Below are 72,089 nucleotides of genomic sequence, written 5' to 3' on the forward strand. Positions count from 1 at the left end.
TGTTTGACAGGTGTGTGGTCAAACCCAGGCCTTAAAGAAGCCTCAGGATCCATGTATCATGCAGAACACACGGTAAACACACTCTAACCCATGGGTACTCGTAAACCTTCTGCCAGGGGCCAAAAGGTATGGTATGTGGTGTGACCGAGGTCTGTACAAATGCCAGCAGGGTGACACTAAGGGGTCCAATTGGATCAGGGGTTATGTAATTGGTCGTAGGGAAGCTAAGCATGTACATATAGTGGCTGAATTGCACAATGTGAAAGCAGAAAACCTGGGATCAATCCCAGCTTCCCTCTTGACCAAATTATTTGATCCCAGCAATTTACCTTCACTTTGCCTCCTTTTTCTTCATTATTGCATTTAGGAGGACCTTGAGATACATGAGTTCAGAATGAACGCTGTACAAAACCTTCTCCTGCTTTTGATTTAATAAACTATAATGTCCATGTATAATAGCCACCCAGGCCACATGACAACTGACTTTCCTCTTAGAGCACTATTGGCATTGTTGTCAGGGTGAAAGGAAGCATGAATTTTTCTAAATTCATGTTTGAAAACTATCACTTAAAAAAAAAACTCCCAATGCAATGATGTGATATAATGTACTAAGGCAAAACGCTTCTGCATGTTAATGAAATACACTTTTTTGAATTTTGAAGAGACAATACTATGTATACGAATTTGTTTAAAGATGTTTTTAAAAATGGAGGTATCCTAAAGTTAAGTGGTGCAGGACACCTTAGATACTTCCTTTAACTTCAGTTAACCTGTACATGAATGCTTGCCCATTTATTTAACATATTTCTGAATAATAGCCCTCAGTAAAGTAAACAGCCGCCCAGTGCTGCTGTTGATCATGGGTCTGCATGAGAAGGTCACGAGGGCTACAAATGCCCCCCAGGCCGTACTCTGAATATCACTGCTCTAGCCGTATTTGCAAGTGGGTGACTTGATGGGGCAGAAGTGAGGTGCAGTTATTACAGGTAGTTTTGCCACCACATGTCAGCAGTAAAGCACAGCATGGCCAATGGAAAGATGCAAAACAGCCCTGACTGTGCGAATGAAAACCATGCTAGAGTCATATGCTGGTAATATACCTTTGGTGTTTATTTCTTCCATTTAACCTGTTGCAGGGTTTCTGTACTCACACAGAACTGTGCACAGAGGAGTGGAACCTCGGCAAATTAGGGTGTCCCAAAACTTACCTTAGCAACCAACTCACCCCTTACCGAGCTAGCTACAGTGTCTCATTGGACATATCAAACTCCCAATGTTTAGACAAACCAGAACATGAACTTACAGTACCTCAGGGTACGTGGGACTCATGAACACTCTTTCGTTATATTATCATTACAAACCAGAACATGGAGTAAAGAAGACACATGTGCATTTGAAATGTTTATTTACTAATGCCGTCTTCTCAGGCGCAGTATCTTAGATAATACAAGTATACTTATTATCAGTATCAAAATTATCAGCATAGTTACTAAGACATAAAAAGCGAATGGTGACAGCATGTTAACATGCTGTAATGAATAAGAGTTAACAACACTTATATCTCACCCTCCCTAACACATATATTATATTATTAGCTAAGAAGGTCTCTTTGGGTTGTTTTAGGGCGGGCCCATACCTTAGTGTCCTAGCATGAAGGAATCACATCAGCATACACCAGCTCTCTTCTTCATGTGCACCGCATCAAGTGCCTTAACAATTCTCGTGCAAAGCAATATCAATCCCGCCTCAAGCCCAAGTTGGCAAAGCCTGCACTTGTGTTATGACTATGAAGGCGTGGAGATCAGACCTCATAACAATTCCATATCGTGTTGCTCCTGAAACTTCAGCACTCTCCGTGCAGACATGGTTTATTAAACAAAACTGATATCAGAGCAATAACATATTATTCTCACATACACCACGGCAAACCACTAGGTTGAAAGCTAAGTCAACAATTAAGGGTCGTGTGCAGAAGTTGCAAGAAAGGAAAAATGGCGTTTAAATCTCAAATGTACCTATGCTAACTTAACACGATATAAGGATATATAGGAGCTATACAACACCCCCCCATGATCCGAGAACGGACTAAATAAGATAACAGAAGTGCCATCACATGAGAGCAGAATCCAATTTTAAACGAGCATGAATAAAAATTCAATTATAAAAACTAATGCTAAAAAATAGCCCACAAGTATAATGTGGCTCAAGCCAATAGGCAAGCAAAAATAAAATGTCTTGACCAAAAGTCAATAAAATCAAGGAAATGCTATCAATCAGCATGTCAATTTGAGGCAGTGTCTATGAAAAGACTGTATATGAAAAGTAAGCCGCAACAGCCTCCAGGAGGAAGTCACTGTCCTCATCCGAAAACAGTTCAGCCATCCAATTTAAAAGATGAAAGGAACATACGTGATCTTCCAGCACCGGATCCTCTATAACCATCAGAGGACAGCTCGGTGGGTTTTCAAGAAAACTTCGTTCCAAGAAATTTCGCGCTGCCGACAACACATCCCAGGGACCCATTAGTCCATGTGCCACCGCCAAGGCCATAATCCTTTCGTCAGAACAAACCAACTCGTGAGCAATGATAGGACTCATCAGTTGATCAAAATCGACGTCAGAAGATATTGGTCCGCAGAGACACAAATCAATGGCCCAAAGGAAATCACAGGTCAGGCAGCGAAATACAGGCTGGACACAGGTGAAATAGGAGAACCGAAAAGATAATCCAAACGCGATGCTTAGAGTCGCCAACGGCAGCGTGCCATAATAATCAAGCATGCGGTTGCGAAACCGCGTCAGTAGCAGCTGAGCGTGGTCTTGCACAGGAAGGGCATCCATATTTAAAAAGGCAGAAAACCACCAATGCGCCAGCCGCTAATGCAAGTAAAAACGGGAACCCTCCAAATAAGGATGAAAAAATAGAATGGAAGAAGGCAGGGATGACTCCAAAAATCTTCTCAAAGGAAGTCACGAGACCACCGCTAACAACTTTAAAAAAATGTGCTAGGCCCGTTGTGGAGGATGCGTTAAAGATAGAACGGACCATGGCTCCGAAATGCAAAGGCAAATCAGTATTTAAAAGAGCCTGAACCTCCGTACGGGTGTTAGCAATGTGAAGCACGAAAGTTTCACGGGCCGAGCTCAAGGCCACCTCTTTCTGGGACAATAGAGCTCTTATTCTAGCCATGCCGCTGAATTCTGCTCCCAAGGTCGGTATCTGTGGCCAAATGGAAGACTCCCTATGTTCACGTGTGGGAGGATAAAGAACATTTCTGCAGCAAATAACTCGCTCACTAACTGTTACTATGAAAGCTATACCTTTAATTAAACCACAACAGTTTTCATTATTGAGCATTAAATAACTACCATTCTCTAACAATTTAAACGTGGGGATGATAGCAGGAACTGGCGTGCCCTGTAAAACGCAAGCCATATTCGGTCGGTCCTTGTTACATGAACCGTGTAACTGTATGTGTCTGCACATTAAAGAATGATCTGGCGTCTCAGCACACTCATCCCCTGTTAGATAAACTTCTTGTTCATCCTTGAAACATCTGTATGTGTATGGGAGTGACCAGACCTCATGAAGAAAACCGCTACCTAAGGGTTCAAAACGACCTATTGGCACATATTTCATACAATTTGAAAACTTATATAAAGCAAAAGGCAGTGTTATTAAACCGTGGATAAGCCACGTAGCAGTAGTGGCTTCTGCCACAGAAAAAGGTAAAGACTCCAATCTTTCAATATGGAGCATAGAAAAGGAAGCATCACGCATTGAAAGCAAGCGTTGTTTGTCTGTCAAATTAAACGGGGAAAATAAAGAGGAAACGTTCATGTATCCCCAGGGAACTTTACCCATTTTCAGAGTCTGAAGTGTCCATGCAAACTGCATGATTGACCGTAATTGATTTTGACCATGGTATAATACTGACACTTCATCATGCACAATATCAACAACAGACGACACAATATTATCTAATGTGTAAATTCTAGAGGAAAGCACGTTAATGCTATTGTCAACAACTGCAAGCACTTTCTCAAGATTCGCCTGATCAATAGCCCTAAGGCGTGAAGCGGCCTCAATCTGTGAGAGTTTCCAAATTTCATTGTAAACCCCATATAACCACCTTTTCGACCTGCCACTAGCTGGGCCTTTAATGAAATCATTCAAATCCACCTCTGCATTCAGTTTGGAAAGGTGATACTTAACCGCAGGTAAAGTTGAATGTTTCAGCCAAGCTTGACACAACTTGCCCACAGAGTAAGAGGTGACAGCATGACTCAAATCAAACCGGGGATCAGATCTAACAGTCTTAAAACCGTCAGATATATTCAAAAATCTTTTTTGGCAAGAATCAGCACTACGGTGCCAAAGCAGCCAACCCCTGGGATTCATACTGGAAATGTTAAAGGAGGAATTAAGAAGCAGAGCCTGTATATCTTTAATGGACAATTGAGTAAAATTACTCCAATTCTCATATTCCTCCAACTCCGGGAAAGACGGGGTGTTTAACCTTTTAGATGTAGCCAATCCAAAGCATGTGGTCTGGGAAATGGTTTCATTTAAAAACAACATATGATTTGGGATGAGACATGCACGGTGCAAAGCCTCAGTGCCTTGTACCTGCCAGGCCCTTGAACCCCAAACTGATTTAAGGTCTATTGTTTCCTTCCATAACTCATAGCCCCCAGTAACTAATTGATCTAGGAAGGCCTTCGAGTACAACAATTTTGTATCGGTAAGTCTAACCTTGGACAGTGGCTGTTTGCGAAATTTAAAATAAAAGGACTCGGGATTGGACTGGTTAAAGTCAGTGAAATAAGTATACTTTTTAAGAAACGTTTCTGAACTCCCTTGTGTAGGAGCTGGGCAATGTTCCCACTGAGTAAAATTAACAGCCACCCTTCGGGAAGATGTTTTGTGTAAGAAGTGATTGCCATAATGTTGGTAACAGAACAATTCACCATAATTAGCAGATTCTAAATATAAATCCTCAGCATCAAAAGCAGCATAGTATTTCAAATCAGAAAACAAACTTTCCACAGCATTAACATCCCAATCATCAGAACGAATGTTTTGTTTCACCACATCCCCCATATTAACTCTTAGTACATTAGGAACATTAACGACTTCCGTTGGGCCATGAATCTGAAAACGAACAGCATCCCACGCGATTCCATCCAGAACAGGCCATGCTGTGATGTTAACCAAAGTCAAGTCTCTTTTTAATCTGTGTGTAGAATGTGAAGAGGAAAGTGGGGCCAATGTTCCATTTAAATGAGTAATGCAAGTTCTCTCCTCGACATAGTGTCCATTCATAATCCGAAAAAAATAAAACACAAAACCAATTGACATAAAAAGGTAAACCGAAAAAAGGACCAGCCAAATGTATATCCAAGGAGGAATCAAAAAATGTTTTTTAAACAGGCTAGCATATACCGCAATTTGAGAGGGTTTTTTCGAGGCAAGGGAAGCAGAGTCAAATGAAAATCTGGATTCCGTGGCTAAACGAGCTTGCAGGTCAGGCATGGACAAATCAGTGGGGTATGTATAGTCTGTCTCATCCATGTTAGTTCCGGGCAAATTATTTAATAATGGACTGGAAACAGCAGGTAATTTGATGGCCACTTCAGGTTCAATATTAGAGGCAGTGGGCATAATTGAATTTCTCACAATGGAAGGACAGGAAACAGCCGGTGTCATGCTAAGAAGAATCGGCCACTCTGTGTATCTTGACATTGTCAATAGAAATAAACCTGTTTTCCTTACGACCTGGAAGTGGTGGTAAAATGACTGTTCTTGTGCCCTTCACTCCAAGCACTGGGACTGGAGCTCGATAGGAGGGACCAAACTCTTTCTTGTTGTCGATCTTCTCTCGAACCAGTTCTCCAACTTGGGGTAGCCAGCCAACTACCGGGATCTGCAACGCATCATCCGAAGTGGAGGGCAAATGTTCCTTTGCAAGACTGTCTCTGGTCTTTTGTAGATTCTGTAAAACATTGCAATGTTCATCTGCGTCAAAGGAAGTGGCGCGAACCACAGAGTCTAGACCGTCAAGGTCAGGGACGTACATCTTGATGCCAAAGAGCATTTCGTATGGGGTCCGCCCACCCAGAGACCTTCTAGGGAGATTATTAAGAGCACGCTGCACGCCATAGAGGTGAGCCAGCCAGTTTCTGCCAGTGCCTATAACTCGGGCTGTCAAAGATTGCTTTAAATCACGGTTCATTCGTTCAACTACACTATTACCCTCAGGTCTGTAGGGTGACGAAAACTTGACTTGGACCCCCATCGAAATCATGGCATCCTTATACGCCTTAGAGGCGAAAGCCGGACCCTGATCCGAATGGAAGGTACCACAGGCAAAAATCCCTATAAAGATACGCAAATCTCTAATGACAGTCCGTGAATCAGCGCTGCGATGTGGCCATACCCACACAAAGCGTGTGCATGAGTCAACTGCTACTAAGATGTATTTATACGCAGTATCAGATGAAAATGGACCGCAGTGATCTAAATAAACACAGCCTAGCGGTTTATTAGAAATGTACAACTGAGTCTGAGGCGGACGCGTAGCAGTTGAAGGTTTAATCTGCTGGCATATGTCACAAAGAAGGACATAATCACGCGTCTGTTTGTACAGTCCCCGCCACCAGAAACGTAATTGTAATTGAGTTACAGTGGCCGAGACGCCCGCATGCGCAGACGCCACACCTTCATGAGCCGCTGTAATCAAGTCTGCTCTGCGATCCGAGTTGGGAATCAGCCGTTCCCCAACATCAGGAATTGTCACAAAAGGAACCTTTTCGGGACTTAAGTGGTATTTATACTTCGAAGGGAACCCCGCAGGATGTTTACTTCCCTTCTCAGAGGCAGCAATCGCTGCCAAGATGTCGCTATCAATCTTGGTTTTAGACCTAGTAACTGCTGCAACTAAGTATGTAGATACTGCTGATTTCGCCGCTTCATCAGCAAGCGAGTTGCCAACAGCGTGAACTCCCACGCGCTGATGACCGAGAGTATGAATCACATAAACGAGTGGCAACATAGCCTTAAGCTCTGCCACTCGAACCCAGATCATTTTATGTTTTATTGCGCTACCCTTGGAATCATGAAAATCATTTTGAATCCAAAAGAACAAGTTTTCATTGTAAGACTGGACACAGTAGTAAGAATCACTTACAATTAGAGTAGTAACACTTGGATCTGCGTACTCCAAAGCTAGTAAGAGAGCACGAAGCTCCGCCAATTGTGCGGTGCAATCGCCCAGGGGCAACGTGTGTACCTCCCTGGAAATGAACTCATCATTCAACATAGCACCGACCACAATGGCGCATGCGGAAACGTAGGCATGTTTAGAGCCATGCGCAACCTGCGCCGACCCATCAGCGTAAATGATGCAATGGAAGTCCTCCAAAGGTCGCATCGCCAGAGGAGCAGGATGAACGAATTCATACTGCAAGTACTCCTGCGACCGTAAGGAAGCGTCAAAAATAAACATGACATCCGTGGATGACAATGACGCAGCCCACTGAATCCACCGAGGGTGCAAAGCCTTTGAATTCGGTACACTGGCTTTCGTGACTGCCTCCAAGTGAGGACAGGGTGTTACCACTAGCATGCGTTTCCCCTGAGACAGTGCTCGTTCCTTTAGAATAGCCATCTGTACAGCAGTTAAAACCTTTTCCACTGTGGGAAACCGCATCTCAGCCGAAGTGTACAAGTGTGACTTGTAAGCAATAGGTACTGTGTCACCTTCATTAAAAGTGAGGTATGTGAAACCCACCGTCCCGGGAATTATTCTTATTACCAGGTTGGTGTGGTTATCACGAGTCAGTAAATATTTAGAAGCGAGCAGATCAGCCTGCAAGGATTGCAAAATGGCTGAATGCTCAGGCAGCCAGCATGATTTCGAGAAAGTTGGTTGTATCAAAGCATACAAAGGCTTGATACGCTGGGCATATTCCGGAATGTAAGTCCTGCCGAAATTCAAAAAGCCCAGTAAAGATTGTAATTTTTTCAGTGTTGTTGGAGCGCGCAATTGTGCGCACTTCTCTAAGAAGTGAGGAGCCAAACCTCTACCTTCATTGTTGAGCTCATAGCCCAAAAACAACACAGTGTGTTCAGCAATGTGCGATTTTGCAAAGTTAAATTTGTAACCCATGTCTGCGAAGTTGCAAATAACAGAATTTACACGACACAGATGCTCCCAAATATCGTCGTCTGTGAGATATATGTCATCCACATACGAAAAAGCATCAGGGTCGAGTGCCTCCAGGATAGAGACAATACGAGCGGTAAATATACCAGGACTATTCTTGTAGCCCATTGGAAGACGCCGGAATTGCTTTTGGACTCCAGCGCTCGTAAAACTGGTCCATTGGGAGCTAAAGCTGTCCAATCTGTGGGCATAAAAACCATTGGATATGTCAAGCGTTGTCTTGAAACGCTTACGCACGAGACTATCCACTAGGGCAGAGCCGTGGGTATTCTGTACAGCACAGTTACGGCAATGCGAGTTTAAATGCCGGTAATCCAAAACCAAACGATATGATCCGTCAGGTTTGTTCACAGTAAAAAGGGGATTATTCATCGGTGACACACACGTTTCAATAACTCCCTGATATTCCAATTGTTCAAGGATTTCCGCGACGGAAGATTTTGCTTCACGTCGAATGGGATATTGAGGTTGAGGCTGCGGCTGAGACCGCAACGGAATTTCGTGGCAAGGCGACAATCTATCCCAACCACATTGGTTACGGTACAGAGCCGGCGCGAGAGCCCGAGCCCACTCTTCTGCAAAATGCTGCGCATGCTCTTTCGAGACAGTGTTCGCGAAACTGGGTAGGATCACCTCCTCCCCTCGCGGCGCCGCGAGCACAAAAGGTGGGGGCCAGTCAGCCTCCGAAAGTAAAATATCATATGTAGAAGACAGATTCTCCCAAAACACACCTTTAACGGTACGCTGTATGTCACCTTCAATTAACAGGACAATTTCATATAGTCTTTCAGGGGGAGCAAGTCTCGTATCCGCTGTTTCTATCACAACGTAGACATCAGTCGCTGTCACCCTCAGTAGTGGACGCAGCGCCTCTCTGACTATGGTTATCTCCGCCGCGCTGTCCAGCAAGGTCAGAGCCCACGTCAGATTCCGAAGCCGCGTTCTCACTATCTGTGGCATATCGATGCGCTGTTAAGGCTGCGACTTTCTTTTTCGCAAACTGCGGACGCCTAGGCGTAGAATCCTCCTGCTTCACTGCGCCGTCCGTCTGGCGGGACTGACCACGTCCTTGTTGGCCACCACGTCCACGTCCACCCCCTCCTCCTCCACCGGTCTTCGGGGCCGATGTGTCCAGAAAGGAACGAGGAGAGCGTAGATCAGAAACCTGAAAACGATCAGGCGATTTAATCATCGCGCGGTCGCGCAAATCATAAACTTTTTCGGGTGGCGCAGGAGCTTGTATTGCAGGAAAAGGACCCTGAGTCTGCGTAGTCTGCTTCCCCTGTGTCTGTTTTTTAGGCCAATTCTGTTTTTTGGACTTGGGCTGGACATCTGTCACTGCAGATTGTCCCTGAGGTTGTTTTTTATCCTTCACTGGAAAATATTTCAGACCTCTACTTGTGCGGCCAATTGTCTTATAAGCGGCCACCACAATCTTTGCTAACTGGCGGGGTTTGTCGGCATCGGGCAGAGCAGCCAAAGCATTCGACACCTGAAAGTTAACTGCATCTCCTTTAACATTGGAGAGAATGAGATCACTTACAATCTCAAAAGAACCACACAGGCGCATACCCAATTCAACCGCTGCCTCCGGACCGTGATCATTCTGAACACGTCTAATGATTTCAGGTAGGGCAGTCATAGACGGGTTGCCGAAGCACCTCGTATAAACCGCCGCAAAAGTTTTACCCCAGCTTTCACAGTCAGCAAGTTCAGGAGTAATATCCTTCGGTAGAGTAATCGTTAACATTCAATGTTTATCAGCAGGAGTAGAATTCGGAAAAACCGCCTCCAGCTGATCAAACTTCTCTGCTAGCCAGAATGGGAAGTCATCGTTGTCAACAGGACGCGCACCAAAAACCGAATTTACCATCACTGGATTGAGACGCATTCCGCCTCGTTCCATGGGAGCGGCCGCACCCCCCTGGGGACCACCAGGAAGATGTCGACCGATGTATTGCACTAAAGCACGAATCACGGAAATGGAAACTACATGTAGCCTGCGAATTTCTGCCAGGGTACAAGCCCCGTGATTCGGGTGCGGGGTAAAGCCACCCAACGCAGGCCAATTTGTACCTGGAATTGAGAGTGGACCTAACCTCGCAGGGGACAAAGAGTGGGGGAGGGCGCCATCAAACCAAACTCGATGCTGCCAATGATCAATAGGTATTTCCAATGCCCTGTACGGCGTATATTCAGCCGGGACATCCGAGGCGGTGTAGGAGTGGAACAAACCAGAATTAGCGTCCACAGCCGGAAACGTAACCCAAGAGTAAAACAACTCGTAAGGAAACGCCGGATCTGCACATACCACGAAAATCACAGCCATCCCATCTACTGGGACCTGGTACGTCTGAAGATGGTTGCGTACCGCTACGCGACTATGCTGCGCAATAGCCACCGCTGCCGCCATTACAGAATTGGAAACAAGAAAACACAAAGAATACTTTGTAGCACAACTGGGTAGTAATTCAAAGAAACCGTTTAAGTAAGAATCAAGCTTGAATAAAGACCTATTCCAAAAAATAGGTAGGTTTCACCAACACCCCGTTTTCCGGAAACGGACGTGAAGGGGTTAAGGCATGAACGATAAACTACTCGAGTGTCATGATATAAGACCACCGAAACCGTTGGGCGCCATGTTGCAGGGTTTCTGTACTCACACAGAACTGTGCACAGAGGAGTGGAACCTCGGCAAATTAGGGTGTCCCAAAACTTACCTTAGCAACCAACTCACCCCTTACCGAGCTAGCTACAGTGTCTCATTGGACATATCAAACTCCCAATGTTTAGACAAACCAGAACATGAACTTACAGTACCTCAGGGTACGTGGGACTCATGAACACTCTTTCGTTATATTATCATTACAAACCAGAACATGGAGTAAAGAAGACACATGTGCATTTGAAATGTTTATTTACTAATGCCGTCTTCTCAGGCGCAGTATCTTAGATAATACAAGTATACTTATTATCAGTATCAAAATTATCAGCATAGTTACTAAGACATAAAAAGCGAATGGTGACAGCATGTTAACATGCTGTAATGAATAAGAGTTAACAACACTTATATCTCACCCTCCCTAACACATATATTATATTATTAGCTAAGAAGGTCTCTTTGGGTTGTTTTAGGGCGGGCCCATACCTTAGTGTCCTAGCATGAAGGAATCACATCAGCATACACCAGCTCTCTTCTTCATGTGCACCGCATCAAGTGCCTTAACAATTCTCGTGCAAAGCAATATCAATCCCGCCTCAAGCCCAAGTTGGCAAAGCCTGCACTTGTGTTATGACTATGAAGGCGTGGAGATCAGACCTCATAACAATTCCATATCGTGTTGCTCCTGAAACTTCAGCACTCTCCGTGCAGACATGGTTTATTAAACAAAACTGATATCAGAGCAATAACATATTATTCTCACATACACCACGGCAAACCACTAGGTTGAAAGCTAAGTCAACAATTAAGGGTCGTGTGCAGAAGTTGCAAGAAAGGAAAAATGGCGTTTAAATCTCAAATGTACCTATGCTAACTTAACACGATATAAGGATATATAGGAGCTATACAACAAACCTGTTTTCAAAGTGCTCCCAGATTGTCAGATAAAGGGACATGGGCAGATAGAGAAAGTGTTCTGTACCGGTTGAGATAGTTACAGGACCACTGATTTCGGCACACTGTTGATTGCTCCATAGGAGGTAATTTACCATGTTACATTTTAGTGACAATACCCCATTTCCTCAGCTAATATTTAGTACTCTTTTCTAAACCACACACTTACTAGCAGCTTTAAAAATAATTCGACATACTCCCAATTTTACCAAAAACGGAGCATAGGAAAACATTCAAAACGTGATTGTCCAAAAGTGCACAATTTGGCCAAATGGGGAGTCTGGGATAAAAAAGCATGTCTCCTCCTGCTCTACAGTTTACAACGAGACCTTTAGTGGGGTGGCAGTAATTCTGATGTCAAGGCAATAGACTCCCTTCTCAAAGAAATGTCATTGCGATGTGGGCCCTGCCACCCAGCCTTAGAATACAGTGTTTATTTCCAGCACATTTAGCTAACAGGTAAAATTGATGTTAGATGTCAAGTATACTTGGCCCATGGCTAAACCAACCCCCACTGGACCACACCTAGCTCTGTTGTCTTCCCAATGCCAGTGACTTGCCCACCTTGTCACTCATCCTGTCAATATTTTTTTATAGCACTCATTATCTTGATTCCAAGCTAGGGAGCGGGTATAGCGTGAAACCCCAAAATGTGCTGCCTCACTCTCAACATACATCTTCTGATGTATCCATACCTGCAAGTGCCTCCTTGAGTGCTAAATGTCCTACAAAGTGATAATGCAGTTGGCCACCTGAAGGGGCAGCCCTGGAAGCTTTGATGCAGCTGGTATCTGGGCACAGGTCTGATGAGGTCAGTGACTGGTACACCAAGGAAGTCAAAGGGCTGTCCACTGCTGAGGAAAGCTATCAAAAGCGAGGAGAACCGCTGCGGGGTATGTGTAACCCTGCTTCTTTAAGACTTGATGATGTCACAAGCCTGCTACTGCACACAGAGCATAATCCTACTCAAAGAACTTTCAGCAGCTGTTTATTCTTCCTCACACCCGTGAGAAAAATGAACCAAAATGACAAGAACACACGCACGAGTTAGGAAAGCACACGTCAACTGTAGAGCGGTTATGTTTTCTTCTTTTTTATTGCTGATGTCTGCGTCAAGCTTGCTCGACTTTTTTCAGCATGATCAAAAAAGGAGGTAGTTTAAAAGTACCTGTCCAAAACAGCTATTTTAAACTCCCAAAATAATGTCAGCGGCTCAGCCAGCAGGTTTAGTGAAATACTCCATGCACATGTGTTTTGTCAGACACTTTAAACAAACCTCCAATTTTCCAAGCCTAAAGCCGAGGGTACAAATGGAAATGTTTTCTTCCAGGAGCGTCTAACCATTACCCCTGCTCAAACACTTACTTGACGATGTGCCTATTATTTAAACGAATAAGAACAACTGGATTTCAAAGGAAAGGTTTAAAATTAGCCCAGGTGGTGTTTTCTCTCGACAGAACAATTATTTATTTTGTGAGAAGATCACCCAATTGCTGTATTTCATCCACTCCTACAGCCTTTTTCATAAAACCATTTATTTTGTGAGAAGCTCACCCAATGGATGTATTTAATCCACTCTTACAACCTTTTTCATAAAACCTGCAAGTCTGCGTTTCTTTTAAGAGACTTCAGCCAGTAGGATTATTTGATCACACTTAGGATAACAGGTGTTCCATCGCAAACTATTTGGATCCTGATGACATCACAGGGAGTACCTTTGACCCATCCCTGATGAAAGGGAGGGAATGTTATTTAAACAAATGTTATTGAGAGTGTCAGCCTGGCACCTTACTACTTGGAAGTCTGCAAACTCATCTGAGGAGTGCTTCAACGTTCATTGCTCAGCTCAAAGCATACATGATCCCTCTGGCCAATATCATCCACACACACAATATCAACATCCTCTCCTATATAGATGACACACAAATCATACTCTACCTCCTGCACAAGACCCCCAACACAAGAAACAAGTTCACCAACTGCATGACCAAAGTCTCTAACTGGATGAAAGCCAACGGTCTCAAGTTCACCACTGATAAACTAGAAATAGTGATTTTCTGCAAGAACACCTCACCATGGGACTCCAACTCGTACCAACACCCAGAACTCATGCTAGGAACCTTGGAATAATCATCAACAGCAAACTGGGCATGATTGCACAAGTCAGCGCCATCTCTGCATTCTGCTTCTACCCCCTGAAGTTGCTGACAATGACCTTCAAATGGCTCCCAAGCAACCCTAGAAAAACTGTCACGTATGTCCTAGTTACCAGCAAGTTGGACTTTGGAAACACCCTCTATGCCGGGATTACCAAGCAGCACACTAGAAGATTACAAATCATCCAGAATGTCATATCCTGCATGAGTGTGTGTGTTGTCCCGGCTAACGCGCTGCTAAACAAGCATCCTGACGATAACGAACTACAACTCCCAGCATGCTGGGTGGCACGTCACGTACGTGACGCATGGTGCTCGCGCATCCCCGGAAATAAAGAGACTCCGACAGGATCGGCCGATAATTTGTTCCTGTTCCTGGACGTCGGTTGGTATCCCGGAGTAGCGGTAAGGGAACGGGTTCTTACCCCTACGGATACTCGATACTCAGTGGTAGTATCGTTTTTGGACTTCCAGATTCTAGAGTGGCGGTCCACGTTTCCCGTGTGGCTCTCAGGGCTATTTCGATTCCTCTCGGCTGAGAGGGAACCAGTTCTGCCGCATTTGAAAGCGGAAGCTTGGAATTTGAATTTGAATTTAAAAACATTTGTACAGCGCACGTTTACCAGGCGGTTTCATGGCGCTAGTGGTGGACAGAGAGCGGCAGCAACAGGAGGGATCTAAGTCAGGTAGGCTTGCGCGAAGAGGAAGGTTTTAAGGTTCTTCCGAAACAGAAGGTAGGAAGGAGAGGTGCGCAGGGTAGCAGGGAGGGAGTTCCAGAAGGTGGGAGCCAAGACAGCAAAACTCGATCCGCCCGCTTTCTGTTTTTTAAAACGAGGGATGGCAAGGAGGGCCGAATAGGCGGAGCGAAGTTCTCTGCCAGGGTGATAAGACTTAATGGCCGAACAGATGAATTCGGGAGCAGTGCCCGATCTGGCCTGATAGGTGAGGCAGCCAAGTTTAAAGAGGGCGCGCTCTTTTATTGGGAGCCAGTGTAGTGTTTTGGGTTCTGTATAGCGAAGCACTTCCCGCTATTACAGGACGTTCTTTGACTTTGGCAATACCCTGGTGAGGCCGCGTTTGCTTACATCCCCATGCAAACAGCGGCGGGTTGCCTGGATCACAGGCTGATTGTGCTATGGGTAAGAGGTGTGACTGAAACACCCAAGGAAATGGTGCAAACAGCATAAGCAGACAGTGTTGTGAACTCTGTTAACCCCGTCTGCTGTTAAGTTCTTCTGATTTCTTTCCACAACTTTTGTTTATCTTTTCATCCTAACCAGGAGACAAATGAGGGGTGCCCATTCAGAGGGACTATATCTAACCCTTAGAAGAGTGTTCATTCATATCTTTGGTATGTGAGGAAATCCTCATTAGCAATAGCACAACCCACATTAGGTTTCATGTTTTATATAGCATGTCTTTATGTCTTTTTTCTGCAGTTGGGTAGAGTCTCTGGTACCGCCTCGCTTCATGTCTCCTAGGAAGTAGTCCGCTTTATTTTCCTTTACAGGTATGACGGGGCTTCTTTGTAGTGTTTGATTTAAGGGACACAAGTGGGTGGGTCAGTACTGAAAGTCACGGGGGGGTGTTTTCTAAATACTTGTCATTTGTCATTGCAGATCTCCCTCCCTGCTGTCCCCTTCCTTTCCCTCCCCGGTTGGACTAACTTAGCAGTTTGTGTTTATACTTCAGACTCTGAGAACGTTCACAAGGGGAGGTTATAGGTAATTCTGCACAGCCCCGAAGAGGCCAGAAAGCAGAGTCTGACACAAAACTTGAGAGTTAAACTCATCCCCAACCTCCCAAATATCACAACACACCTCAGGGAACTACTTTGACTCCCAATACACAAACACGTTCAATTCAAACTCCTCACACACACATTCAAAGCATTACACAACTCAGGCCCCACCTAGCTGAACAGCTCCATCTCCTTTCACCAACCACCCAGACGACTCTGCCCATAGGACATGTATTCGCACACATCCAAGCATACACAGAACCAGGTCAGGAGGACGGTTGCTCATTTATATCGCTCCTAGATCATGCAATGACCTCTCACTCCACACCAGAGCCTCCTCCTCTCTTCTTGACTTCCACAAAAAGCTGAAGACCTGGCTTTTTAATTAACCAACCAAACATAGGCAGGGCTAGGTGCACACATACCTGTTCAGCACCAGAATACCCCTGTGTGTGACAATGTGCTTTAAAAATGCACATAACAGAACAAACATGACATAACATAGTATTAGTCATGAGTTAGTGTTGAGTTATTAGGATGAGGATGGTCGTGATAGGTGGGATTAATTGGATCATTGTAGCTTAGGACACATAGGGCCCCCTGTATGTCATTTCACCAAATTTCTAGGGGTTGGGTAGTTGCAGTTTTTGACTTGTTTACATGGCAAGATGTGATGCCACACGGTCTGACTTTGATTGCACTGTAGACAGCAATTGTACTGAAGTTAAAAAAAAACTGAATTTAAAATTAAGAAAAATAACAGAAAGACTCTGTTTACTATCTGCCCTTGGCACTGCCATATGTTCTTACAATCTCGTGACTTGCAAGGAAGACAATTGAGGTACCACAACACAGGCCAGGGTAGCATCAGATACACCAGGCGTCCAATAAATGCCCGCCTGAACAATGTGGCCTTAAGTCCTTCTTGAATGCTCTCAAATTTCTCTTGAGATTCCAGATTGGCACTGAGTGTGTTCCAGAATGGCCACTCTGAACATTAATGCCTCATATATGATGCAATTGAATACGGATGATCCTAGAATGCCTGCATCTCATTTCTGCATGGGCCACAGTGGCATGATACAATTTCTACAGTAAGCTTTGTGCATGATGTATAGCCTTGATCACGTCTTCTTCTGAGAGGAAATGTAGCATCTTTAAAGTAGTGGGGGCATGGAACGACTTGTTTGGGCCTAGACAGCCTGAGACTGGTATACTTTGGACTCGGAAGTTTCAGAAGTTGCTTTTGTGAAGGCAACTGTCAATAATCTATCTGGGACAGTACAAAGAATATTGAGAATTCCACAATCTTGTGTTTACTGTGGAGAAAAATGTGGACATATTTTTGAACACTCTGATTCATTTTTGCTTTTATCTGTGAGCCGCAGTAGACATTTCAATCAAATATTACTTTCAGATTTTCACTTTTCACCGGATTGAGTGAAACCATGTGTGTGCTTTTGTTTTTCACCTACGGTAGACAACTCAGTTTTCGATCTCAAAAGGCAGTTATCCTTCATGGATTGAAAGGCGGGAGAGGTTGAGGCATTCAGATATGGTCCCTTAATTGTCGGCAAAGGATTTTGGTATCGGTTTTGCACAGATAATCACTGACAGCAGAACTGACACTGGAGAACTACGAGGAACCTCATGTTACCTTGCTCATATACATGATACACATTTTCTGGTGCTACTGGAAAAAAAGAATTCCAACCCACTTTCGAAAATTGCAGAAATCTCTGCAGGACTGTGTGGTATACTATGTTGTCCATAGGCAAACAATTCACTGAATAATGTCATCTGACAGTAAGATCTCGGATGTATCATCAGCATGGACCGTTCAGCAAAGGTGCTCGGAAAGGAAGGCTTGACAATACAAGAAGAATGCTGATGGGACCTGCAGTGAGCAGACAGCAGTGCCACAGGAAAGCGGACAGGCTGACTCCTGCACGCAGAATCTCAAAGCAGTGGTGCTGGAACGAATTTAGAATGGGGGTGTTGTTCAATAACATCACCTCACTGAAGGCACAGAGGATATTTGATAGTTTTTATAAAAACACAAAAAAGCTGCCAGAAGAAACGTCTTTGAAGGGCACCTTTATTTTATGTTATGTTATGTTATGTTATAATATCTTGTAAAGCGCACAGCTGCCCCAGCGAAGGGGCGTCCCCGGCGCTAATCCTGAAGAAGAAACAGAACGGAACTCGGGAGAAAGAGAAAAGGAAAAGGTTATTTCAAAGGATATAGATGGGTTTTAATGGCCTTCCTAAATTGGAACAACTCCTCCATTTCCCGAATATGGACTGGTAGAGTGTTCCATAATTTTGCTGCAAGGAAGCGGAAGGAACGTCCACCCGCTCTACTTCGATTGAACTGGGGTACCTCAACCAGGTTCTGACCAGCAGATCGTAGAGCCCGCGTGGGCACATACATATTCAGCAGTGGCCCCAGCAGAGTTATTCTCCATCTAAATCCAAGTGTTATGGGGTGCTGCAGCACCTCTTACTCCCTTAGTTCCATTGCCACTAGCTGAAAGTAACACAACACTAATGGAAACACCCGAATATTAAGGCTCTTGGCATTAATCCTAACAGTGCAGTAGCTGGTTCTCTTGACACCCACGTTCTCTGGGAGTCACATAGGTGGTGACGTGGATGAATGGAGGATTGAAATCTAATGCCAGGTCTGTGCTCTGGTAGCAGTGGCGGCCAGGAAGGGTGGTTTGCATGAAAGGCAGAATTACAAGTGGTTATTGCAACAGAACTCTGCGACTGGAGTCTGTGTTTTGCAAAGTCGTTGGATTGCGCACGGTACATTGCTGAGTACCTCCAGTTCTGTGATTGTATGGTGGACCCTGAAGGGCTTATTCCGTTGAGTAGATGCATCACTTATGTGAGGGGAGTAGCACTGTCACTTGGGCTTATGGTCATCCTCTTGCTTCAAAATCTGGTTGGGTTTAATGTCAATAATACTTTGGAAACTATTCAATTCAGACTGACCAGATGGTAAGTTATCATTTGCTGGTATCTTTGACTCATATGTGCAATACATTTTTGCACTGAGTAGCTTGAGATACAAGCATTTTGAGAATGGTACAGCCAATGTTTTTCATGGGGCCTAAGTGAACAATGCCTGTAGGAGTTGGTTAAGTTCTTGTGATTTATGTTTGTAAGCTACCGGATGAACATGCGTAGTCTGGCCAGGTAGGTGGGGTTACGTGCAGGTGTCCAGATTTGATGGTATGGGATCCAAAAACAAATCAAGGATGAGACCAACAGTGTGCAAAGGGGCCATGAGATCACAGGGACAAGGACCATCAGCTGATTAGATAGGTCTGTTGAGGCGAAATGAAAAGAGTGGCCGTAGGATGTTCTTCCTCACGTGCCTGACTGTCCATGGAAAGGATGTGTGAAAGAGTTGCACGCTACAATCTCTAGGATGATAGGCAGCCCTCATATTTACTTATTTTCTGTAGCACCAACCGACCAGAACAAGACACCACACTGCTCCAGCTGAAATCTGGAAAGAAGGCAACAAGTCATAAAAAACAGGTGGGGGACTATTTAGGATAGGCGTTATGCCGCCCCATCATAGGGAGCGCGGTCACCTATAGTACTCTCCCTTGAATTAAGAACTGAAATGAAATGTATATTCTGCATTCATAGAAATACATGATTTTACACTGTATATATTATATATAAACCACATATTTGTGTCCATCTACCTGTCAATGCCAAGAAATCAGTGTTCGAGAGAATACATGTGCCTAATTTAAATGCATCCCCAGTCAGGATAAACCACGTGAAGATCCTTGCTCGGCCCTGGCTTCAGAGTCCCTTGTCATGCTTTAGCTGCCAATATAGCCTGTGGTTTGTTCTCTTGGCACAGATGTGGACCTCCCTTGTAGAAGCATTTCTTGATCCAGTTTTTGAGGTTAAGAATTAGGGTGAGAAGTTAGCCAGGAGCAGAATAAGGAGCTAGTTCCCCAAATCCCTCTGCTCTAATCCTTTTTGTCTTGCTTGTTTTCCAGGAATACTTGGGTACTCTGAGGGAAGAAGCTCATTTAAGGTACTGCTGGGGCATTCACTGAACCAGACTTCTGCGATGCCAGGTGAGTAGTTTTTCATTCCAATACCAATTTCTGTTGCGTGCGTGACCTCACAGATAGCATTTTCGAAGTTAAACTGTTTTGCCATACTGGGGCAAATTGATCTGGCATTTTCAAAGTTTGTTTAAAAATATTTGTAGACAAGCGGTCTTCTTGCTTGCCCAGCATAGTTCGCTTTAGAAAACAGATGACTAAGTTTGTCACATGGGACTTCTGTCACAAAGCTGCTAGTCAAGCATTTTAAGGAGGCAATATGTCAATTGACCAATTGAAGAAATCTGAACTCCTTCTCAGGGGTCTCACTGATACTTAGTCCATTCAAACCAATAATAAAGAATTTGGACATGAAGCTGAAATATAAAAGAACATTTTATTAACCTTAAATGAGGTGAGACTATGTCACACAGAAGCCTTAGCAACTGAATGAGGCAGTCTGCTATAATGGTCTTACTTCACGTCTTATATACTCTTTATCCTGCCCCATGCATGTAAGGGAGTTGTACCAATTACATTCCTAAACAAATGGAAAATCTGGAGGGTCAGCAGATGAGTAGCCTTTGGGGTTTTAGCAGGATATGGGCAAAACATTATAATTACATAGTTCACAAAGGTTAATCTGATTTAGATGGCACTGCAGGGCATGGCATGATTACATGTACAGTATCCCAACCCAAAAGTTAATCATTAGGAATGTCCCAAATTCAATCTCCAAAAGCCGGACAAACCTATAATTGAAAGCATAACCCATGTAATGAAGAAACATAAAAAAGAAACAGTAACAGATGATGAACAAGATAAGGCATATGCAAGGAAACTAAAAGTTAACGATGTCCTGAACATTGATTGGTAATCTCAGACAAAGATCAATCAGGGAAATTGGCTTTGCGAGGTCAGTTTCAGGTGAAGAGGTCAGTTTCTTACAGTTCATTCCAGAGTCAGAAAGAAACCTAGTTAATGTATACATGGACTAAGAAGGCCAGGCCACTTTGTTCTCCAGGCTACATTCACAGGACTATGTGAGGGCAACACAAAATGGTGGCACAATATAAAATGGAGTCAGTCTCGAGAATTACAGAACCTCAGACCTCCTTTTGCCATTACGTAGGCAATAACATAAGACTCATGTTAATCTGAATCTAGGTCTATATCGATATTTATTAGGTCGTCAAGGTGTTGCTGTAACATCATCTTATTATTCTCTACTTCTCTCGGGACAGGTCTCCGAACACACATAGTAGCACAAAGACTCACTTCTGGTGGACCATTTTTGGATGCTAAAGGCGGAGTCACTTCCTCTTCCATGGCAATTCAGTCAAATGAGAACTTAATTAACATTTACTTTATACAATTGCACTGGAACCGCTTGTGCAACTGTGCCCAAAGTCCATTCAAAGCCTCTCTGGCAGGCTTCTCTCGTCCATCAAATCTGCTTCCATTGTCTTCTTCCGCATTGGGCCTCTTGATTCAGGCCTCTTCATGAAAATAGTACTGCTTAGTTGGAGTGCCCTCCTGGCAAACACCCACAGCTCACTCGAAAGTCTCAATGTCTCAAGGCAGTGCACCAATATCTTTCCTCTGCGGCAGGCACTACGGATACCATGCTCTTCGGTGGTCATGGGTGCAGATCACATCGTGCAGACCCAAGTACTATTAATCGAGAAAGAGCAACAGACTTTCACGCTCAGCAACACTTTCAGGCTCCAACACTCACTATTCAGTGTCAGAGGACGCTCGGGCTGCTGTTTCAAGGGCACCACAAATGTAGTGCCTTTTGCCAACCGTAGATCCTCCGATGCACTGCCATTCCGTTGGAGCAAAGGAAAAGGGGGGTGGCCAAAACTCAGGCCAAGGGGCTCAAGGGACTGCACACTGTCAGAGGTTACCAGCACATGACAGGTAGAAAACTGAAGCCTCAAAACAGCAGGGATCCTTCTCTTTCGCTCTTTTGCACTGAAACTGATGTTCTGCGTTGAACAGGCCTCCTTCTTCTCTGGAGTCCACCGCCGTCTAATGAAGCAAGCACGATGCTCTGGAGATGCAGTTGATGAAGCACCGGCAATCGCTGTCCAGTTTTGTTACTTTCTGGGTGTTGAGACTGTAGGGCCAAGATGTCCGCCTCTCATCTGTAGCAATCATTGTTGGGAGTTAGGATTCGTCTTGATCACCGTTCTGCAGGGTATCATTCTTCCTTTGACTCTGGAAGATCCCGCAGAACCTAGTGATGTAGGAAATGTGACACAGTTGTTAGTTTTCTTCCAAGTAAAGAAAAACAATTCCTAGTATTTAACAAGGTGACTGCAAGCAGGTGGCCTGCAATCTTTGAGGGAGTGGCCATACGCCATGGGATTACTCTAGAATGCACTGTTACTCTCATAGGATACAAAGGCCAAGACAGTGCTTCTGGCTTTTTCAATTGGATACTTTCTATTATCTTCTGTCATCTAAGGGTAGATAGCTACAGGGGAATTCTATCTGCATGTATGTCTTCACACACAATAGCATTGTATAATGGGGTAAACATTTCTTAAAATACTACATCTATGTGCTCCTACAATTCTTATCTAGAACATATCAAAAAGGGAAACATATGAAACAACTAATCAGAGTCATACAGATACCTCCCTTTAACAATGGTGTATTAGGTGCATGATGCAATACAGGCTAATGATCAAAATGTGGGAACAAAAGACAAGAACTAGAGAGTCCTAGTGTGTCCATGATTAGAACACATCTGATCCCACCAAAAACTAAAGCAGCAGGAACAAAAGGGAACTGAAAACCAAATTAAAATAGGCATTGAATTTATCATGTTCAAAAAATAAACGTAAGGTATCTCCTATTGAGGTGGAAAACTTGTCTTACTATAGTATCAAGTCAGTTAACCAGTCCATCACTACCCTGACAGTCAGACTGGAAAACATCAAAGTAGGCCTGAAGAAAATTCTTGAAAACCAGTCTGGTCATACAAAAGGGAATTATACATAATATGGGGGTCCCTGGTACATTACTGCAGTCTGGAAGTGTGACCCTGAACAATACACCAACAATAATACATGGGCTGACTGGTGAAAGGAATACGGAAAAGGGAAATGGGACTAGGACACAGCTAAAATCCCCAATACCTAGGCACAATGCGACATCGATCAAGGGGAGAAGCGGCAAAAGAAAATCTATAGGAAGAACAAGAAATGACTCAGGTGATAGTCAAGTTTGTGACACAACACCAAGAGTATGGGTGATACATAAAAGTCAAAATAGTACACAAATTTTAACTCTACCGCTGGCCGCTACACCATATACGGTAATCTCAGCTAATGTTCCAGTTCCTTCTTCAGGAAAAAATTAAACCTCGTTTCCTTTGAGGAACAAAGCCATACACTACTTAGGACGCAGACTAATGCAATATAGAAATTAGGTCACCTTGTACAAGAGTCACAGATCTATAATTTCATCCTTAGGTCCAATCAAGGAAACATAAATCTAGGGCTGCCTGTTCCTCGAGGGAAGGGGCAGTAACGTGACTAACTGCAGGTGACACACTTTGATCCTGTATATCTCTTTTAGTTTTCTTCAATACTATTATAGCCAAATTGACATACACTGGTAAAGTGTTGTCTGTCTTGTTCACAGCATGAAAATATCATATCTGTGAAATTTAGTATCAGAGCAAATCCACCCAACTGTTGTGCAGCGATACGCATCATCATGCAAATCCCTTCACAACACAGGGGAACTTGTAATAGTATCAAAAGCAGCAACATAAAACAAAAACATACATAAAATAAAAAACACACATGTCAAGCCATCAGATATATGTGCTGTATACCAAGCACATAAAGCATAGACAAATTACAATAGCACATGTAAATGAGCGGTGACGCACGCACTTCATGCAGCCCAAAACCCAATATTCGGGCCTGCTTAATTTGTCAGGCTTAAAATTAAAATTACACTTTGTTTTACTTTACACACCCTCGTTTTGACAGCAGATCACCAGTTAGTGGAGATCGGCTGTCAAATACGACTTACTGTGTCGCTTCTGACACACAGGACCAACAGGAACAATTCATAGAAGGACAAAATGCAAAAACGTGAAAAACACACGAATATTTCTTTTCAAAGGAGTCATACAAAAACCACATCTTGCTTCAACATACTGCTGACACTTCATATAACACACAAAATATCAACTGTAACCAACCATCTTCTAAAACTAATGCAACATTTCTTGTTCTGTTAAATGAAAGCAACTTACATGGACATAATTTTTCAAAAACAGAAATACAAATGTATCACCCCCTTTTAGGCCCTGCTTTGAGCGAGGCCGCTCAGGAATGCACTTCTCGGAGACAAGGCCTTGATTTAATAGGCTGCAGATGTCGACATACATGAAAGCCTAGCACAGTCCTCCAAGAGCTAAGAATAACACCTCAGCAGAACATCTGTTTTCACTTACTCTAACCCCCACCTGACAGACCTTAAGGTCAAAATCTGCCTCGCGCACTCCGCGGCTCCTCACTTTGAAGCTGTCAAAGAAAAAAAAAAACCTTCCCAACTCTTTCTAACCTGCAATAACCAACCCTATCCAAAACCACATACCATATATATTACTCTCTTTAGGTGCCACAATCCACTCCTATTCCCAGACTCAAAAACATCTACTATGAATAATTCGCAGAACACAACAACACAACAGACCAGCTTTAGAACAAATGCAATGGTACTCATTTCATCAACCTTAAATAGATGAACGTCTCAGTAGGTCCAGCTAGAGTTAAAACCTTCAACCCTGATATTAAACTCAAACCTCTGCACTGGGTACATTGGCTCACTGAGCCATTAGGAGCAACCCCAAATGAGAACAACCTGCAAATTTGTATCATACCTAAATGTATGCATTTACTAAAGCCTAAGGCACTTTAAAAGCTACTCTAAATGAAATAAAATGCTGTTTAAATAGTCTATTTACCCAAATTCGACTTTGATATTTGTGGCACTTAAAAATAAATATCCTATAATTGTGCTACATATTAATCATCCTCAGAATGTTCTTTACAGATTGCAGAGATTGGACATTAGACATATCTCATGTAAATCCTTAGAAGTTTTGTACGCCTGCGCCAAGTGAAATTCTATATGCAAATGTTCTCATTTTTGCGGTTCAACACAACTTAAATTAAATTTTAATGGTAGGAGGTCATAATATTAGTATTAAGCTTTATAAATATTAAAAAACGATTTTAAAAGCACTTATTAGTAATAATAATGATAATTAGTAATTTTTCTTTCAATAAAACCATTTTTAATAATTCCACATATAATAGCAAGCTGCATCCCTTGCCTATCATATTTAGACGCAGTCATTCACAAGCCTAAGCACATAAGCCTAACTTGAAAAATGACACATTTTTGCGCCACTTTTATTTAAAAGGACAGTTATTTTAATATTAGAACCAAAAATGTGCTTACAAAAAATGCTTAAAGAAAGGAAACCCTTAATTGAAATGTTTTCCTGTAATACAAAATAATGAACCTTATTTTTGTAACCTTTTTAAAACACTATTCTGAAATGCAAAGGTGCACCTGTGTTTAACTGGGAAAGTCCTGACTGAGTAAACATTACTGTCTATTCGTGATTGCTTCATGTTGCTTGCTTAGCGGCAGCAACAGCTGTTTCTTAGTGTTGAAAACGTGGGCACGGTGGCTGTCTATTTAAAACTAAAACTAAGACATTTCAAGTTCCAAAATGCTTGTGCAATACAGCAAAATCCAATGTATTCAGATGATGTGTTTGCCTGTTAATATCTAATACAATGTATCCAAGGAAAATGCTGTAAGTTTATTTTTCTGCAAAACACACAATTTCGTTTTTGAGGGCTTTTTTTTATTCCTAGTGAATGTGAATTTTAATTTTATCTTTAAAGCATTGTACATGTGCATAATTGCTTACTCTATAAATTAAATAGCAACAAATAGCTATTTTAGCATATCACATGGTTCATTTCTGGATTTTTATTTCATTTCTGATTAATATTAATTAACTAACATTTTGCATAACAGGCTGAGAACATCAAGAAAAAAACACAAACACACATTGAGCTCATTGAGACATAAACAGAAAGGGGTAAAACACTCAGGACACACAATACAGTGCGCTTTTAGTCATTTATTTGATAAATAGCGCCATCGCTATTTACTTACAGAAGTTGCACTAATGGGAAAACCACATAGACATTTAAACACACATTTAACCCACAGATCAATACTCAAGACAAAAACAAAGGACAGCCCACAGACTGTACTTAAACCAAACCATTTGTAAATACTAGTTGTAAGTCATATTTACAAGAAGCGCTTCTCAATAGTGTTCCAAAAAACTGCAAAAACAACCCCACAGACCTTTATTTCCAAGAAGCCAAGATACACTCAATTCACTAGCTTTGGCTGGCAGAACACCAAAAATCGCTCTGCATATCTCCATTCATAAAATTGCACAGAACAGAGGATCCTTGTATGTATTATGTCCATATTTTAATTCCCTGGGGATACAGAATCACCAAGGAAGAAATATGTTTTTATACCTAAACCTATTTAGGTTTTCCCTCCAGGGGAGCCGGCTAATTTACTTCACATCACACTATGGTACCTTCCAAAAAGCAACACATTCTCTGATGTGAGCTTGAAAACAGGTATGCCAAAAATACTGCAGAATATGCAAATATTATAATCAAAATAGTGCTTAAGGTACTCTCCGTACGTTGCACCGTTCAAATCTTATACAAAGTAGAGAAAAGTCTCCTCATTACCTGCCAACACGAATTGCAATTCGCATATACAAACCTATACAAATCCAAAGTTGGCCAACACAAATTCCAAAATTCCAAAGCTATACCAAACAAATAGTTGTCCAAATTCTAACTGCCAAGTTCTAAATGACCTAACGGTCTTTTTTTTTTTTAAATACTCACGCCAAAAAGGTTCTCAGTCAGGAGTGACATCATGTGGAGGATCAAAATCAGGAGGATCAGAAATATACTGGGCTGCAGAGACAAAAAATCCCCAGAACCTCCGTGCACAGAGTACCTCCTTAGTAGAGTCCTGTCCTGTCCTCCTCAGTAGATTTCTGTCTTCTGACAAGATCACTCCCTCAGATAGCCACTTCTCTGATGAGACCCATGTTGGGCGCCATTTGAAGAAATCTGAACTCCTTCTCAGGGGTCTCACTGATACTTAGTCCATTCAAACCAATAATAAAGAATTTGGACATGAAGCTGAAATATAAAAGAACATTTTTATTAACCTTAAATGAGGTGAGACTACGTCACACAAAAGCCTTAGCAACTGAATGAGGCAGTCTGCTAGAAAGGTCTTACTTCACGTCTTATATACTCTTTATCCTGCCCCAGGCATATAAGGGAGTTGTACCAATTACATTCCTAAACAAATGGAAAATCTGGAGGGTCAGCAGATGAGTAGTTTTTGGGGTTTTAGCAGGATATGGGCAAAACATTATAATTACATAGTTCACAAAGGTTAATCTGATTTAGATGGCACTGCAGGGCATGGCATGATTACATGTACAGTATCCCAACCCAAAAGTTAATCATTAGGAATGTCCCAAATTCAATCTCCAAAAGCCGGACAAACCTATAATTGAAAGCATAACCCATGTAATGAAGAAACATAAAAAAGAAACAGTAACAGATGATGAACAAGATAAGGCATATGCAAGGAAACTAAAAGTTAACGATGTCCTGAACATTGATTGCAATCTCAGACAAAGATCGATCAGGGAAATTGGCTTTGCGAGGTCAGTTTCAGGTGAAGAGGTCAGTTTCTTACAGTTCATTCCAGAGTCAGAAAGAAACCTAGTTAATGTATACATGGACTAAGAAGGCCAGGCCACTTTGTTCGCCAGGCTACCTTCACAGGCCTACGTGAGGGCAACACAAAATGGTGGCACAATATAAAATGGAGTCAGTCTCGAGAATTACAGAACCTCACAATGTCTTTATTGTTTCAGCTTAACAGTAAAAGCCATACAATAACTAATCACGAGATTAAAGGTAACAAGTGTACCAAAATACAGGCTAATGCATTAACAAAATCCAAAGAATACACATGATTAAAAAAACTTACAAATACATTTCCTTTATTGCACATGTTTTCTTGTAGTTAAAAACCAATGAAATGGCTCCAACCTGAGCATCACTAATTGTAAATAGTAACATAAACAGATGGGTGGTAAACCTCAAGTAATAAACAGTCCGTCTAAATGACTTTCCTGAGTAGGATCAAATAAGATGAAGGGCCAAGAAATTATTATGGCTATTGTCCTCTTTATCGATAACAAGTAAAGTGCAATATTTCTAGGCACGACAACACAATATAACGACTAACAGCAGAATTCTGATTAGATTAATAATGTATCTCCTACACAGCAAATAAGGCTTGATAAATGCAACCTGTTTACTAAGAAAAAGCAGAAATAAGCATCATGAGTTATTGTACAAAGGATTATACAGGATTCTCTGTTAAGGACCTTGCTGCTTTCTGGACACTGCTGGGGGAGCGAGTGAGGTGTCCCCAACGGACTCAAAGTCCCAGGAGCCCCAGTATTACCGCCATCTGTGCCGTGAGGCCAGCCCACATACGCCCACTGGACCTTGCTGGCCCTACATTAGTTCTCGCGGCACCCGCTGTGCGGTTGCCGCTTCGCTGTTAAGGACCTTGCTTCTTTCTGGACACTGCTGGGGGAGCGAGTGAGGTGTTCCCGATGGACTCAAAGTCCCAGGAGCCCCGGTATTACCTTGAGGCCCGCCCCCATACACCCACAGGACCTTGCTGCCGCTACATAACTTCTCGCGGCACCCGCTGCGCGGAACGCGGAACGCGCCGGGAGAAGCCTGGGACAAGAGCGGGGCCGTCTGTGGCCGTCAGAGGCCGAAGGAGGCTTGGCTGGGCCACCCCCTTGGCTATTGTATCTACAAACAACTATAGAAACTTATTGGGTATGCTTATACATGTCATATCATCTGTTGATATTTGCTGCCAACTATTTCCTTGATTAGAATTGGCCTTACACAAATTAGGGTGTGTCTGGGTAAAGAGGAACAGAGCTTATTGAATTGTGACCTTCTAGCATTGTGTCACCATTGTTAGCTGATTGTATAATAAGGCAGTGGGGGTGACAAGGAGAAAGGGTGTTTATTTCACTGTTTATACCGTTTATCCATTGTAATTGGAGGGCTGTGACAGTCACGACTCCAAACCAAGTGTAGGTATTTTTCATTTTTGGCTTGAGAGCAGGGAAACATTCCCACTAGTGTAGATTAGAGAAATAATCCCATTTCTGAATTGTGTATACTAGAGTTCAAACATAGCATACTATTATGAGCAAGCAAAACTGTATAGCAGGGACCTTGGACAATTTCATTTTAAGAGCTGAATCTATTATAACCCATGAAATTGCTCTTGCAGAAAGAAGATTATCCCTAGATCCATCTAAACTCCCAACATATAAGGAATCTGCCCAACCAAACTCACCCGACTCATTGCAAATGTTGACGAGTAATCGCATTGTATCGACTTCCCCTATTTTAGGTAGCCCCGTGGCAAATCACACTCTGAACGTTAATGTACAGCCTGAGGTGGAAGTGCCATCCACATCATCTATAGCAACAAGGCTTTGAGGGTTCAGACAGGGGGTTCAGTGAAAAATAAAACAAAGATTACATCACAAGGAAAACGGAATACCAACAAAAATGGGGAATCTGGGTGACTAGGAATGTCCAATAAAGAGCACACAGAGTTGGTAGAACGTATAGGGCCACCAAGTAGATCCCTTGGAACGCAAACTGAAATAGATAATTCCATATACCCTAATAAATCAGATGATATGGCCGAGACTTTAGAACATATTGTTGCAGATATGTTTAAGACCACCTTAGTCTCTGTCCAGTCTCAAATAAATGATTGCCTTGGCACCAGAATGAAGGATCTAGATGATAAAATTGTCGAAATCAAGCAGGCTATATATAAACTCGATATTATGTTTGAGAAGGGGAGAGACAACATTGAAGAAGGGGCCACATTACTTCTAGAGCACAGGAATAGTTATCATAAAGGTATGGATGCGAGCCCCGATGGAAACACATTAGTTCAACCTAGATCAGACCCCACGATTGATATTGGTACTGTGGAAGGAAGAGCACAACCTCTAAGAAAAGAAGAACCCCAACCTAAGATTACCCGCCCAAGTGAGAGAAGGGCTGACCAAACTACAATGAGATCAGAACACTCTGACATTTGTAATTCAAGGGCATTAGTATCTAGCGCAAACGAAACTGATCTGATCCCCAATTACGATAATTTAAATCTACCCCCAGCCGCATGCCCTTATGTCTTAATACTAGCTGGCGTGCCGGCTCTAAGGAGGGGCCAAACTGAAACATGGCTAAACCTTAGGAATAAGATCGTAGATTGGCTCCAAAGGTACAAAAGATTTAGTCCATACAAAATGAACGAAATCATAATGGTGCGTAGGGTAGGGGTCCGTAGGAAAAATCTTGAAGGCGATTGTATAGTCGTACATTTTAGGCGTCCTCACATAGTTCGTAACCTTCAAAGAATGCATGAGTAGACCCTGATACAGAAAACTAACATCCATGCCCTCCCTCTGGGGTACTTTTATAGACCGGACGGGGAAGAAATACGCAGGAATTGCGATAATTCCTTCCCCCTTCATACCTCCAACAGGTTCCAAGAATTATCTTCCCTGGAGGCAGTCGATTGACTGAATCCATCAATAGCTTTGGGAGATGGAACAGAGATTGTACCATCAGTAATAGAGATGAAGGGGGTAAACGTGGGCCTAGATATAGTATCACAGACTACTTTCCAGGATTAAAGTTTATCTCATGGAATATAGCAGGGTTTAGGAAAAATGTTAGCGACTCAGAATGGAATGAGTATATCGAAACAAGTGATATTTGTCTCTTGCAGGAAACTTGGGCGTTAAATACCCCGCATAGAGTGGGGTATAGAACGTTCAATGTTGATGCAGCTCCCTCCGTAAGAGGTAGGCCTTCGGGGGGGCTTGTAATATGGGTAAAAGTAACCCTTGAGATTAGAATAACAGTATTAAATATTAGCTCATTGGATATACTCGGTTTAAGAATGATCACGAAGGACCGAAGGGTGCTATACTTATTCAATGTGTATAATAGACCAGGCCCCCTATCAAAAGAGTCACTGATATTAGAAAAGCTGGATTCATCCCTAAACTGCTTGGATGAGAAACCAAGTATAATATTAGGAGGTGACCTGAATTGTAATTATGAGCCAATTATAGGGCTTGAAGATATTTTTGAAGAAGAAGATAGTGCCAATAACATCCCTATGTTAAATAACATTAATCCGGTCCCCTGTACTGTATTAGCTGTTCAAATCATGAGGCTAACAGCTACTCATGGATTGAGAGCATGTAACGGAAGATTACCATTAGACTCATTAAAAGCCCCTACTTTCTGCAGGATTAATTGCCAAAGTAAAATAGATTTTGTTATGGTCTCTCTTGATATCTGGTCTTATGTAATAGACCTAGAGATTATGCCTAGGATTGAGAGCGATCACCGGCCACTCCAATTGTTAGTTTCTAGTAGCATACTGCCCAGTACAATTAAGAATAGTGAAGTAGTCTACACAGCCAATGTAAGCAATGATGTTATATTAGCCAGCAATAACCGCCGCTCATTAAAATGGGCCCATATATTGGAACATGGCGAAGTGCTAGCGCAAATTTACAGCTTATTGGCTGATACATTCATTAGGCACTTAAGTATACCACTTGAAGGGAGTGCCTTTGTAGATATACACAATGGCTTTTTAAAATCATTAATACCATTGGTAACTAGAATGCCAAAAAAAGCCACCCAAAATATAAAAAAAAATGCTAAATAAGAAACCTTGGTATGATAAGGATTGCCGTAATGGCAAGGTCCAGACTACTCCAAGCAATAAAAAAAAAAGGATTCTACTGAGATTAAGGAGGCTAGAAGAGACTAAAAGAAAATACAAGAGAAGGCGAGGGCAAATTGGGATGAGGAAAGTTTGTCAGATTTGCTCATGGCAGCTAAGAATAAGGACCAAGTGGGGTTTTGGACATTGGTGGCGAAGGGAAACCATACGGGAGGAGTGGTTAGGGATGTTTTTCTTGATGAAATGACTTGGGGCAAACACTTTACCCAGTTATATAGGGCGCCAGAAAATATTGGGGTTCTGAATAAGGACATATCATTGTTAAAGCCTAGTGTAACAAAACTGGAGTTTGAATTGGAAGAAACAGTGTCAGCTATTAATGCAGTTAAAAATGGAAAGGCACCTGGACTTGACAAAGTCCCGGGCAATCTATATAAGCACGAAATGAATTTGTGGGCACCCTACATTAATTATTTATGCAATGCCCTAGTAGCAGGTGCAGATTTGCCGGATAGCTGGAGAGGGGTGGAAATCGTATTAACTTTTAAGAAGGGCAATAGGAATGACCCAGGGAACTATCGCCCTATTAGTTTAATGGACATTTTACCAAAAATGTACGCAAGGCATATTTTAACTCGTATCAATATATGGAGTGAGGAAAATTCTGTCCTCACGATGTTCCAAGCAGGTTTTAGACCCAGAATAAGCACTGTAGATCAGGTTTTTAGATTCTGTTGCCTATGCTGGAAATATGTTAGCATAAGGAAAGGACATCTGTATGTTGCATTTGTAGATCATAGGGCTGCTTTTGATCTCATGCCACACAAATTGTTATGGGAGTCATTACATTCTCAAGGGCTTCCTGATTGTCTTCTGCAACAGATTATAAGGTTGCACGAAAATAATTTTGCCAAAGTAAGATGGGGTCCAAACGGTGAATTAACAAACGCTATCCCAATCAAGAGGGGAGTACGCCAAGGATGTGTGCTGGCCCCTACATTATTTTCAATGTTTGTTAATGATATTGCATCATACTTGGAGGGTTGTAATAATGATGCACCGAAATTGAATGGACAAAGGGTTCCTGCCCTTTTATTTGCAGACAACACTATATTGATATCTCAAACGCCTAGAGGACTGCAATCTCTTTTGAATTTATTTCAAATATATTGCAACGGGAAGGGCCTTGAAATTAATACTAATAAGACTAAATACATGGCCATAAAGCCCCATAAAACTTTTAGGGGGAATCTGTCCTTAAATAATGAAAAAATAGAACCTGTGCAGCACTTTACATACTTGGGCGTTTCACTGGATTCAAAACTATCGTGGAAAACTCAAGTAGAAAAAAGCAGAATGTTACTAAAACAGAACACACTGCCAATTGTGAAAAAACATGGGGATAGTCTAAGTAAGACAGTTTCCCCGGCACTTGAGGTCTTTAAGTTATATGGGGCGGAAATATGGGGGCCTATGTGTAGGAATGTTTTCGTGAATAGTGAAAATAAATGTTATAGGGCGCTCTTGAGACTGACGATAAGTACACCACTAATACCTGTAATGCTAGATTTAAATATGAAACGCACTGACCATTATGCTATCTTGAGACCACTATCATTGTGGGTGAGACTCTGGTGTACACCAGAGCTAGTTGATTATAAAAACGGCCTCCAAGAAATAATGAGAATAGATTGCAATACCACAAATGTTTGGCTGAAACACGTGCGTACATGGTTAAAAATAATTGGCTTGGTACAGTTTTGGGAAGAGCTTTTAACCCAAAACTCGAAAAAATTACTGAAAACTGCATTTTGGGTATACATTGATCAGAGTATGTCAAATGATCAAACAGGTGGAACCTTAACAAGTAACTTTCTTGTATTTAAAGATAGTCCCTATTTCGAACAGTTTTTAGATGAGGTTCAACCACCCTTGGCTAAAACTTTATATATGAAGTTTAGGTTTGGAATCCTGAAAACAAACAAGACCATAGCCAGGTGGACAAGTTCCTGTAAAGAAAAGACCAGTGATCTATGTACTTTGTGTCTAAGCAATACAAAAGAAGATGAGTCCCATATTCTCTTCTTTTGTCCATTTTATGAGGCAGCTAGGCAAAGATAGATTAAACCTGTTTGTCGCAATTTAGGTGTGCACTCATATAAAGAAGGTAAAAGGATCCTCAAGGCCGACACCAGGCAGGTGATAGTTTTTGGTGTCAGTAGATTTCTACTAGCAATAGGTTTTCTACGTAACAAAGCAGGTCCGAAGCTATAACGATACTAGTAATGCAATTCCAATGTAATTGGTCATAAAACGTTTCTGCTATTGTGTACATATATTCTCAGATTTTAAAAGTATTACTAGCAATGGGAATTGACGATAAGATGGATTTAAGTAATGATTCTTATGTGCTTTTTATACCTAGATGCCTTTTTAGCCTATTTAAACCAAGTTTTTAATGTTACGATTTCCTAACTGTATCCGTGCTAAGATTATTAATTCTCTATATAGACCTTGTTTGTAATTCTTGTTTTTATGTATCTTTTATGGCTCTATTGAGCCGAAATAAAGATTATAAATGAAACAAAATAAGAAGATATAAACAAAAGTATGATTAGTGTCCTTAACTGTGCAAGAAGGCTATTAAAGTGCTACATGTTAGAATCATATAAGATGACTCTAGTCTTCGTGGCTTAAGGAATACCAATGGATCATTAAGGACCTGGACTGCGCAAACAGCTATTAAAGTTAATCATACTGTGATCAACTAAAAACATTCTTGCTAACATAAACCTCTGCCCAAACATATCTATACAGACAGATAAAAGTCAAAGCTTAGCAAACTATCACTCACTGTAGGTGGCCATACGTTAATAAAAGTATAGTACAAAAATGTTCCTAATACTGCTGTTTGACAATCGGGTACGGTGATTCAGTATAATCCTTTAGTAATAGCCACCGCTTCACATATAGGGCACGACTGAGGATGTAGTATAACCCTAAACAAGAACATCCTATGCTCCCCTTCGACAGTCAGGTGAACCAGCTATTTATGCATGTGGAGTGTAACCAATAATATTCTTTAAAAGTCGATATGACATACCAATTGAAAACCTTTCATAAAATGCATACATGCAAGACAACTAGAAAGATAAAACACACGTTGATCAAAATAGGCATGCTATAACCTCACAGTACCAATGCATGTAGTAAAGTGCAAAGTTTGAAATTAGCAGCCAGTAGTGCAAGGAAATTGCAAATGAACTTGCTTTTTATCCTAACTAACTTGCTATGGTCATTCATTTCATATCTGACTTTTGCCAGATCTAAAAGCCAGATATTCAAAGCCAGATATTTTATCAGTAGGGCACTTTTTTTACCCTCATGCCTTTGCCACTTATGAGGCCAATATTTATTTTTCACCATTTGTAGCGTGGCTTTGTTCATCATGTGTGGATTGCGCCATACGTCTGAGCAATCTATTGATGTAAGAAAGAATGTGCTGGACATGTCTGAACCAGTGTAGGCTGCTACAGTTCTGGCCTCTCAGGAGAACCTATAGAGTCTTCTGGAATGCTGCAAGGGGTGGGATAATCAAGAACCGAATCAAATAGCTTATAGGAGGAAAGGCTATGCAGTCCTCCACAGTTGACATTCCCTTCTTTCCCTGGACCCAAGTGTAATAATCGTCTCAAGAAGGAACTTTACAGTTTTTGTAGGGCCTGCACATTTATCGGTGCCATAAGAGCGTGCCGCCACATATTTTGTTTTATATACAGTTAGTGCAGGCTTTATTAAGTGATTTCCACAACTATTTGCGAATCCCTGTATCGCTCCAGCTTGTTGTGAAAGTACTGATTAGGTAGGACATGGCTACTTGGGCATCCCAGCGATGCTGATCATCAATCTGAATGCCCCCGTAGTTGTAGGTTGTGATCCAGCGCCCCTATAGAAAATATGTCATAAGCAACGCTACCCAACTCCACAATACTCACCATTAATCATAAATCACTCACAAGGCCCATAAACCAATGTGACATATTTCGAGCAACTGAATCATGTGACCTAATTAATAAAACCTATTCACAAATTATATACACATTTATATACAACTGCAGTATAATGATTTCACCATGATTTTTGTAAATCTTTGCATTTATTTAAGCCACTTAGGCAAATGGATCTGCTGATGGTAATGAGACTTACGAAATAACAAGGCCAGCTTGTCTTTTCAAAAAGCTTATTTATTAACTATTTATTCAAGGAAAGTGCATTTTATTAGAATCTTTTTATTCAAGCAACATTATTTGAGGATTAGCAAAAAGAACCAACAGTTTCAAGCAAAATCAATTAGCATGATTTAATGAAGAATAAACAGTTTCCATCACCTAAGCCCTAACTTCCCTGTCTAAAACTCACTTCACCTAATGGAATAAAAGTAAAAGTCGTTTAGCCCTATTGATCCTTACGTGCTCCAAAGAAAGTCCGTCAGCACGTCACACCTAACTGGAATCGGGAGAAGATGAGCAGCAAGAGCCCCCTCCCTCCCATGGGGGCAGTTTTTATACCTTTTCTAACTAACTAAAGTATCTTTATCGGACGTTTTTTCTGTCATTCCAAGCTCTCCATTGGTTGAGCCACGTCAGTCCACTCTTAGGTCACGCACTCCTGACCATGTCCGGGGCCTCATCATAGCCCTTATTGTTCTTACATTCACCATCCTTTTTGCTTCCTCAAAACGATACTTTTGACGGGGAGAAACATTTACTTCCTAATCTTGGCAGGCCATTCAACGTCCTGTCCTTGGAAATGTCACCAAGAACACATTCAACTCGACCAGGATTTCTTCTGCATAAAACGTTGTCAGCTCAGCAAAATACTCTGCGCATGTGTGAAAGTTTCACTCTGGTCAAGTCTCGAAGGCTGCAGTACTGGCAGCCATTTTCTTTAGGCCCACTCGCAAAACTAATGTATAAACAAACACAAAACATCGATTATTGTGGGAAATAAAGTTTGTTATGTTACCCACCCACCTTTGCTAATAATTAACCCATTAATCTATGTTACCTAGCAGAAGCAAATAAAGCAACAAACAGATTTATGCAACATAAAGACAAGAAGACAAAACATGAGCACACAGAAATAAGCACATGCCATTAATAAAACAGCCGCATTTAATTCCGACAAAAACAATAGACAAGATTAACTTATTATTTTTCACAAACATGCATTTGCAACATAAAGCACATATATGAGCACATACATTAGTTTCCCGCGTGTAATGATCTGCAATTTACTCTAGGTTGGTTAATAATATTCACTCCAATCCCGTTAGTATAATTACTTTTATTATGGAAGTTTAACTTTGCGAGTTGAAATAAATATATTTCTAAATCTCGCTCCATTAACTCCCTCATTTTCAAAATCACCAAACCACACCCAAAAATTTAGAAAAAAATTTTATCCCGTAGAAAACATGTCTTGATTTTCACTGTGTTGGTAATTCTAAAGACTTGTCTAAGCTGGTATACAGCCTTTACAACGAAACTTTTACAACAAACTACCATTACAACGCAACTTTTACAATGCAAACCATTACAACGCATAGCGCTGGGGGGGCGCTCTAGGATAGGGAATAGGTTTAATGTACTATCCAACACCTTCCCTACTATCCACGGGGACTGGAGTTGGAATAGTAAATTAAACTATTCACTATCCAGCGCCCAAAAGCATTATGCGTTGTAATGGTATGCGTTGTAAAATGTGCGATGTAAAGGTAGGAGTTGTAAAAGTATGCGTTGTAACGTCATACATCCGTCTCAGCTGTTTGTCTGCAACTCTCATATTGAGTTCTACGAAACTCTTCCAGTTCTATCTCTCTCTCCTGTTACTTTCTGATCTTGTATATCCTTTTCTTTTCCCTCAGGTATTTCTTTCTCTTGTGTAACATGCAACTGATTTTTAACAACAGAATCACAAAGACTATAACTAATAAAGGTGTCAGTATTTTGCCAAGAATTGAACCACCAATCTCTTGAAACCAGGTTTTGATTGCTGCAAATCTTTTAGATAAACGTTCTGAAAAATCATCCTCTTCTAAGGGTACAATTTCTGATTGCAACTCAGTGATATTTTTGATATACATCTCAATATTCTGACTTTCGTCAGGAATATAGGTACAGCAGTGTTGGACATGCAAAATGCCACAAACTCCTCCCTCTTTTCCTAGCAGGATGTCTAAAGCAAGACGATTCTGCATTACCATGGACCGTATAGCAATGAGCTCAGTATCCACCAATTGAAAGCCACTAGCTCTGTCAGTTGACAATCTGTCAACAATCGTGGACAATTTTCTGATTCTACCTGCATTCAGGGTTATACCCACTAAAGGTATCACTGCTTCAAAGATGTCTCCCAAAATTTCTGAGAAACTTTCTCTTTTAAACCTGTTTAAATGATTGCTGATTTCAAATGAACCTTCTGCATTTCTGTCAACATGAAATATTTTTGGAAAAACAAGTCCAACAAAACACGTCCCATACCAGTGATCAGGGAGGTTATAGTAAGCTTTGTCTCCACAAACAAAATAAATTCCAGGAAAAATTGGGTCCTTGCCACCTTTGAATCCCCAACCCCCCATGATTTGATAAGTGTCCTCACAATGACTTTCACCCACAAAATAGTTATCGAACATTGTGTTATCTCTCCTAATACAAAATTTACCACTAATTGGTTTGTCTATGTGTATAGCAACATTCTCAAATGATTTACCATTAAGCTTTTCGTCCTCCAACTGCCAAAATTTAGATTTGGTCTGCTTGAGCATCTCATTTCTTTTGTAAATTGCTCTTCTCTCCTCAACTAAATTCAAGAAAGATTTTTCCTCAGTTCTCAATTTACATGTCAAATTATTTCTAAAAGCATACTCATACGTGAGTTCATTTGTCACAATGAAAAATTCCCTCATCTGTTTGGCCTGTTTATGCTTATTTAAGCTTTTCTCGATTTTCAGGTTTGCAAAAATCTCGTCATGATTGGAATAATAATACTCTAAACGGCCAGTCTGATAAAATAAGCTAGCTATTACACTACAGGTTATGCCATAAGTAAGAGGAAGCATATTATATGTCACTCCCTCTGAAACAGAAGCAGGCGATTTCACACAAATATAACAGTCCTTGACTTCCATGACCTTTACATACTCAGCCAGGAGTCTTGAAAAAGTATTGCTAGAAAAATCACCAGTAGATCTATCTTGGTGAATCTCTGGTCTGTGATCAATAACTCTGTTAGTTTTGCCTGTTGCACTATTTTTGTCTTGTTTAACTGAAGCATTGCTCGTCATATTAGTCTTATACTTTTCCTTGTCAATTCCAAAAGGGAAAATGACAGCTAGAACTAACCAAAGCAAGATTATTAGGACCACACAAATTAAAGACATCTTACAGCATCTCTTAAGAATGGAACACCTTGAACTGTTATTAACAAAAACGTAAGGCATTTTCACTCTTTTAACAAAGCCTTGTAAAGAAAAAACAAAAATTAAAAATGTCTAAATTTCTAAATTTTTAATACCCCCCTTTTTCAATTTTTTTTAAAACAAAACCCACTTTCTAACAACTTTTCTTTGACCTTGCGTCACAATTTGTTTTCCAGCTAACAACATTTTTTCGACCTTGTGTCACCTAACACAATTTCTTCAGCCTTATGCCAAAAACGAGAACCCTAAATTTTAACAAAGAAATACTTCAATCGTTGTCACTATTGTCTTCTATCTCTTTCTGACTACTGCTGTTGACCTCCACTACAGGTGGTATAATTATATAAGTCCACTCAGGTGACTTATATTTCTGGTTTGGTTTCACAACTCTCTTTGCCCTACTACTAATGACTTCTATTTTCTTTCCTGTTTCACTTTTCTTTTCAGGTTCCTTTTGACTTGATATCTCATTAATTTGCTCTTTTGATTTCTTTATCAATTTGAATTTCAGACCTTCATTTTCTTTTGGCCAGTTGTCACCTTTTCTTGGTAATTTCTTCTTTGGCTCAGTCACATTACACTCTGTTCTCCAAGCCCTTTTTCTGAAATTTCTTATCTGAGAATCTTCATCACTGTCTTCAGTTTCACTGTCAGAAATTTGAATTCTCGACTTAGGTACTTCTTTACTCGGCAATTTCACTCCGTTAGGAACTCTATCTTTATAGCTGATACTCGGTATTTCGTCTTCTTCTTCTTCAATTACCTTCAACTTCCCAGTTTCAGATTTCCTGTTCCTGCTTTCAGAGCTTCTTTTCTGATTTTCAATACTTTCCTGGTCTTGAATCACAACTTGATCAGACTCTTCCTCTGCTTCTTTTTCTAGCAGATCTTCATCATTTTCAGAGTCTAGTATCACAATTTCCAAATCTTTTTCATTCAATTCTTCATTCACAGTTGAATTTTCCAGATGTCGACCTGCCTGTCGATCTTCAGGATCCGGATTTCTCTCAGGTTCTTCTTCAGAATCTGAATCAGCTGTGGTGTCACTTTCTTCATCAGAATTCTCAGGAGTTGGTAACACCGCTATTGTTAAGTCCTCAAACTTCTTTTTTGCCCAAACGCCATTCTGGTTACAGTTGCTGTGCATATTTTGCCTTTTTTAACGCATAACGTTACTGAAGTCCGCAAATGGAATTCGAAAGTTTTAATGTACCTACTGTTTTTATGCTGTGCTATTTTATTAATTTGTACTGTCGGTGGTATCTTCTGACCTGTACTTTTATAGATATTTTATATCTAAATAAAGTTATACTCACTCAGGAGTTGGTACACGAATAGTATGACTTGCGTGAATCCACCTCTTCAAACCCCTGCACTTCACTGCATTTGTTGTGACCAGAATGACTTGTCTTGCTTTCTGCCACCTGGGTACCAGACAGTTTCTTCTTCGATGAACTTTTGTCCTTACCCAGTCACCTGGTAACAGATCATGTGCTTGCTCTTTTTCTCTTGTTTGCCCTTCAGTTCCCACCTGATGGAACACAGAAGTCACGACATCAGACAAGTTCCTGCAGTACTCCAAAATGACGCTATCATTAATAGTCATCAATTTTCCTACTGGTATAAATGCCTGTCTCATGACCCTGCCCATGAGAATGTCATGTGGGCTTAAACCTGTCTTTTTATCAGGTGTACTTTTCAGAGACATCAAAACAAGTGGAAGTGCATCAGTCCACTTCAGACCTGTAGCTAGACACATTTTGGCAAGTCTGTTCTGAATGGTTCCATTTACTTGCTCAACAACACCTGATGCTTCTGGTCTGTATGCACAATGAAGTTTCTGCTCTATGTGTAAAGCCTCACAAATCATTTGTAATAATCTGTTTTCAAAATGTGTTCCTCGATCACTTTCCACAGTCACCGAAAATCCGTACCTAGGTATAATTTTCCTTAGAAGTAATTTTGCAACAGTGATTGAATCATTGTGGCGTGTAGGAAACGCTTCAACCCATCTTGAAAACAAACAGATTATTACAAGAACATACCGTAATTTGTTGTGTGGTGGCATTTCAATGAAATCCATTTGTAACCTTGTGAATGGACCACCCTCCCGTCCTATGGTTCCCATGCTCACAACTGTTTTTCTGTTGGGGTTCATTTGTTGGCAAACCAAGCACCTCTGGAAAAAAGATTCTGCTATTATTCTGAACTTTGGATTAAACCAGGTCTGTCTGAAAAGCCTGATCATGGAATCTCTTCCAATATGTCACTGACCATGATACATTCTGGCCATGTCAGCAATCATTCTATTTGGTAAAACTGGTCTGCCATCTTTGTAAGTCCAAATTCCATCCTCATCTCGCTGTCTACATTCTGCTTTTAACCATGTGTTTTTCGCCTCATCACTTGCTTCATCCTGTAAATCTTTTACTCCCTGCCATGTTTCAACTACTGATGTTAGCAAAAGTGAGTTCAAGACATGTTCATCATTCTTTTCTCGATTAATTGAAAAATTGTTTTTCGCACAATACCTGCCAATCTCATCTGCATAGGCATTTCCTTTAGTGATAAAGTCTTCCCCTTTTTTGTGTGCTGCACATTTCACGACAGCAAAAACAACAGGTGATGGACAGAATGCAGAACAATGTCATACATTCACCCCAGTACAGAGATCTTGGCCAAAATCCATCGTTTTTTTGCTCACCATGCCTTTCCAGTTTGAACCCAGCCATATGCAAATCAGTCTTGACCCTGTGCCCCATGGGAACAGTCCAGCCCGAACTGCCAAGCCAGGTCCTCCCTGGACTGGAAACAAGCATCCAAGGACCGGTTTCGGGCTTTCAGCCCTCATCAGCCTGGATAGCTTGATTCCAGTGGCATGGAGAGCACGGGACTCACGTCTGAGCATACCCATCCCACTCGGGGTGACAAAAGCAAAAACAACAGGTGATGGACAGAATGCAGAACAATGTCATACATTCAACCCAGTACAGAGATCTGGGCCAAAATCCATCGTTTTTTTGCTCACCATGCCTTTCCAGTTTGAACCCAGCCATATGCAAATCAGTCTTGACCCTGTGCCCCATGGGAACAGTCCAGCCCGAACTGCCAAGCCAGGTCCTCCCTGGACTGGAAACAAGCATCCAAGGACCGGTTTCGGGCTTTCAGCCCTCATCAGCCTGGATAGCTTGATTCCAGTGGCATGGAGAGCACGGGACTGACGTCTGAGCATACCCATCCCACTCGGGGTGACAAAAGCAAAAACAACAGGTGATGGACAGAATGCAGAACAATGTCATACATTCAACCCAGTACAGAGATCTGGGCCTAAATCCATCGTGTTTTTGCTCACCATGCCTTTCCAGTTTGAACCCAGCCATATGCAAATCAGTCTTGACCCTGTCCAGGCTGATGAAAGCTGATAGCCAGAAACCGGTCCTTGGATGCTTGATTCCGGTCTGGGAAAGACGTGGCTTGGGAGTTCGGACTGGACTGTTCCCATGAGGCACAGGGTCAGAGCTGATTTGCATATAGCCAGTGTCTAACCCAGGGTGGTGTGGAGTGCAAAAAAACAATGGATTTAGGCCCAGATCCTTGTACTGGGGTGAATGTATGACATTGTTCTACATTCTGTCCATCAACTGTGTTTTTTGCAATTTTCACCCCGAGTGGGCTGGGTATGCTCAGACGTGAGTCCCAGGCTCTCCACACCACTGGAGTCAAGCTATCCAGGCTGATGAAGGCTGATAGCCAGAAACCGGTCCTTGGATGCTTGATTCCGGTCTGGGAAAGACATGGCTTGGTAGTTCGGACTGGACTGTTCCCATGAGGCACAGGGTCAGAGCTGATTTGCATATAGCCAGTGTCTAACCCAGGGTGGTGTGGAGTGCAAAAAAACGATGGATTTAGGCCCAGATCCTTGTACTGGGGTGAATGTATGACATTGTTCTACATTCTGTCCATCAACTGTGTTTTTTGCAATTTTCACCCCGAGTGGGCTGGGTATGCTCAGACGTGAGTTCCAGGCTCTCCACACCACTGGAGTCAAGCTATCCAGGCTGATGAAGGCTGATAGCCAGAAACCGGTCCTTGGATGCTTAATTCCGGTCTGGGAAAGACATGGCTTGGTAGTTCGGACTGGACTGTTCCCATGAGGCACAGGGTCAGAGCTGATTTGCATATAGCCAGTGTCTAACCTAGGGTGGTGTGGAGTGCAAAAAAACAATGGATTTAGGCCCAGATCCTTGTACTGGGGTGAATGTATGACATTGTTCTACATTCTGTCCATCAACTGTGTTTTTTGCAATTTTCACCCCGAGTGGGCTGGGTATGCTCAGACGTGAGTCCCAGGCTCTCCACACCACTGGAGTCAAGCTATCCAGGCTGATGAAGGCTGATAGCCAGAAACCGGTCCTCCGGATGCTTGATTCCGGTCTGGGAAAGACATGGCTTGGTAGTTCGGACTGGACTGTTCCCATGAGGCACAGGGTCAGAGCTGATTTGCATATAGCCAGTGTCTAACCCAGGGTGGTGTGGAGTGCAAAAAAACGATGGATTTAGGCCCAGATCCTTGTACTGGGGTGCATGTATGACATTGTTCTACATTCTGTCCATCAACTGTGTTTTTTTGCAATTTTCACCCCGAGTGGGCTGGGTATGCTCAGACGTGAGTCCCAGGCTCTCCACACCACTGGAGTCAAGCTATCCAGGCTGATGAAGGCTGATAGCCAGAAACCGGTCCTTGGATGCTTGATTCCGGTCTGGGAAAGACATGGCTTGGTAGTTCGGACTGGACTGTTCCCATGAGGCACAGGGTCAGAGCTGATTTGCATATAGCCAGTGTCTAACCCAGGGTGGTGTGGAGTGCAAAAAAACGATGGATTTAGGCCCAGATCCTTGTACTGGGGTGAATGTATGACATTGTTCTACATTCTGTCCATCAACTGTGTTTTTTGCAATTTTCACCCCGAGTGGGCTGGGTATGCTCAGACGTGAGTCCCAGGCTCTCCACACCACTGGAGTCAAGCTATCCAGGCTGATGAAGGCTGATAGCCAGAAACCGGTCCTTGGATGCTTGATTCCGGTCTGGGAAAGACATGGCTTGGTAGTTCGGACTGGACTGTTCCCATGAGGCACAGGGTCAGAGCTGATTTGCATATAGCCAGTGTCTAACCCAGTGTGGTGTGGAGTGCAAAAAAACGATGGATTTAGGCCCAGATCCTTGTACTGGGGTGAATGTATGACATTGTTCTACATTCTGTCCATCAACTGTGTTTTTTGCAATTTTCACCCCGAGTGGGCTGGGTATGCTCAGACGTGAGTCCCAGGCTCTCCACACCACTGGAGTCAAGCTATCCAGGCTGATGAAGGCTGATAGCCAGAAACCGGTCCTTGGATGCTTGATTCCGGTCTGGGAAAGACATGGCTTGGTAGTTCGGACTGGACTGTTCCCATGAGGCACAGGGTCAGAGCTGATTTGCATATAGCCAGTGTCTAACCCAGGGTGGTGTGGAGTGCAAAAAAACGATGGATTTAGGCCCAGCTCCTTGTACTGGGGTGAATGTATGACATTGTTCTACATTCTGTCCATCAACTGTGTTTTTTGCAATTTTCACCCCGAGTGGGCTGGGTATGCTCAGACGTGAGTCCCAGGCTCTCCACACCACTGGAGTCAAGCTATCCAGGCTGATGAAGGCTGATAGCCAGAAACCGGTCCTTGGATGCTTGATTCCGGTCTGGGAAAGACATGGCTTGGTAGTTCGGACTGGACTGTTCCCATGAGGCACAGGGTCAGAGCTGATTTGCATATAGCCAGTGTCTAACCCAGTGTGGTGTGGAGTGCAAAAAAACGATGGATTTAGGCCCAGATCCTTGTACTGGGGTGAATGTATGACATTGTTCTACATTCTGTCCATCAACTGTGTTTTTTGCAATTTTCACCCCGAGTGGGCTGGGTATGCTCAGACGTGAGTCCCAGGCTCTCCACACCACTGGAGTCAAGCTATCCAGGCTGATGAAGGCTGATAGCCAGAAACCGGTCCTTGGATGCTTGATTCCGGTCTGGGAAAGACATGGCTTGGTAGTTCGGACTGGACTGTTCCCATGAGGCACAGGGTCAGAGCTGATTTGCATATAGCCAGTGTCTAACCCAGGGTGGTGTGGAGTGCAAAAAAACGATGGATTTAGGCCCAGATCCTTGTACTGGGGTGAATGTATGACATTGTTCTACATTCTGTCCATCAACTGTGTTTTTTGCAATTTTCACCCCGAGTGGGCTGGGTATGCTCAGACGTGAGTCCCAGGCTCTCCACACCACTGGAGTCAAGCTATCGAGGCTGATGAAGGCTGATAGCCAGAAACCGGTCCTTGGATGCTTGATTCCGGTCTGGGAAAGACATGGCTTGGTAGTTCGGACTGGACTGTTCCCATGAGGCACAGGGTCAGAGCTGATTTGCATATAGCCAGTGTCTAACCCAGGGTGGTGTGGAGTGCAAATAAACGATGGATTTAGGCCCAGATCCTTGTACTGGGGTGAATGTATGACATTGTTCTACATTCTGTCCATCAAATGTGTTTTTTGCACATTTCACGACAGCAATCTTTTCTGGTAATTTAATGCCATCAATCAATCTTTTGATCAATTTTGCATTTTTGATGGGAGTACTTGCAGAAGTTAAATAACCTCTTTGAGACCAGAGCTGTCCATAATCATGCACAAATCCATATCCGTATTGGCTGTCAGTTATTATGGTGATTTTTAAATCTATTGCTCTTTCACATGCACGAATCAAAGCAATCAATTCCGCTACTTGAGCTGAACGAATTCCTTCGAGACATGATGCTTCGATCACAGTAGCAACTGTACAAGCTGAATATGCTGCTCTCAGAAAGCCCTCTTCTGTTCTTAGGCAGGATCCATCAACAAAATAAACAATGTCTGACATAGGCAAAGGAACATCTTTAATGTCCTGCCTAGGCTTGGTTAAATATTCCAAACATCCAAGCACTCATGGTCAATGTCATTCTCATTCCTTATTTCAGTTACAGTACCATCAGGCAATAATGTGGAAGGATTTAAATTCACACATCTTGCTATCGAGACATTTTCTGATCCCAGAATAATTTTCTCATATTTGGTAAGCCTGTTACTTGTTAAATGCTGCGTTTTGCTTCTGGTAAGAAGAATTTCAACAGAATGAGGTACATAAACTTTTACAGGAAATCCCATTATAATTCCCTCACTTTGCTCAAGGCTCACACTAGTTGCAGCTACTGCTTTTAAGCAGCCTGGTAATGCTTTTGCAACAGGATCAAGCACTGCTGAGAAATATGCAATTGGCTTTCTCAGTTTTCCATGTCTCTGAATTAGAACAGACAATGCACATCCTTCCCTTTCACTACAGTACAGCTCAAATTCCTTTTCATAATCTGGCATGCCTAAAGCTGGAGCTTCACACAAACTTCTTTTTAATTTTTCAAAAGCTTCCATCTCAATTTCTGTCAAAATAATTGGATCTTTTATATCTGATTTTGTCAATCTCTGCAGTGGTTTTGCAATTACTGAAAATCCACTAATCCATTGACGACAATAGCCAACCATTCCTAGAAACATTCTGACCTGTCTCTGTGTTTTTGGAGGTTGCATTCCCTGAATCATTTTGATTCTCTCAATTGTCACTTGTCTGATTCCTTTTGCAATTCTGTGACCAAGGTATTTTACCTCTTGTTTGCAAAACTTTAATTTTGGTGGTGACACCTTATGTCCCTCATCTGCCAGATGATTCAAAAGAGGGAGAGAACCACTTACCGACAAACGCCGCCACTGCCGAGAGTCTTTCAGGGGGCAGAGAAATCCCTGTGGATAACGCCGACACCGCCAAGAGTCACCGGAACACCTGACTCCGCGCCGCCGCTCCGGGGGACTACAACTCCCGGCAGGCCACGCGGCGGCGCGTTCTGAGCGACGCGGAAGGCGCCAGTGAGCGCAAAAGGACAGGATAAAGCCGGCTGCACCCGGCAGAGCGGGGGGAGAGAACCACTTACCGACAAACGCCGCCACTGCCGAGAGTCTTTCAGGGGGCAGAGAAATCCCTGTGGATAACGCCGACACCGCCAAGAGTCACCGGAACACCTGACTCCGCGCCGCCGCTCCGGGGGACTACAACTCCCGGCAGGCCACGCGGCGGCGCGTTCTGAGCGACGCGGAAGGCGCCAGTGAGCGCAAAAGGACAGGATAAAGCCGGCTGCACCCCGGCAGAGCGGGGGGAGAGAACCACTTACCGACAAACGCCGCCACTGCCGAGAGTCTTTCAGGGGGCAGAGAAATCCCTGTGGATAACGCCGACACCGCCAAGAGTCACCGGAACACCTGACTCCGCGCCGCCGCTCCGGGGGACTACAACTCCCGGCAGGCCACGCGGCGGCGCGTTCTGAGCGACGCGGAAGGCGCCAGTGAGCGCAAAAGGACAGGATAAAGCCGGCTGCACCCCGGCAGAGCAGGGGGAGAGAACCACTTACCGACAAACGCCGCCACTGCCGAGAGTCTTTCAGGGGGCAGAGAAATCCCTGTGGATAACGCCGACACCGCCAAGAGTCACCGGAACACCTGACTCCGCGCCGCCGCTCCGGGGGACTACAACTCCCGGCAGGCCACGCGGCGGCGCGTTCTGAGCGACGCGGAAGGCGCCAGTGAGCGCAAAAGGACAGGATAAAGCCGGCTGCACCCCGGTAGAGCGGGGGGAGAGAACCACTTACCGACAAACGCCGCCACTGCCGAGAGTCTTTCAGGGGGCAGAGAAATCCCTGTGGATAACGCCGACACCGCCAAGAGTCACCGGAACACCTGACTCCGCGCCGCCGCTCCGGGGGACTACAACTCCCGGCAGGCCACGCGGCGGCGCGTTCTGAGCGACACGGAAGGCGCCAGTGAGCGCAAAAGGACAGGATAAAGCCGGCTGCACCCCCGCATCGCGGGACGCGAGCGGGACGCCCGGGGCTAAGCCCGGGCAAAGGGCGGGCCCTCTACGGCCCTCATCGGCACGACCGGCCAGGCTAGGCCATCCCCCTGATATTTCCTGCATATTTCATAAGGTACTGTTCCCAGTTCAGTTCTATATAGATTTTGTTATTTTAAGAGGCATTGGCCTCCATTTCCATTACTGGATGGTTGACTGACCTGCATGGTACATTGTTGCCAACATTGTCTGTACTCACCAGATCTGTGCCCTGAGGACTATCACAAACTATTTTAACAATCATGGGGAAAAAGCTGATTCCTGCCCCGGTTGAGCCAGTGAATACTATCGACTCATACTTAGTACAAGTAGTCAGTAGTATTAACAACAAGAGAAGGCAATCACTCGGGCTAAGCCAATCACCTATCTTGCATACAGATAGCCCCTCCACAAGCATCCTAAGCACAGCGACATCGGAGTCACTCATGGAAAAACAACCGTCAGTTCCTGCAGAGCAAGACCCTCATAATAATAACAGTATTGAGGTAGCGGCTGATGCCGACGGTGATGTTGACCTATCAATAGATAGAACTGATCTAATAGATCTTTCAGATAGCGTTTTTATTGATGTGAACCATCAGCCAGTTGTTCCGGAGGAAGTTTCACAATCCTTGCAGCCCTCAACACGGGCTGTTAGAGCCTGCAGAAGACTTCAAGCTAAGAGGGGGGGGAAACAATTAGGAAGGAAAAAACCCGCAACACCACCCACTAGGCGGGGGGGGAGACACACGGAGCCCGACATCGATATAGAGCCCAAATGCACTAGTGATGATGATCTTTTTATTAGGATCCAAGAAATGATAGATATCAAGATTAGGACAATAATTAAACCCCTCATCGGGAAATTAGATAAAATAACATCTGAGGTTAAAAAACTGGGTGGGGTACATATTAAACTAGTAGACGAGGTTGAGAATCTATCCTCTCTCGTCACAAATTTAATACCCACAGCTGTGGAGGTGACCCCACCCGAAAGCAATTTGCAACCCTTGCAACAAGGTCCGCTGCTTTTGCCAGCGTTGCCTTCTGTACCTATTCCTGGTCAGGATGCTGTCATAGACAATAGAGAAGGCCGAAACAGTAACACCGGCGCAACAGTAGTTATACATCAAGAGGATGTTTCAGCCCAATTTGTCGTGGAAGCTTCGCCAGTAGTGCTGGTGCTGGCGAATGTCCCGGTCCTATCAGAAGGGAAAAAAGAGTCTAATCAAGATTTAAAAGATAAAGCACTACATTGGCTCTCCAACAATATGTATATGGCACAACAAGGGCTTGATAAATTGGCAGGGGATATTGTCATGACTAGGAGGGTCTCCTGGATTGGCAGTAAGCCTAAAAAGTTCCAGGGGGACTGCGTAATCCTAAACTTTGCCAATTTCGAGGTCCTCCCAGAAATTCTGAATAATGTTTTCCCACCCCAACGTCGTAGCGGCTCTATAGTTCCTCTTACGCTAAAGTTTTTCTATGATGCGACCCGGTTTGCTACTATACCCATTATTCCAAGTCATAAAAGACACGCTAACCCCAGTAGCTGGGGCGGGGGTACCACATCTCAACATTTAAATGACTGGTCCAAGCGTACAGTATATCGTGAGCCTGGAAGATTTAATTATCATACAGAGCCAACTAATAGGCAACCCCTTGCATACGATACAAGGCCTAATGGCTGGGGTTCTGGCCTTATGGGCCATGAATATAGTGCACATGTATTTAGGCCCTCACACTGGTTGAGAAATGACCACTTCCCCACGCGCCCATATATTCCACAACCTATGTGGAACCCAGCTTCACACGGACAGGGTCAGGTGGCTACTCCTTTTGAGTGGGGTTTTGCCACTGGAAATAGGTTCGGTCCTTTATCGGACCTGAATACTTGTGATTGACTCGTTCCAGGAGTTGATATGGACAGGGAGGTGTGGAATAACCCAATAGCAATATGTGGTGATTTGAACATCTTTGAGCAATTAAATATTCCTGCCCCAAATGTAGCATCAGAGCCTCAAGTGTCAATGACCTCTGCACAGCAAGTGTTTGAATCTGGTATAGTGGCTACGGCAGACTTGAGTATGGAGGGAGAGGGTATACAGAGCCCGTGTCTAGTTGGTAATAGCCATGGTATATCACGGCAACTAGCAGCGGAGGGTGATTTAGAGGTCACAAATGAATTGAGGTTACCCACTGATTCCTGCAGGATTATTAGTTGGAATGTAGCAGGCTTAGCTGCAAAACGCCGGGATGTTTCCTGGACTAGCTTTGTCACTGAGCACCATATAATCGCCTTACAAGAAACATGGGACACATCCAGCAATCTTTGGTGGGATGGGTTCACCTGCTTTACTAAACCAGCAGTGGCTAGTAGGGCAGGCAGAGCTAAAGGTGGCTTGGTGATTTTGTTTGCATTAGATCTAGCGGGCAGCTACAGGGAGATCAGTACTGACTCTGATAATATCCTTATGATTGAAAGGGTGATTAACAAAACCTGTAGGACCTTATATGTAAATTTTTACAATTCGGGGAATTTTGATTATAGCGGTCGCAATATCTCCAGTTTGGACAATATTTTAAATACAGCAGTACAGAATACTGAGTTAGTTTTTGAGTTTATTTTATTAGGCGATTTTAATATTCATTTATGTAACCTATCATGTAAGGGAAGAAGTACAAATGAGTTTGATGATGCAGCTTTACAGGGCCCTCATTTTGAACATTCTGCTGAGGGCCAGGAGCTTGAGGATCTGTTGGCTAATTATGACTTGTATGAACCGGTTAGTGGTCTGAGATTGCCAACTTTTACCGGTGCCCAAAATGGCACAGTGATTGACTTTATTTTTGTCTCACAAGGGATTATAAATCAGACCATGGCTTATTGTACAGTTGCTACACACTATAGTGACCATAACCCAGTTTTACTCGAAGTGGCCTGGGGAGCCCAGATGGGTGCGCCACCAAGGAAACAAAAACCGGCTCACCCACTGAGGACCACTGATCAAGACCGACGAGTGAAGTGGGCTAAAGTGATTCCGGAAAATTTTTATGGAAAATGTTTTCCTAAAATTAAAGATAATGTGGAGATTTGCAAAAATCCGGGCACGCAAGGTCCTCACATAGTAGCGGCTTATGAGGCAATCTGTAATCAGGTATCCAAGGACCTTTTAGCAAAACCATTTCAGGTTGGACAAGGACACAAGCGATGGTTTGATTCTGCATGTTCAAAAGCCCATAGAGATTTGCTGGCAGCCTTAAAAAAGTCTCCAAGGGACAAAGATGTAATCCTGAGTTTAAGGAAAAACTATAAGTCAGCCGTCAAGAAACGCAAAGACACCATCAAAAGCGAAACATGGGACAATCTCCTCTCGGCAGCAGTGCTGAAGGATAGCAGGAGATTTTGGGAGATTGTCAAACAGCCCATATTCTCTGTTGACAGCAATGCACCTATGGACTGCGTGATCACAGATGAAAAATGGTTGTGTTTCTTCAAAAATGTTTATGGGGGTAACGAAGCCGGTTGTAATGATGTTCCTTTAACAAATGTGGATTTTCAACCAATCAACTTTAACCCACAAGAAGTGGAGAAAGCTATCCTGGCTACCACTAAACATAAGGCACCTGGTCCCGACGGAGTCCCTGCTGACTTTTTTATGTACTGTCCTAAACTGTGGGCTGAGGTCATGTCAAATGTGTTTAACGCAGTTAATTGTAACCCAGCTCCTGCCTCGTGGGCCAGATCCACCATCGTCCCTATTTTCAAAAACAAAGGACAACGGGATGATCCCGCGTTCTATAGGCCTATATCCCTCTTGGACTCAACGATAAAAATTCTGGGCAGAGTTCTTTTATCCAGATTGAGGGAGAACGTTGAGGGTTGTGGTGGGTTGTCTGACCTACAATATGGTTTTAGGGAGAGAAAAGGGACGGTCGAACAATGTATTAATCTGCATCTACTCATCTCAAAGTACACAGTGGCCAAGGAGGGTTCTGTGTTTTTAGCATTTATGGACCTATCCTCGGCCTTTGACCTCGTCAATAGGGCAAAACTTTGGTCAATTCTTTTAGAGATGGGTATTGATGAAGCCTTGGTAACGTTCATGGCAACCATACATCAGGAGCTTTTTGCAGCTGTCCGAGTGTCAAACAACGGCAGATGTACCCCGCTTTTTAAATCATTAAAAGGGGTCCGGCAAGGCTGCATTTTAGCGCCCACGCTTTTTACCATCTATATCAATGGCCTGGGGGAATATTTGCGAGACCAGGACGCGGACGTACCACGTGCAGGAGGAGTCCATATTCCGGCGCTCCTGTACGCGGATGACGCCGTGTTGATTGCTCGCACTGGTGTAGGTCTGCAGCGTCTTCTAGACGCTTTTGGCTCGTTCATGGATAACCTAGACCTTAGGGTTAATGCCGCGAAATCGCATACTATGGTTATGGGCCGTGAACGTTTCAAAAAGAAACATAAATCATTTTTCTGCAGAGGGGCTTTGGTTGCCAAGGTAACCACATTTCCCTACCTGGGCGTTTTGTTTGACCAGAATGGATCGTGGGGGCCACAGATCAGAGCTAAGAGGCTGGTGGTCATAAGATCTTCCTCAGCGCTCCTGGGCTTTGCTGGCAAGTTGGGTGCCAGGCCCATGGAAGCCCTTCTAAAGATTTATAAGTGCAAGCCTGTTGCTATCGCCCTGTATGGATCCCCTTTGTGGGGGTATGTGAATCTTGACCCAATACAAAGGGCAGAAAATAGATTTATAAGATCATTACTCTCTATCCCCCAGTCAACTCCGACTCTCTCCATACATAAAGAGGTGGGTTTACCCTACCTGTCAGACTCATTGAGTTTAGCCCCTCTAATTCTGTGGCTGAAAATGTGGTTGAACGAAGATCTCCCTTTGAACCACATAATATTGAAGGATGTTTTATTACTTGATAAACATAGTAGCATCCCATGGTTGGCCTATTTGATCAACTCATTTACTGATCTGGGTCGCCCGGAACTCTTTTTAAGCCCAGATAAAATTAGAGCTTTGGACATAGACCTTATAAAACAGTCATTCAGGGTTATGAAGGAAACGCGTCGTGAAGAAGCTGAGATGCAGAAGCCAGCAGTTAGGGCCCATAACTTTTTGGTGAGTGAACCATCTCTTGCATCTTATCTCATTTTTGTCACAGTCCCTTACCATAGGTTTTTATTAACTAAATTTAGGTTTAACCTGATACATTTTTATTTAGGTTCTTTTACATCTTGGCAGAAGCCAGATTTAGCACCCCCCTGCAGTTGCGACCATTTTTCTGTTCAGGATACAATGCATTTCATTATGTTTTGTAGTTTATATCATGAGCAGAGAAGAAAATATTTGCTCCCTATCCTGAAAGAAGCAGCCTTTACTCAGGTGCGTCCGGCGTTGCTTTATCTACAACTCCTGACTAATCCCCGTACAACTTTTTGTATTGCAAACTTCTTAGTGGCCGCTGTAAGGGCAAAAAGGGGAGGTTAGATGTCGCCTTAAACTTTTTAAAATTGTCCCGTCTTTTCTTTGATGGATTGTAAAATGTATTTTCTATTTATTCTTGTATATAGTATTTATAACATAATATGCATTTAGTTTGATGTTTTTTAGGTAATTGAAGGGTCATTTATGTATATATCCCTTTCAGGGTTTTATTGTTTGTTTCTTTGTATGACTTATAATAAGTCGAATAAAGATATTCTGACTGAGTAATTGTATCTGTGACACAGTTATCTCGTGTTCTTGCTGCAACAAGTAAATCATCAATGTACTGAACCAATGTCGATTTTCCAGGTAAATTTAGATTCTCCAATGATTTCTTTAGCAACCTTTCTCAGGTCTTGAACTATTCTGTACGTTCCGTTTGGCTTTTTAATCCCCATGATCGGTGAATTACAAGGACTGCTTTCAATTTTTAGAACACCTTGTTTTATGAATTTGTCAATTACAGGAATGACACCTTCAATTGTCTCTGCTTTCATCTTGTACTGTGGAATGTTTGGAAAATCTATTCCCTGCTTTACTGTGACTTTAACTGGGTCAACATTTTTCATCAAGCCCATTTCACTTCCTGACAGGTCCCAAATTTCAGCTTTGACTGTCTTTTTTAACTCTTCTGGAAGATTATCTTTGTCAAATGCAGGAAATAATTTGCTTTCTTCTGCTTCAACCATAAGCATTGTTAATCTGTAAAGCCCATCTTCCTCTAATGTTTGTAGCTTAATACCCTCCGGTGAGCAGCATATCTTGCAGTTCATCTTGCAGAGAATGTCTCTCCCTAGCAAGTTTACAGGACTGCTGTTACAAACCACAAATCTGTGTTTGTCTCTGAATTTGCCAATTTCAATTTTAACAGGCTCTGTCAAATCTGTTTTAATCTGTTGATTAGCTACACCTACTACTTGGATGGTTTCACCAGAGAGAGGCAGGTTTTCTATTTCCACTGATCTAACAGTAGAACGGGTAGCACCAGTGTCCACAAGAAAAGTGATTTCTACATCATTCACTTTACCATTTACAAATGGACCAGACTAGTCAACCTCAAGAGTGGCTCCAAGCACACACTCTTCCCCCTCTCTCAGGCACCGTCATAAGTAATCACTTCCACCATTTTCTGTCATCAAAAATTGTCGAGAAACATTTGGCACATTCACCCTTTGTGGTCTAATTACCTGATCACCTCCGCTGAATCCTGTTTCCGAATTATACCTCTGACCACTCACACAGTTTGGAAGAGGAGGTTGTGGAATCTGACTCTGCTGATTCGCTAACTGTCGCTGTAGCTGTTGCTGAAGATTTAGCTCATTTAATTGTCGCTGTAGCTGTTGCTGCAGATTTACACCATTCTGCATATGTGGATTTAATGATGCATTTCTAAAATTTCTGGACGGATTTTTACACTCGCGCTTCCAGTGTCCAATTTCGCCGCAATTAAAACAAGGCAGCTTTTGTTTTAGCTCTTCAATGTTAACATTAAATTTTGGTTTATTGTAATTGCCTTTAAATTTCCCTTGACCCTGATTCTGGTTAAGATTTACATTTTTGTTCTCCAAATTTGCAATCTGCTGTTCAGCTACTTTTACCTGTGCCCACATTGCTTTTTCCTTAAGCTTTTTCTGTTTGGCGTCTATCTCATCAATGCAGTATTTTGCTTTCCTTAGTATGTTATCAACTGAGAGTGATTGCCCTCCGACAATACCATTCCTGATCATATCACCAATTTCAGGTCTCAGGCCATAAACAAATCTGTATATAAAGTGACTCATGTCCTTTTCACTTAATTTTTCATAGCCACTGTACTGTTTAAAAACCAACAGTAGTCTTTCATAGAATGAATGCACTGACTCTTTTGGCTCCTGATTTGTTCTGTCAATTTTAACCCAGTCTACTTCTTTAGGGGCAATTTTGTTTTTCAACCAGACAATTACTTTATCATATAGATCCATAACATCTGGTGATGGAGCACCTGTTGCTTCATCCCGAGCAGGCTCTACCTTTGGCCAACTTACAGAGACTTTACATTCTGTCCAAAGATCTGATGGAACAACAATGTCAAAGAATCCATCTAGATCAATCCACAGAACTTTCGAGACCTTTATGAACCTGTCTACCTGTCGATACCATTCCACTGGCTTCTCTCTCAACCGAGGAAAATCATTTGTGAACAACAGAATGTCCTGTCTAGTCCAAAGAACATGCACGTAACCACCTCCTGCTATTTCTCTCATTGGGTACTGATTAGCCACCATGCTCCTTTCTCTCCTTTCTTCCTCTCTTTTCTGAATCCACTTCACTCTCCATTTGCTCAAGTCACCCAATTTTTTAATGTACACAATCAAATCTTTTATATGCAGAATTCTTCCCATCGCATTAAAATTCCCAATGTCTTTTTCAGTAAAGTCTAATCTGTAATGTTTTCCCAAATGTTTCTGTTTGCTCAAGTCAATTTCTAATTCTGTAGCCAATTTCTCTAACTGTTCATATTTATTTTTCGTTTTCCATTGCATGCTTTTGCAAATGAATAACAATTCATCATCTTGGTAATGCTTTAAACTGTCAGGACCAATTGTGCCAATGATTAATTCCTCCAAATCTGCTTTAAGTTTCGCGACATCTAGCTTTGAGGTTGAATCTGTTTTCTCAACACTCTTTTCTGGAGATTCAGTATCTGATTCTGCACCCATTGGTGTTCTGCATAATGAACCTGGATTAAAAGTTAAATCAGGCATCATTGTTTTTTCTCGATGTATTTCAGTTAATTCCGAGTAAAAAATTTTAGCCACTTTCTGAATTTCTGCATTTAATGGAATAGTCAAACCTGGATGTCTCATCTCTCCCTGATCAAAAACAGGTTGAACAGGACCAATCGTTACTGGAACTGTTACTGCTTCCATGCCTTTATTCAATTGCCGAATTAATTCTTCTTTTGATCGTAAATATTCTGAAGTACTTTGAGTTTCCTCATCTCTTCCAGTACCCATTAGACCTCTGGAGGGAGTCTCATTTCTTGAAACTGGAGTTTCAGGAAAATTTCTGCTTTCTCCATATACACTAGAATTAGTTCTTGTTTCTAATGTTTCAGGAGTTTCTGTATTATTCGGGTAAAATCTGGGTGATTCCCCATTAAATGGAGGTGCACTGGTGTGGTTCCTGTAGAAACCATCGGGGTAGACCATGAACAAGCTGGCTTTAAAGGAGTCTGTTTTTTATTTGTAAGGTATATTTCTTCTAGAAGTGGATCTTCCAAATCACTTTCTCCAATATTATTTTTCTTTTGGGTATTCTTTTGACCTGGTATTTCAGTAATCATTACTCTTGCTGGGTAGAGACCATCACACATGTCTGCCCGTCTCCATCGACGCATTCTATCCTCATGAGTTTCTCTTTTCAAATTTGATTTTGGAGGTCTTATTATACCACTGCTTTCCCGTTGAAGTTCAAACATCTCATCCTCCCATTCAACCAAAGCCTCAAATTGTGTAGGTCGAGGCTTCGGTACAAGAGCCATCATTTTTTCTCTCAAATTTTTCAAAATTCTCATATTAAATGAGCCATCCTCCGGCCAAGCTAAAACACCATCATCCTTGGTATAATCCATCCAATTGTCAAACCAAAGGCAAGTATGATAACCATATTAACCTTTCATATAGGCTGCAGGTGTTTTGTACTTATGGAGTAATTTTCCACCTCGCGTTTCAATTTTCTTATCAGGTGAAAGTAAATGTTTCAATTTCTGAAGCCATGTAAGCTTTTTCTCCTCTTTTTTGTAGTAATAACTCATGTTTTAATCAAATCCGCTTAATTTAAAATGATCGTAAATGTTTCCTGGTTGTCCGCAAAACCAGCCAATCCGTGCATGAAACACACCAACAAGCCAATCAGGTTAAGCCACGTCACCACCTTGCTCAACCAATAGAATTGCTGCTTTCCGAAAGAACCAATCAGCTAACAGCTCGTCAGAGTCACGTGAGCCAATCAGCGCGCTAGCTGTGGCGTATGTTAGCCAATCACAGCGCGAACCCTGTGACGTACACAGCCGCAGCTTCTCGTCTCTCACTCCTAGCGCTCACCCCTCCTTCACAAAATATTTTCACAGCGCCATTTTAAGAAAACTTTTTCAATGAATTTCAATTAATAACAACAAATAAACAAACCATTTATCTGTTTTACTAAAATAAGGTGATAGTTTATACAGTCATTCAAGTATTCTCTTGCGTGGAATAGACAACGCTACTCTCACAGAATATACAATCGTTGATAAAGTAAACTTTTACTCTACCCTTCTAGCAAGTAATAACGAACTCGTTTCCCTCTGAATGCACATAGAGTAGCAATTCAAAGTTTGACTCGGACGAATTTACCAATTCATTTACGCACTTACAAACAGAAAGTTTCCCTAACCGCATACATGAAATCTTGGTAGGACTTTAATCAACCATAGAAATCCACATTTGCCAGTAAGAATAGACGACGCTTCCTTACCCTTCACACAAGCTCGAATAAAATTCTACTACTCTTTGAACAGTGAGTTTTAAAACAGGCTCTAAGTCCCTATACTCGAAAGCTACGATTTCATAGACAATCCTCACTATACATTCTACCTAGCACACCTAAAATCCCATAACTTGTGCTGGACGTCCTCAACACTAGTGATAATAATACCACTACTTTGAAACAGAACAAATGCACTGTGCAACTTCACTTTGTCACACCACTCATATGCCGGCACAACTAGGATTTTTCACACTGCAGGAAAAAACCTTTCGACTACATGTAACAAGTGAACAAACTCAACATATGTTAAACATCGATCCTATGAAATTACCATGTAGCATGTCAGTTACCATAGCAACCGTAACTCTGCTACCAGAGAATTGATCCAGCGCCCCTAAAGAAAATATGTCATAAGCAACGCTACCCAACTCCACAATACTCACCATTAATCATAAATCACTCACAAGGCCCATAAACCAATGTGACATATTTCGAGCAACTGAATCATGTGACCTAATTAATAAAACCTATTCACAAATTATATACACGTTTATATACAACTGCAGTATAATGATTTCACCATGGTTTTTGTAAAGCTTTGCATTTAATTTAGCCACTTAGGCAAATGGATCTGCTGATGGTAACGAGACTTACGAAATAACAAGGCCAGCTTGTCTTTTCAAAAATCTTATTTATTAACTATTTATTCAAGGAAAGTGCATTTTATTAGAATCTTTTGATTCAAGCAACATTATTTGAGGATTAGTAAAAAGAACCAACAGTTTCAAGCAAAATCAATTAGCATGATTTAATGAAGAATAAACAGTTTCCATCACCTAAGCCCTAACTTCCCTGTCTAAAACTCACTTCACCTAATGTAATAAAAGTAAAAGTCATTTAGCCCTATTGATCCTTACGTGCTCCAAAGAAAGTCCGTCAGCACGTCACACCTAACTGGAATCAGGAGAAGATGAGCAGCAAGAGCCCCCTCACTCCCATGGGGACAGTTTTTATACCTTTTCTAACTAACTAAAGTATCTTTATCGGACGTTTTTTTCTGTCATTCCAAGCTCTCCATTTGTTGAGCCACGTCAGTCCACTCTTAGGTCACGCACTCCTGACCATGTCCGGGGCCTCATCATAGCCCTTATTGTTCTTACATTCACCATCCTTTTTGCTTCCTCAAAACGATACTTTTGACGGGGAGAAACATTTACTTCCTAATCTTGGCAGGCCATTCAACGTCCTGTCCTTGGAAATGTCACCAAGAACACATTCAACTCGACCAGGATTTCTTCTGCATAAAACGTTGTCAGCTCAGCAAAATACTCTGCGCATGTGTGAAAGTTTCACTCTGGTCAAGTCTCGAAGGCTGCAGTACTGGCAGCCATTTTCTTTAGGCCCACTCACAAAACTAATGCATAAACAAACACAAAACATCGATTAATGTGAGAAATAAAGTTTGTTCTGTTACCCACCCACCTTTGCTAATAATTAACCCATTAATCTATGTTACCTAGCAGAAGCAAATAAAGCAACAAACAGATTTTTGCAACATAAAGACAAGAAGACAAAACATGAGCACACAGAAATAAGCACATGCCATTAATAAAACAGCCACATTTAATTCTGACAAAAACAATAGACAAGATTAACTTATTATTTTTCACAAACATGCATTTGCAACATAAAGCACATATATGAGCACATATATTAGTATCCCGCGTGTAATGATCTGCAATTTACTCTAGGTTGGTTAATAATATTCAGTCCAATCGCGTTAGTATAATTACTTTTATTATGGAAGTTTAGCTTTGTGAGTTGTAATAAATATATTTCTAAATCTCGCTCCATAAGTTGTAACCTGCTCCATTGGTTTTCCATAGATCCTGAAGGATAATTTTAGCTTAGATTTCGATTTTGTTGTCATAGATTTTCTTTTCCGTATATTAATAGTTAATTTCCTTCTTTTACACAATACTTCGGTGCGTGCTAGGATAACCGCATCATCTGCAAACATCAAGTTTGGAATATACTCAATCTCCAACTCGGGTACACCAAAGCCAAGGTCACTGAAGAATTTTCTTATGCCATTATTGCAGATGTTAAATAAGGCTGGGGCTAGGATGCAACCCTGCCTGATCAGGCCTGTCTGTATCCCAAATGTGGTCTAACAGTCGCTCTTGCTGCCATATTTCACTGCTGCTGTGTTGCCAGTATACAGATCTATGAGCAACCTCCATAAATTATTAAGACATCTTTCTCCTCTAGTATACTCCAACGAGCTGTCTAGTTAACCCTATCGAAAGCTGACCTTAAATCTTTGAAGAACAGGAAGATAGGGAAACTTCACAGAGCTGTGTACTTCAAGCATATGAAGTACAATCTGGGGACTTGATCAATTGTACTCTGCTCCTTGCGAAACCGTGACTGGAGGTGGGATATGATGCGACGATCTTCCATCCAGGAGGCAAATGTCAATCATCCAGGCTGGTTATTGGTAGTGGCATCTAAAGGGCACACGTGCACATGCGTACACATTATACAGCCATGCAAGTTCAACTACTTTCCTATTTTCATTCATTATTTTCTCGCTGACACAGAGTTGTGGATTCAAGCAGGAAACACGCTTTCAGGAAATTGTGTAATGTTGATACTGAAGGTTGACACTAGATGCCAGGAAGAGAAAAGTGTTTAACTGGGTCACATCCGACCGGAAATGCATCCAAAAGGTTACGCTCTTCTTATTCCCATCATAGGGAAGAACGTGTTTTTGCAAGGCACAACGAGACAGAAACATGTCCAGCGTTGCAGGACACGCGCAGACACCATAAGCATGAACAGATATGTGTTAAGAAATGACCATCATTGTGGAGGGCTCTAAAAGTAATCAAGTGTTAGCCTCATTACTGTTCCTTTGAAGATGTTAGACTGTCTTGCTCTTGTGTTTTTTAATCACGAGATGCCTTTTTGCACAGGCAAAGATAAAAGGCTTAAGTTAAGAATTGATAGAAAAATTGGGTTTCTGTCGAAATACGTAACAAATATCAATTCACGTTTCAACTTAAATTCAGTTTTATCAAGTATGTCTAAAATAAAAAAAAAACACAGCAAAAATAGGATAACGCAAAAGAAGGGAGTAATGGTTCAAAAGGCCAGAAAATAAAGGTCAGAAGCCAGAGGGAGTAAACTGGAAGCTGAGAAAGGAGAAGTAGAATTGAGATAAACGGGGATACACACTCCTCAGTGATAAATCACTTATAACATAGACGAGGAGAAATAACCAAAGTCCGGTGTATCATTTAATTTCCATCAGAGTCCTAGGGTTTGTACCAGAGCTCAATTTCAGCATGTGGTTGCAGAAGAGGCCCACTGGCACTTATTCTTTCTCAACAGACGTTGACCCAAAGCAAAAAAAGAGAAAAGGGTGAAAGAAAGTGGAAGAGAAAACCCCCCAGAAACAAATGAAAAAGCAAGCAGGGTCGGACAGGGACAAATAAAATGGCCCGTGCATCAACAAAATAATTGTCTTCTATTGGCGAACCAGATAGCAAAAAAAGTGGCTCACATATGCAAATCAGAATCACGCCAGTTTTTCAACTTGTAAAGACACGATGTAAGGGTATTTTGCAAGATGTGTGAAACTGCATGCATTTGTGTTTGCTGCAGGCAATGTTTGTGGCATTATCAGGGAAATCAAAACTAAAAAACGGCCAACCTCACCATAACTCAGGCCCACATATGAATAAAAAACCCACCCATACACTGATTTATCAGACAAGCCCATAGGTCACTGCTCGATTGTCTCTATAAGCCACCCGACCCTGAAAGCAAGGATAAATAAGCGTTGGCAAAGCAAACATTGTGCTTCATTTGTGCTTTGCTAATTCTGATATATTCTGAAATACTTGCACGGTTCATTTACATGTTTTTGTGTGCTAGAAAAATCCCTTTCCTCTACCCCAGTATTCAGCAAGATTGTCACATCAATCATCTCACTTTAAAGTCCAAGAAAGAAAAGAAAACGCCAATCTACCGGGGAAGACAGAGCCTGACATTTCAATCAATCAATCAATTGGTATTTGTATACCACTGCTTTTCAACACGGGGTTTATCCAGGCACTGAGGTATGGCGAGCTCTAGTCAAAGAGCCAAATTTTAAGTTACTTCTTGAAGTCAGCAAGTGAAGGAGAGGCTCGGAGGTGAAGTGGGAAATCATTCCAGGAATTTGCGGCTAGGTAGGAGAAGGATCGACCATCACCGTGGCTTCGCCAGATGCATGGGACGCATGCGAGGAAGGTGGATTGGAGTTCTCTGGCCAGCTGGTGGAAGGTCAAGCGGTGGTTGATGTAGGAGGGTCCGGCATTGTGAAGGACCTTCAGGCAAGAGTCATCAGCTTCAACTGGCATCTCTTCTGGAAGGGAAGTCAGTGGAGGCTTCTGAGGTGGGGGTGATGCTGATCTGTTTGGCCAGGTTGAGGATGAGTTTGGATGCAGCGTTCTGTACGGTATGTAGGTGTTTGAGGAGATGGGTAGTGGTTGCGGTGTAGAGTGCATTTCCGTAGTCTAGTTGGCTGGTGACGAGGGCTTGAGTCACTGTTTTAATGGCACAGATGGAGATCCACCTGAAAATCTTACGAAGCATGCGAAGGGTGTGGAAGCAGGATGAGGCTTCTGTGTTAATCCGGTGCTTCATGGGGAGGCCGCTGTCCAGAATCATGCCGAGGTTGTGGGCATGGTTGGTGAGGGTAGGAGAGGGCCCGAGTGCAGTGGGCCACTATGTGTCGTCCCATGGGGTGGTGTTTCGTCCCAAGATGTGCACTTCTGTCTTGTCTGTGTTGAGCTTCAGTCAGTTGGAGCTCCTCCAGTCGGGGTTGTTGGTCATAGCATTCTGGATGATGAATCTGGTGGTGGGAGTATCTTCCATGAGGGAGAGAGGATGAGATGGGTGTCATCAGCGTATGAGATGGTCTTGAATCCAGAGGTGTGGATGATGTAATCCAGATGGGTCAAGTAGAAGTTGAAGAGGGTGGGTTGAGGGAGGATCGATGGGGGACTCCGCAGATAATACTTTTGAGTTGGGAGGAAGAAGGTGATCCAATTGAGGGCGTTTGATGATGAGGGTGTGGTGAGAGACTGTGTCGAAGGCCGCTGAGAGGACTAGGAGGATCAAGGCTGCAGGCTCGCCATGGTCGAGAATGGATCTGATGTCATTGGTTGTGGCTATCAAGGTGGTCCTGGTGCTGTGGTGTGAGTCGAAGCCGGACTAGGAGGCGTCGAGAAGGTAGTTTCCTACCAACTGATCTGAGAGCTGGCAAATGATAGCTTTCTCCAGGGCCTTGGCCGGGAATAAAAGCAGCGAGATGAGATGGTAGTTCTTCAGTTCGCTGGGGTCAGTGGAGGGATTCTTTAGGAGGGGTATAACCTCTGTGTGTTTCCAGGCCTCAGGGAAGGTGGTGATGGATGTTTTGAGGATTTTGGTGAGTGCGCTGCCGATATCCCTCTGTCCCAGGTTGAAGGTGTGGTGGGGGTAGGGGTCTGTTGGTGCTCTGCAGTGAGTGGAGGTCATGATCGCTGGGGCAATTGGTGTTGTGAGTGGTGTCCAATTGGAGAGGTGGATGTGGGAGTTGTCGGTGTGTGTCAGGAGGAAGTCGAGGCGAGCTGGCTGTGGCTTGAAGTTGCTGTAGAAGTCTGCTATCTTGTTGTGGGAATGGTCTGCCAGGGAGTCGCAGAGGGCTTAGGAGGGGCAGATTGTGGTTTCAGTGGCAGATGGGCAGGAGAATTCTTTGACAATGCTGAAGAGTTGTTTTGTGTGATTGGCACTTCCTTCGATGTGGATGGTTAGGGCATCCTACTTGGCTTCTTTGAGGCGGTGGTGGAATTTTCTTAAAGCAGATTCAAAGGTGGCGAGTTCAGAGGGGCTTCCTGCTGGAGCGCCAGTGTCGCTCTGGTCACTTACTCACACGTTTGAAGGTCTGGAGTTTGGGGGTGAATCAGCCAGCATGTTTGCTGGTTCTGCTGGTGCTGACCGTTTTCATAGGGGGGGGGGGTGATGTCGGCAGAGTTGGAAAAGTTTCTGACGGCTAGCTCAAGGTTGCTGGTTTTGTTGGGTCGGGTGGAGTTGAGGGTGGCCGTCCAGTGGGGCTCTGTGATTTTGTTCCATCTGTGGTGGGCAGGAGTGGGGGGCGAGGGAGTGTGTCTTGGTGAGCTTGCAATAGTGATGTGGACGATGCTGTGATCTGTCCAGGTGAGTTTAGTGGTATGGCTGAATTTGATTCTGTCACTGGCTGTGAAGATTGGTTTAAGAGTGTGTCCTGTGCAGTGTGTGGGGCCGGTGACTACTTGCATGAGTCTGATTTTGCTCATACTTTCTAGAAGGTTGGCAGAGTTAGCGTTGTTGGTGGTCGTCGAGGTGGAAGTTTAGGGCACCAAAGATGTAGTGCTTGAAGTCGATTACCAGGGAGGAATGGCGTAGCCGGGGCGGGAGCCTGGGGGTCTGTATGCAAGAGTGTCTCTGATGGATGTGTTTGCATTGATTCGGATAAGGAAGTTGAGGTGTTCCATGATTGATGAGATGTTGTCTTTGGTGGTGGTGCATTGGATGCTCTCCTTGTGAATGATGGCAATCCACCTCCGTGCTTGTTGGTGCAGTCTCTGGGTATCACCTTGTAGCCGTGGGGTGTTGCAGTTGCGATGTCTGTGATGAGGATGGTGTGATATTACAAAAACAGGAGAACAGGGTCTTAGGGGAGTTTAACGACCAAGCCTAGGTTGAACCCCCAATGCAATGATTTAAACACAAGAAAACCTAGGGGTCTAGAGTATGGTACCTTTCGTACACTTAAACCGCAGCGCCAGCTTGCTGGAAAACACTAGTAGGGGTGGAAAACAGATGCATCGGAAATAAAGAGGTGTAAGTGATTGTAACAAAGAAACCCGCTCGGTTTTGAGGATTCCCATCAAACACTTGTATGATCAAATTCTATCATTTGGTCATCCTCGGGGGTCTGGTGTCTCTAGATCATTGAGACCCAGATATCCCCTGTAGTGGAGCGGGGTCAATGCCCACAAGCACTCAGTAACCAGTGATAGACCAAAAGATGGGTATAAGTGCAGTGCAAAACTAAAGAAAGTGGTGAATTTAAAATAGAATAGAGGACAGAAAAGTAGATTTATTAGAACGCTGTCCTCTTCCTAATTAAAACAGCATGAACAGTGCAAGGATGCAGTATGGAAGCAAATCACTGCATATCAGGCCAACATGTTTCAACCTCAAAGGGAAGGACCCAAGGTTTTCATCAGGGCCCTGTTCACAACGTTGCTACTGCGTAGTGAGAAACAAATAATTTATTTTCAAATATTACAGATCCGGTATAGTAACCAAACAAAAGGATACAGCGTTTGGGTTCACTACTCCGCCGTGCAGAAGGTTCCAAACAGTGATCTACAAAAACAACACAGACACCCCAAATTACAGAACATCTCACATTTCAATCCTACACCCTCCAGTGTTTCATAAGGGTCAAAAAGTACCACTCACCCTATTCTGCCGGGGAGTAGACCTCACCTCACCTGGACTCTAACTCAGGAATAAAGGGGAGGCCACGCTCTAAAAAGGAAATACGAGGCGTCAGGAGTGGAAAAAAGTGCAAAGGTGTACTACCCTGCTTAACATATTCTCCCTCCACATAAATGTGTCACGCCTCTGTTCCTAAATACACTTCTGCGAACAGCTTACTCAAGAAAAACTAGCTCTACCTCACAACATTCCTCTCAACTCATAGTTAATGACCAAAATGATGGTCAGCGAATTATGGACAATACATGTAATCATAAGTCCATCAAAGTGCTACTCTTAATACACTGTCAGGTAAAGAGGTACCAGTGTAATTGCAGCAAAGGCATGCCAGGCAAGTCTACTAATATAAACCCCAGTCTGCCCGTGACAAACCTTACCTCTCCGTCGTTGCCCCAGTCAAATGCTGAGTCAGGGGGAGGCAACGAGGGGGAGAAGTTCCGGTCATTAAGAACCGGCGCCGGGCCCCGCCCGAAGGGAGGTGCCCTGAGTTCCCATCAATCGCGGGTCATGTACCAGTATTGACCGCTTTAGGTTGAAAAACGGCCCCGCCATTCCTTGTTTACACCGCGAGCCTCACCGGTGATAGTGTGTATAGCTGCGCGCATGCGCAATGGTGATTAGTAAAGTCGCGCGAGACTAGCGAACTACAGAATGACGTCAATCACGTTTCTTCTGTAGTTCGCCCCACTACAAACGCCCAAGGGGAATTGGAAAAGCGCTATAGGCATAGCGGAACCTTCTCTATTATGCTAGGGACTATGTAGGCAACGGGTTAGTATATTAGAACACCGTAGTACCCACTCTCCGCTGTATGGAAAACTCCCAAGTTGTATTTAGGAAACGCTGCGCCTTTTCTTATAAATACAAATGTTGCCTGCATGGTAGGAATCCCAATGGGGGCTTCAAAAACCCAACCAATTTGCTGAGGGTGACCTACTCACGAGTTATTAACAGACAGTGTCTGCCTGAAAAAACTATAGGCAAACAATACCTTGAGAAACCCTATTGAATAGTGCACAATAAGTCTAGTGTTAAATGGACAGTACTACCAAGGTCCTTACAGAGTGGTCCACGGGATTTCATCATTAAGTCCCTGGCTCTCTAAACGTAATACATAAATCCATTTTTGTTCATTCAAATAAAGAAAACGTGTGGGGTTCGTAACATGATTGGGTATGAATGGTTTCTCTAAAACAACCCAACTGAACTCGTCCTCTTTGTGATTGAACTCCAAAAAATGTTTGGTTAGTTTGGACACCATTTTCTTGCATTTGAAAGAACTTTTATGTTCAAGCATGCGGGTGCGTACTTTACGGGTTGTCATGCCCACATATCTTTTATTACACGGGCATGTGAGAATGTATATAACATTCATGCTGTTACAATTGGAAAAATGCTTTAGAATCCACGGGCACCCAGTCCCTATATCAATTTGGCTTGTCTTCTGTGTCAACCCACACATTGAGCATCCACCACAAGGGTGGTGCCCCTGTACCGGTGGTAGTTGCCACAGAGTATCATCAGTCTCCCGCCGTACTTCACGTGGCCGGGTGTGTATCAAGCAATCCTTTAGATTTTAGAGCGCTTGAAAGCGAACAATGGGGGTTCAATCTTATCTGTAGTACTGTTAAGAATGCGCCAATGGCGTCTGACAATTTTTTGCACTTGATTGGATTTCTCATTGAAAGTGCTGACAAAAGTCATTCTGGTTAGAGGTGACTTCTCCACCGGTATCTCCAGGAGGGCTTCGCGGTTGTTATTGCTGGCTCGTTTCAATGAGCGCTTTACCAGGGTGGTGGGATAATGTCGAACCTGCAGTTGTCGACAGAGATTGTCAGCGTGTTTGCTATAGGTCTCATGCGTCGAACAGTTCCTGCGAACCCGGAGAAACTGTCCATATGGGAGGTTTTCACGCAAGGACCTAGGGTGTTGACTCTCGAACAGTAAGAGTGAGTTCCTCGCCATGGGCTTGCGGAAAAGTTCACTGTGCAGGCCCTCAGATGTTACAAAAATGGAGAGGTCTAGAAAAGTGATCCTCTCCTTATTCGTCTCAATCGTGAATTGCAAGAATCTGTTCCGACTATTCAGCCATTCATGAAAGCTCATAAGGGACTCTTCATTCCCACGCCATACCATGAAAATATCATCGATATAGCGTTTATAGCAAACAATTGATGATAAGAAAGGGTTGACAGATGCTAGTGTCTCCTGTTGTTCAAAAGTATGAACATATAAATTAGCCAAGCTCGGCGCAAAAATGCTGCCCATGCTTGTCCCGGAGATTTGTAGGTACAGATTGTCTTGTACCTAAAATAATTCTCTTTCATCGCCATTCTAGCTAGCGTCATTATAAAAGGAACCGGTGTAAGAGTAAGCTGTTCGCAGAAGTGTATTTAGGAACAGAGGCGTGACACATTTATGTGGAGGGAGAATATGTTAAGCAGGGTAGTACACCTTTGCACTTTTTTCCACTCCTGACGCCTCGTATTTCCTTTTTAGAGCGTGGCCTCCCCTTTATTCCTGAGTTAGAGTCCAGGTGAGGTGAGGTCTACTCCCCGGCAGAATAGGGTGAGTGGTACTTTTTGACCCTTATGAAACACTGGAGGGTGTAGGATTGAAATGTGAGATGTTCTGTAATTTGGGGTGTCTGTGTTGTTTTTGTAGATCACTGTTTGGAACCTTCTGCACGGCGGAGTTGTGAACCCAAACGCTGTATCCTTTTGTTTGGTTACTATACCGGATCTGTAATATTTGAAAATAAATTATTTGTTTCTCACTACGCAGTAGCAACGTTGTGAACAGGGCCCTGATGAAAACCTTGGGTCCTTCCCTTTGAGGTTGAAACATGTTGGCCTGATATGCAGTGATTTGCTTCCATACTGCATCCTTGCACTGTTCATGCTGTTTTAATTAGGAAGAGGACAGCGTTCTAATGAATCTACTTTTCTGTCCTCTATTCTATTTTAAATTCACCACTTTCTTTAGTTTTGCACTGCACTTATACCCATCTTTTGGTCTATCACTGGTTACTGAGTGCTTGTGGGCATTGACCCCGCTCCACTACAGGGGATATCTGGGTCTCAATGATCTAGAGACACCAGACCCCCGAGGATGACCAAATGATAGAATTTGATCATACAAGTGTTTGATGGGAATCCTCAAAACCGAGCGGGTTTCTTTGTTACAATCACTTACACCTCTTTATTTCCGATGCATCTGTTTTCCACCCCTACTAGTGTTTTCCAGCAAGCTGGCGCTGCGGTTTAAGTGTACGAAAGGTACCATACTCTAGACCCCTAGGTTCTCTTGTGTTTAAATGAGGATGGTGTGAGCCAGGTCTTAGTGATGAACATCACATCAGGGTGGAGGTGCTGATGGCTTTTCAGATTTCCGTGGTGTGATTACAGAGGGATATGGTATTGAGCACCATGCACTGGAGTTATTCTGAAGGGTTGGAGGTTGGCTCTGTAGGTGCGGTGAGGGCTTCGGTGCTGCCGGTGTACTGGCAGAGGTGGCAGGAGAAGGGTCTGCAGTGGATTTTGGGGAGGAAAAGCTGCAGTTGTTGTTGCAGCTTCTGGGGGCTAGGGCAAGGAGCTTGGAGGTGGTGTAGCGTTGGAAGGCTGGAGAGCCAGCATTCCTGGCGCCGGGCGTCGTCATGCGCGGACGGGCTTGCCTTTGGCGTACCCACTGCGTGCCGTGCAGTGGCCTCTCTAAAATGTCCTGGGAAGTGGGTGGGGCTGTTAGGGAAGCGGGAGGGCAGGAGCGACAAGGATGGTGTCAGTGCATTGTGAACCAGTAGGGAACGAGTGGTTGCTGAGATTCCTGTCTATGAAAGCAGAGCACATGTGACAAGAAAAGAACAAGATTTAAAGGCATGTTTATAGAAAGGAGCACTCGTGGAAGAATACAAGAAGAGGTAGTGTGAAAAGGCTTTTCTCCTTGGGAGAAACAAACTGAACCTGGGCAGCCTAAAACTAATAAATCCAGCAAATAGGAAGCCAAAAAACGTGAGTTACAAACCTAAAAGCCAATGTAAGCAACAGGCAGAATGCATCCCAGGGAAGCTTTCTGAATGGCCCCAAAATGTCTTTACAAAACCAGACTGCACAGCGTCTGGTAGTCTTCGACCTTCCTCAAAAGAACCTGTAAGAGTAAAACCAAGGGGGTGAGGACGGGTAAAAGAGGTGTCTGGTGGTGAAGGAAAGAGGCATGAGGTGGAATCAAGATATGGCAGCCTTGGTATTTGGCAACTCTGGCATTCGATAGTGCCAATAATCTTCTACAAATTAAGGGGCATATTATCAAGGGGAGATAAAATTATCTCCCTTTTACCTAGCTGTCGCTAACACCAGTTAGCGACAGCTAGTAGGAGATAGCGACCATCTTGGGCCCCACTTTGCATGTCAGTGATATTTATCACTAATGACATGCAAAGTGGGCGTGCCAAGATGTTGAAAACAGTCGCTAACATCGCTATCTCCTATTACCAACTTTTGGAGATATTCTCGCTAAGCGCGAATATCTCCAAAAGCTAACACCTGCCCTGAGCAGTTCTTAGCCATGTTATCCAATGGGAGGTGGATAACATGACTAAGAGCATTAGTTCGGTAATGCATGAATATCGCTGACTTTTCAGCGATATTCATGCATTGCGGCCGTTTTTTATCGCATTTGCGATAAACCTTGGTAATACCAAGGGTTATCTGCGATAAAAATCGCCGCAGATCAGCGGTAAAATTTTGTCTCTAACCAAGCAATAGCGATAATTATCGCTATTGCTTGGTGATATGCCCCTAAGTGCTTGTTTTTAGCAATTCACATGCAAAGTATTAAAAAAAAATTGAATAAAGATTTGAATAGATTCTCATTCCGCACTCCCATTGACTATTAGTTCCATATTCTATTTTAAGTGTCTTCTATCCCTCACCTGGCATGTTAGTGGAAATTATCTTAACATAACAATGTATACATTTTATGATTCCATTATTTAAAAACAAAAAAAACCAAAATAATCCAGATAATTCTGGCTCAGACACAGAAAAGTTTCAAACTCATTCCAAACCTCCTGATTCGCCCAGCTCAGACCTGCATTCATAATGTGTCAGGAGTAGAAAATTATGCAAACCATGCAACTTCATCTGCATTCATAAGTGACACCTCTAGGGCAATTCAATTAGTATGCAACGTAAATGTAATGCAAACTAAAGGCACACCCTTGAGGCATAACTGCCTCGGTATTCACAAACATTTTCTATTTTTGGGCTTGCCACCACTCTGCCTGAAAGCTGCAGAATGCAGCAGCAAGATCTCTCATCAGGGGTGATCGCTGGCAGGATATCTTGGCTCTAAGTGCTCAGCATTAGCAACGCGCAAATGACAGAATGCAGCTTAAGAAGCCAATATAGTACACACGAGTTGTGCGGAACAGGGGCTCCTATTTTCTCTACAATGCATTCTCTTGATATAATCTTACTAGGTTACTTCACTCAGATGGGCAAAGTTAATGGCAGTTCAATGTGTAGGACAAATGGAATGAGAGCCCGGCCTTCTCTGTGCTGGAATGGCTTTATATGGGGTTTAAGATCTGTTGAAGGCCACCCTTGTTCTGAGGAAAATCAAAGCTCCTCTTCTTAGGAAAGTAGTCTATGTTAGGGCATTATCTATATTTACAACATCTGAGCTATTCTTTCACGGCCAGGAGACTGCTCTGTGGTGCATGGTAGCACATTAGAAATCACAAAAGAAGAAACAAAGATAGTTTGTTATGCATTTCTCATACTTATGAACACTTCTGCTGAGGCTTCTGAATGAACTTAAATCTTAAAGGCTCAGAAATGGTGGCTACTTTGCCATGCGGATACTGCTCAAATATAATATAAGGGAATTAAGGTGTACACCAGGAATCTGAAATAAGCCATAGGTTTCCCAGAAGTATAGCTAATTGTTTAATGAACTGAGTTAGCCGTTAATCTCTGGGACTCATTGCCCCAAAAAAGATCCCATTTATTCAATGTGTCAAGATCATTCGTACCCACTTTGTAATGCTTCCCAATAATGTTATGGTACCCAAATGAACAGAGTCTGTAGACACATATGGGCTTATTACGATGGCGGGCATATCGTCACTGGTCAGATTATGATGGTGGTGGTGACCGCAGCGGTGTGAAAATCCATCCGCCGCTTTTCCGCCAGT

The sequence above is a fragment of the Lissotriton helveticus genome, chromosome 1_1 (assembly GCF_964261635.1).
Source record: "Lissotriton helveticus chromosome 1_1, aLisHel1.1, whole genome shotgun sequence".
Classification (NCBI taxonomy): Eukaryota; Metazoa; Chordata; class Amphibia; order Caudata; family Salamandridae; genus Lissotriton; species Lissotriton helveticus.